The 72,089-nt window shown below is 38.4% G+C and overlaps 3 protein-coding genes across 4 annotated transcripts; all 3 read left to right on the top strand.

Annotated features, from left to right (window-relative positions):
* The first annotated feature begins 4,092 nt into the window (after positions 1-4,092).
* LOC126491872 (olfactory receptor 11A1-like) lies at positions 4,093-5,040 on the top strand. The gene has a single exon (XM_050127803.1). It carries the CDS (start codon positions 4,093-4,095, stop codon positions 5,038-5,040), a length of 948 nt encoding a protein of 315 aa, XP_049983760.1.
* Positions 5,041-22,399: 17,359 nt separating this feature from the next.
* On the top strand, positions 22,400-54,668 carry Cd53 (CD53 molecule). Of its 2 annotated transcripts, none has more exons than XM_050127819.1 (8): positions 22,400-22,483; positions 36,528-36,606; positions 40,536-40,724; positions 44,766-44,840; positions 45,365-45,460; positions 49,019-49,099; positions 50,200-50,283; positions 51,139-54,602. In XM_050127819.1, exons 2-8 carry the CDS (start codon positions 36,544-36,546, stop codon positions 51,208-51,210), a joined length of 660 nt encoding a protein of 219 aa, XP_049983776.1. In that variant the 5' UTR covers positions 22,400-22,483; positions 36,528-36,543; the 3' UTR covers positions 51,211-54,602. The 2 variants fall into 2 exon arrangements, with proteins under 2 accessions (XP_049983776.1, XP_049983775.1); XM_050127818.1 differs by lacking the exon at positions 22,400-22,483 and adding an exon at positions 27,815-27,966 and having other exon boundaries at positions 51,139-54,668.
* LOC126491885 (AKT-interacting protein-like) lies at positions 31,857-33,597 on the top strand. The gene has a single exon (XM_050127817.1). It carries the CDS (start codon positions 32,038-32,040, stop codon positions 32,914-32,916), a length of 879 nt encoding a protein of 292 aa, XP_049983774.1. The 5' UTR covers positions 31,857-32,037; the 3' UTR covers positions 32,917-33,597.
* Positions 54,669-72,089: the final 17,421 nt, after the last annotated feature.

Genomic DNA, 72,089 nt, shown 5'->3' with positions numbered 1-72,089 from the left:
CCCAGTCTCATAAAGCATAATACAACCACACAATTAAAAAATAAATCTCTTCACCAAAGACATATAGTTTTTCTCTAAGTACAAGCTTAATATGCAGCAAAGAAAAAGAGAGATTTCCTGTGTGATGAAGGCACCTCGACTTCAGATACGTTGCAAAATAAACAGAAATTTCCCTTCTGAGTCATTTGGAAAATTCCTGTGTTTGGCATTATTGGGGAGGAGACAGATTTACTCACAAAGGTACTCTAGCTTCCCCAAGGGAATAGGTTGAGAAATAAGATCAAAATTCAGCCAGTCTCCCAGAATGAAAGGGATATAGCCCTTAGTTTTTGTTGAGTGCACAGGGAGGTGTATTTCTGGTTAAAAGCAGATTCCACATATCTGTCCTCAATGTTTAAATCTAGGGTAAATGGACATGTTTCAATCTACTTGGCCTGGCTCTGTAAAGTAGGAGTGGATCCCTTTAAGACACTGGTAGGTAAAGTTAATCTGTTCTGATGGTTTTTCCCTTTTCCTGTTTTTAGTCTACCTATTGGACGGAAATATAATTCACTAATGTCCTAATCAACTATTAGTGACAAAATAAAATTCTTACTTGGCAATTGTTCTGAACTGACCAGTGCCTGCCATAAGTCCATTGTCATCATTGTGAGGTCTATTTTGAATGAATTGATTGATTGCTCACCCTACCCCCTGCTTTTAGTTTAGAGAAAGTGTTCTATGTTCACCTCAAATTCTTATTTTGTTTTGTTTTCAATCTTGTAAATGAAAACAACACCTATAGTCCACACAGTATTAGTGTTTTAACTTTGGTTGTGATAAGCCCTTTCTTTTCTTTACAAATTTGTGTTAACAATACTTCCTGGAGAAATGAGATGTTTCATGTTAGAACAACAAAAAATCAAGTTTGGAAAGAATGTTAAAAACCTTCAAACCAAGCCAGGCATGATGGTACAATCCTATAACCCCATCACTTAAATGCTTAATCAGGAAGATAGAGTTCAAAGTCAGTCTGGGCTCTGCAAGGGACACCTGTCTTATCAAAAGAAACAATCTTAATCATTCTTTACTGAGCCAAGTTCTTTTAAGTTCTTTTAATTGTCTTTACAAACTGTTCTTATTGAATACATCCAGTGAATGGAATCTGGTGTCTTTCACAAGGTGTCCATCATCTACTGAATGACAATATTGACTGTTCTGGACAGAACTGAGAGGAAAGGAGGCCATGCAGGAGAAAAAGATTATTGGAGAGTTAAGAGAAGGAAGGGGCATATATGGAAGGAAGTGGGAGGGTGCACTATAACTCACAAATACATTCTCAGGGCTCAGTCCTACACCACCATGATGTATACACTCATTGCATAATTTGTTGGGCTTGTGGTTCTGGAGTCAAGAAGTGTATATAAACAGTTAATACAGGAGTCCTACACCTCTGGCTTTTCAAAGGATAGCTTTATAAAGTTCCCTCAGTTCTGCTGAGGAGGTATTGTTTGCAAGCTAGCATGGGGTTGTCAGGCCTTCCACCTTCATTGTCCTTGAAAGCCTCATCCACAGAGGTAAAGAAAAAACAGAGTTGATCTTTCATTAAAGTTTAAGTTTGTTCTCAATCAAATACTTTTGTGGTTGAGCAAAGGATTTGAACCTATCTCATTTCGTCTTAGAGCCTATGCTCTTAGCCCGTCTTTGCTGTCTTTGTACTCTTGTCTCTCTATTCTCACCCAACTTTCTGTTCAATTCATGATTCTATGCACTGTATGCAGGGTATGGAGCAGCCCCAAGTAAGTGGGACAATCACTTGGTAGAGAGGAAATAGAAGGTTTTTGTGCATCTTCTCCAAAACAGCTCATATCAATCTTAAGATAATAGATTACTCTGATTTTTAAAGGATGGTAAAAAAAAAAAAGCATATAAAAAGCAACCCAAAAGCAATTCCAGGAAACAGTATAGATTTCATGAGAATGCTACTGTTTATATAATTATACCCAAAGTAGGCTTTTTTCTCTCTGTATTTAAAACTGGGTGGAAGTCTGCGCTGTGGAAATTTTCTTATTTTTACCTCTGTAAGATGATGCTGACAAACTTTTGTAGCCAGGCTCCCAGACAGGGTTGTTAGCAGCTGGAAATCCACAGTGCGTCTAAATTTCATCACTGCCTGCGGTTAAGCATGGATAGCTACACAAGGTCTCTGTGTTTCCATGTAAGGTGTGACTCCACCTGTAGAGTACTTGCAATTCTGGTGATGAGTTTTGGTGGTGATTTCATGAGTTCTAGATTTTCAGCACTTAAAAGATTACCTGGGACAAACATATTATCATCATTAGCAGCAGAATGCAGGAGTCTGGTTGTGTTGTATCCTAACTGCAGTCCCTTTTCTTAGATCCCAGATCACAGGTTTGCTTTGCAGCAGGTGGAGAGAAGTCCTTTCTTTGCAGTGTCCCCTGTGACACTCAATGTGCTCAGAGTTTGAAGCATTTGACTCGAGGCATCCTGTGGGTATCAGAACTGTAGAGACTGAAGGATATTTCTATACATTCCTGAGAAAGTAGAAATTTATACTCCATAGAATGACCTCTAGGTTTCTACAACACTGAAAACTGGGGTCAGCATATTATAAAAAGTAGATAGGGGTGACACAAGATGGGAAGGATCAATTGTTAGCCCACAATTCCATCAACGCACGTGGTTCAGAGTTGTGCAATGTGTGCAGGAGGATGGAATTTCATGTCAATGGTCCTTCGAATCCAGGGCATTCCTTAGTAAACTTAAATACTATCTGATGCCCTAAATAGCCAGTGATTGTTCAATCTTTTCATTTGTATGATTTTTTAAAAAATATTGTCCTGCTCCAATCTTTTATTGCAATTTATGAAGAAAAATCCAACCCTTAGAGAAGCTAGCCAACAAATTTAAAGTCTGACTCACAAAGCAGAATCTGTGACTTTATTTAACGCTTTCTGGGTACTGATGGTAACAACCTCTTTGTTACATCACATGGTGCTTCGTGTGCTTGTTCATAACCGTTCTTATCTCACCTTGCTTTCCTTAACCATGTGTTCCCCTCATAATTTCTTTAAGGCATTTCATACAACATTTGGACCTTGTAATTACTAAAGTATGTTCAGCCGCATACTCTGCTGAACCATAGCAGGGTTTGGGGAGTGCGTCTCTCTTTACTCTGTGCTTAGTTGTTTGTGAGTGGCTTTCACTAAAGTTCTACTGAAGAGGAGAGTTGGGATTCCTTAACTCACTCAAATTATACATATTACACTCAAGGTTGGTTGCACTGCCCAGTTCTAAAAAGAACACAAAGAGAATGATTTTTATTCTGCACTCCCTGTTCTGTGGCACATGAATGGGTACCACTTACTAAGGCTTAAATAAAAACTTTTAAGTTGTTTTCATTGTATCTGCTTAAAATCGAGAAAATGCACTCACATCCCTGGGTTATGCCTTCATAGCCTCTGATTCAAAATCAGAGAATCTCAATCCTCCTACTCATATGATCTCTTTAAAATGAAACAAATTATAAATAACTCCACACCCCACAATATAGTGAAAAGATGAAAGGAGAGGAAAATAAAATTGTTATGACAAAAGACATTTCCTTAAATGTCTTAAATGACAAATATTGCTTCTGTTTGATATGGGGGGGCCTCTTTGTCTTGTATTCCTGGCTCACCATGCCCTCTGTGATTTCACAAAGCTCCTCTTTGCTTTCTCTGTTGTAGTTTCCTGTCTATAACTCACCAGATTACCAGGATACACTTAGGAAGAGTGTGTAATAAGCCGCCCTCCATCCATCTTCATATTCTTCTCTTTTACATGTTTCTGTTCCTGATGAAGTGAAGAGACCAATTAGGGGGGAAGAAAAGAATGAAACCACAGTTCTTATTTTAAGTTATTTTCTTTCATGTGAGTTAAAGAACCCCAACTCTCTTCTTCACTCCACTCTCTCCGACTCAGGTACCACAGAGCAGGGAGCAGACAGAGTGCAGAATAAAAACCATTCTCTTCATGTTTTAGTGTAAACTAGAACCAGCTATATTTTGTATGGTCTCATTGTATGTTCTCCTTCACAGAAGCCAAAGTAAGATGCCCTTATCCTGGACAAACCAAACAATGATAGTGGAATTTGTTCTTCGAGGATTCTCTTCCATTTTACAGCTAAATATTTCCCTCTTTATAATGTTTTTCATCTTCTACATCCTAACTGTTTCTGGAAACATCCTCATTGTCCTCCTAGTTCTGTGCAACCATGCTCTCCACACTCCCATGTACTTTTTCCTGGTGAACCTGTCCTTTCTGGAGGTCTGCTACACCTCCAACATTGTCCCCAAGATGTTGCTGATTATGATAGCTGACCAGAAGACTATCTCAGTGGTTGGATGCTTGGCACAATTCTACTTCTTTGGATCCCTTGCTTCAACGGAGTGCCTCTTGCTTGCTGTAATGTCCTATGACCGCTATCTTGCCATCTGCCAGCCTCTCCGATACCCCATCCTGATGACTGGCTCTCTCTGCTTAAGGCTGGCTTCTGGATCTTGGTTCTGCTGCTTCCTCCTCACAGCCATCACCATTGTCCTGCTGTGTAGACAAACCTTTTGTGGCCCTAATGAAATTGACCACTTCTTTTGTGACTTTACCCCTCTGATCCACCTCTCCTGCATGGATACTTCACTGACTGAGACCATTGCCTTTGCCACCTCTTCTGCAGTCACGTTGGTACCATTTCTCCTCATCACAATCTCCTACTCATGCATCCTCATTGCCATCCTAAAGATCCCATCCAGCACAGGCAGGAGAAAGGCTTTCTCCACCTGTTCTTCCCATCTCACTGTCGTCACAGTATTTTATGGAACACTGATTGCCACATATCTCGTGCCCTCTGCCGACTCTTCCCAATACTTGTGTAAAGGGTTCTCCCTGCTCTATACTATCCTGACACCTATGTTCAATCCCGTTATCTATAGCCTGAGAAACAGAGACATCCATGAAGCCTTGAAGAAATGCTTGGGTAAGAAGCCAGGCTTTCTCATATGACACGAAAAAGAAAAATGCTATGACAACTGCCCCTGAGGATACTATAGATGCTACTGACTTCTGACAGGTTCGGGTGAACTAGGATTCCACGCCATGGTCTAAGTAGGTCAGATGCAGTCTTACCATCTCCAAGCGTCATGGATTCATGTACAAATAAAAACCAATAAACAAGATGAAGTGATAAGATTTTGAATAATTTATTCAAATATTCATTGAAAGTCTATTATGCTCAAGGTACTTGGCTAGACAAGACAGATAATAAAAACAGATGAAAAATAACAGAGGCATTCTTTGCTCTCATCAAACTCACAGTTTAATTAGAAGGAAATCATTAGCCAAATACTCAATATAAAACCATGAATACAAATACAAAATTGTTGTACTGATGATTCAAAATAATCAGATCGCCAATGCATATCTACAAGAATGGCCCAAACCTACAACGCTGACAGCACCAGATGGATGGAGAAACCTCTCCTTGCTAGTAGACACACAACATTCTCAGCCACTTTGAAAGACAGCCTTGCAGTTTCTTACAAAACTGAGCACACTTTTCCAATATTATTGAGCAATTACATCCTTTATTCAAATTCAGTGAAAACTTATTTCCATAAAAAATCTACACAGATTCTTTTCATAGTTGCATTTTTTATGGTTGCCAAAAATTGGAGGCAACCGAAATGTCCTTCAGTATATGAATGGATAAGTCCAGAAAATGGAATGCTATTTAATTCTATAAAAGGGAGTCGGATCACTCAACAATGAAAAGACACAGAGAAAGCCTAAAGGAATACCAATAATGCTACTGGAAAAGCTACATTTTCCATGTTTCCAACTATACAATATTTTTGAAAGGACAGTAGTTACCAAGCATTGGGAGGAAGGAAGCATGGCTAAGCAGACTATAAAATTATGAGAGAGTGAAACTACTATGCGATTCTGTTGTCATGGGTATGTGTCATTACACATTTTTGAAATTAAAAGAATGCACACTCTCTACAGTGAGCTGCATTGGTTAGTGGGTGAAGTTGACGTTTCATGAGTATAACAATTAGACCCCATTAGGCATAGGATTTGGATACTGAGAAGGCTGGCTGTGTAAGCACAGAGGGTATGTGAGAACTTGCTATGCTTTCTGTTTTGCTGCAAACCTAAAATCTTCATAAAAATAAGACTATGCAAGATGTTATTTGCATATCAGGAGTGCAAATCCTTTCTCTGAAATACATTTGGCCTATGGAGGGTATCTTATAATCCAGATAAAGAAAATGTGATACATTTATACAATGGAATATTACTCATTTTTTTAAATGACATCATGAAATTTGCAGGCAAATAGCTGGAGCTATAAAAACATCAACTTGAGTGAGGTAACTCAGAGCCAAAAATATAAATATGGCATATATTTGCTTATAAATGGGTATTTAGCCATCAAGTAAATAATAACCAAGCTATTAAATATAGCCCCATAGAGGTTAGATAAAGAGAAGAGGACTAGTGGATCACCCGGGGAGGGAGAAATAGAATAGATTTTATCGACAGACTAGGAGTGAGTGGGTTGGGGTGGGGAGCAGATGAGGGGGATGAAGTGGAGGGAGAAGGTATGGGAAGAAATGACTGGAATTGGAGGCTATTGGTGGGTGGTAAAAAAAAAATCCTAGTGTAGTGGAAACTTCCTGAAATGTATGAAGATGATCGAGTACTCCTAATAATGGAGAATATGGAGTCACAACTGGACATTTCTTGTTGCCAGGTGAGGCTTCTAGTGGTAGTACTTGATTTCACTCAATTACGAACGTCACATGGCAACCCTGAAACAACTCAGGTTGTTGCAAAGACAAAGTGCTGCTCTCTGCAAACTGACATCCAGGGCCTCGTTGCCAAGGACAACACCAAGAGATCATTGAACATGGAGAAGTTAAGCTTGTGCCTGCATAGAGCCTTCACCCCTCCATTCTAATCTCTTTAGTGTGGAAAGGTCTTCTGAAGGTTACTGAAAGAGAAATGTAGACACCAACCCAGTCACTTCGGACCTATAATCTGTCCTGCCTGCAAAGTATGCTATGGCAATGGTGGCACAGAATTTGTGGGACTAACAAATGTCTGATCTGAGTTAAATCCCACTCCATTAGAAGGAACCCATACCTGACAATGCTTGGTTAACCAAGAATTAGAGACTAACTATCCCAGAGACCTAGGATAAAAGCAAGCATTACTCGTCTGTATATATTAACAAAATAACTCCTTATGTTATTCTGCTATACTCATAGAACAGTGCCTTATCTGGTCACCATCAGATAGACTTCCTCTGAGAGTAGAATGAGAACAGATGGAGACCCACAGCCAGACATTAAGTGGAGAGTCGAAATGGGAGGTTTCCATTAAATCCCCCTCCTCAGAGCTCAGGAATCATGTGGAAAAGGATGCAGAAAGATTGTAAGAGCCCGATGAGATGGAGGACACCTAGAAAACATGGCTCTCTGTAACAACTAAGCAAGATACATAGGAGCTCACAGAGACTGAAGCAAGAAGCACAAGGCTTACATGGGTCTGCACCAGGTGCTCTGTGTATATGTTGTAATTATTAGCTTAATAATTTCATTGAACTCCTGCCTGTGAAAATGAGTGGGTCTCTGACTCTTCTGCCTGCCTTTTCCTTATGCTGGGATGCTGTGTCTAATTTGGATACAATAGTTTTTTTCCTCATTTTATATTTTATTTTGTCATGTTTGGTTGTTTTCTCTTGGAAGCCTGTTCTTTTCTATTGAGAGACAGAAAGTGAGGGGCTCTAGGGAAGTGAGAAGTCCGGAAGAAACTAGGAGGAATAGACGAAGGGGAAACTATAATCAGGATATATTGTATGAGAAAAGAATATATTTGCAATAAAAGGAAAAAGAATAAAGAACTGGAGATTAAAGGCAAGTTTTGTGGAATTATTGTCAAACAAAAAGAGCATATATATCTGATATACATTTATATCTAATAAACCCCTTTAGGCAGGTCTCAAAATTATGACTGAAAACCCAGAAGTTTTAGGACAACCTCTTATTAAAACATACAGTATTGGAACCATTTATGTATTGTTTGTAGAAATTACTATCGTTTGGAACATACATAGTAAGTGCACTCTGTGATAATACTCTTTTTTTTTTGGATTTTTCGAGACAGGGTTTCTCCGTAGCTTTTGGTTCCTGTCCTGGAACTAGCTCTTGTAGCCCAGGCTGGCCTCGAACTCACAGAGATCCGCCTGCCTCTGCCTCCCGAGTGCTGGGATTAAAGGCGTGCGCCACCACCGCCCGGCTGATAATACTCTTTTGTAGTTGAATAATTAGAACACACCTGAACATCCCACTGTTTATATCTAAGGGTTCTTGAAAGGATTTATGAGTACCATAGTAACAAAATGAAACTTTTACCATTAATTATACATTCTAATTATATAATTTTACTCTTGAGTAATTTCAAATACACCCGATATGATAGAGATTGAAATAAATCTTATAATCCTTTGTACTCTAGGGTTTAGAAGTAGGAAAATGAAAATTTGCAGAAGTGAAGTTCAATCAAAGAACTGAATCAATATCTTCAGTCACCCAAACACAGAAAGATAAACATGGTGCATCTTTGCTTGTAAGTGGATATTAGACATTAATAAACAACAAGCAAGTTGTGATCTGTAGACCCAGAGAAGTCTCTCCTCTGTCACCACAGCAGTAAGCCTAATCAAAAGTTGAGAAAGTGTATTATTTGATGCCATTCCCTGTTGCTATGCCTTCAGGGATACTCTTTCTTCCTGATGGACATGGTTTCAGTAGTGATAGCAATATGTGCTGAATATGTGTTTGTTTTTTATTCAAAAGCAGCTTAGTTAAAGTTTTTACTTCTGAGTCAGCTTCCGAGTAGAAGAGCTGATGGCAGCATTTCATACTCAATATTGTTTGTTTCCTTGTCATTTCTGGAAAATTATACATCACCAGTTCTGGGAAGAGGAATATCTGGTTTTACCTTTCCCCTTCTTTACCAGCCGAGCTAAGAGATTGTGTTCATCATTCATGGTGGTTAGTCAAGATCTGAGTTGGGTAATAGTACATTTGTACTATGTGAAACAGTGTACACTTTGCTTTTTGCAGACAAATTACCTTCTTGAATATCACGGAAATTTAGAAGAACATTGTTGATATGATAATGTGTCTCAAGCAGAAGTAAAAGTTGCCATCATTCAGTTCTCTGCAGGCGGCTCAACTATAACAAGTTGTCTTTACTCTGTTTGGGGGTGTGGTGGATGGCTAGATGGGAGAGTGATTGTTTTCATCATGGGTAAGTTTCTAATTCAAGCTCCGCCACGTTTTAGCACTGTGACTTTGGATAAGTTACTAAACTCATGAATCTTGGCCCTTCTTATTTGTAAAGAAAGAAATACTATTACCTATCCTGAATGAAGACATGTGCAACACATTGGCTGGCTCACAATTTGTGGCACTTTGAATTAGAATGGCCCCATAGGTTCGCATATTTGAATGCTTGACCGCCAGTTGGTAGAACTGTTTGGGAAGGATTAGTAGGTATAGTCTTGTTGGAGGCGGTATGTCACTCAGGGTGGGATTTGAAGTTCCAAAAGCCCACGCCATTCGCAGTTAGCCCTCTCAGCTACTGTATCAGCACTCTGTGTGCCTGTCTGCTGCCATTCTTCTTACTATGACTTTGATAGACACTAACTGTCTGAAACCATAAGACCCCAAATGAAATACTTTCTTCTGATGGTTGCTTGGTCATGGTAGTTTATTACAGCATTAGAAAAGTAACTAAGACACAAACAGAGTGAAGTGGATGAAGAGCTTTAGGAATTCTTCCAGGTTCCCCTGCTACACAAACTCTAGGAAAAAGCAATTATTCAGTAGGTATTCACTGTTGATATTATAAAGCGATAACTGATCAGAGCTGTTGAAATCTAGAAAAAAATGTATGGCTAATCTCTTCTGTGTTTTTTCATAGGTATGGATACAATCTCTAGGAGCATCAGGCAGAAAACTGATATATTATAAATATATTATAAACCTCACATATTATATGTTATAATATTTAATAACATTATATCATCTCAAATAATTATATATTTCTCACATAATTATAGGGAAGCAGCTGGGATTCAGTACTTCTGATCCCAAGTCTTTATCCTAAATGGAACACTCCCAACTCAGTGGCTTTTCCTCCTGGTCAATAGCATGTAAGTAACTTCCCTTTGTGCTACAGCTGCCTCTGGGACCATATTTGTTATAATCAGTGAGGATATAGTACAGTCAGACATTACCTACTGGCCCACAGTGCTCTTCCTGCAATGTCCCAGCCTGGAATCAGTTCAAAAAGCCTCAAGGTTTTTGTGGTCAGTAAACCACTGTCATCTGGAGGAAATACTTCCTTAGTATTCCTTCTGTAGGAAACCACAGCTCTTGACTTCTCATAGAGGGAAGGGAAGAGAATTTGTTTAAAATTGGCTTCCTATTTCTATTAAAACAGTAAAATGAAACATGAAGTATGAGACAGTTTTCAAGTTTGTGGAGTCTATAGGACCAGAGATGTTGCATCTTTGGACTCACAACTAGAAATAAATCCTTAAATTTTGCAAAGAACCAAGAAATGTGACTGCCTAGACCATTGGTTCTCAACCTGTGGGTCAGAGCCCCTTTAGCAACCCTCCATCTCCAAAAATTTTTATATTACGATCCATAACAGTAGCAAAATTACAGTTATGAAGTAGCAATGAAGGTAATGGTTGGGGGTCACTACAACATAAAGAACTGAATTAAAGGATCACAGTATTAGGAAGGCTGAGAACCACTGACTTAGACCAGTGGATTTCCCGCTCTAGAGATGGGGAAATATGCCCAAGCTAACAAAAAACAGGAAGGAGGGTAACTAGTCTGTGAGTCCACCTGTGTGCTCTCTGAGAAGTTCTGCTTTTCCTATTTCTTATTATTGTTCCATTTAAAACTTTATTTGAATATATACTCTGCTCCCAGCAAGGCAGGCACATATATGTTTATTTTTGCTAGAACTTTTCTTTCTTTATAACCTCCCTTATTTCCTTGCTATGAACATATACAAAGACACAGGGGACATATTTGGTTTCATTTAAACCCAATAAGCTTGAGGACAAATGGTTTGAACTGGATAAGAGGAGAACAAGAGAGTGCTTAGAGGGAGTTACTGGTCAGATGACAAGCGTTTGTAGATCAAGTGTATTACAACCACCCATCGTGTCATTTAAAAGCAATTGATTTCAATTAATATGTAATAATTATAGGTATTTATGGGCACAATGTCATAATTGACTTATACAAAATGGATAATGATCAAATCAGAGTAATTACTTTGCCTATCTCTCATCTACTTAAATATCCATCACGTGTCTGTATTAGAAGCCCTCAAACGCCTGTATTCTGATTATTTATTAATTATATTTGTTGTCAGAACAGAATCCTATAACTTTTTCCTTGTTTAAAACTATATTTTGGTACTCATTCTACGATCTTATATTTCCTATGTGGGGCTTTGAATGAGAATCTTGGGCATTTAAACACTTGGTCCCAGGTTGGTAGCAGTGTTTGGGAAGGTTTAGGTAGTGCAGCCTTGGAAGAATGTCACTTGGAGTAGGATTTGCTGTTAAAACCCTCCCACTACTTCCAGTTTGCTCTTTCTGCTTTGTGGTTGTGTTTGCAAATACAAGGTCTCAGCTTCCGGTTTCTGCTGTCATGCCTGCCACGTGCTGCTATGCTTCCCAGCCACGATGGACATTATCCTTCGGGAACCATAAGTCAAAAGAAGTTACAGGAACAGAAAAGGCTCTAATATATCCTCCCTTTCTTCCTAAACTGTAATTATCACTACCCTGCAGTCCTCAACGACATCAGCATTTTTAGCTTCTCCATATGAGTAACAATAAGGAATACTTATCTTTCTGTGCCAGATTTATTCCATTTAACATACTAGCCTCCAGTTCCATCCATGTTACTACAAATAACTGAGTTTCATTACTTTTATGATTCAATGTTATTTTAGTTGAAGTATACCATTTTCAAAAATAAGTTCATCTTCTGATAGGCATTTAAATTGTTCGAAGAAAGACAACCTCTTCAATAAGCAATGCTGGGGAAATTGGCCATTCGAATGCAAAAAAATCAAAGCTAGACATTTCTCACCCTGTTAAGAATCAGCTCAATTAGATCACAGACTCAGATGCAAGAAAACTATGAAACCACTAGAAAAAAGAAACTACTGGAGAAACACTTCAAACATTAGTACAGGCACTAATTATTTTAGATATGGCCCTAAAAGCAAAGACCACACACACACACACACACACACACACACACACACACACACCAGAAAGCAAGAATTGTATCAAAATAAGAAGGTTCTATCTCAAATTAGACCCATCATTACCCTTCCCATAAGTTCTGTGTCTCCATTGTCCCAGCACATTGCAATCTGGATAGATTGGAGGTCGAAGGTTTTGTGGATAGGCTGGTGTACCACTTCCACCAATGGAAATTTTCTGGTTACAGAAGACAACCATTTCAGGCTTCATATTCTTCATTACTAGGAGTCCTCAATATAGTCATCCTCGTAGTAGAATCCTGGGAGTTCTGAAGCACTAGGTTTCCACATTGCCCCCCAAATGACCTCCATCCAATTCCAGTCATTTCTCCCCATTCTCTCTCTCTCTCTCTCTCTCTCTCTCTCTCTCTCTCTCTCTCTCTCTCTCTCTCTCTCTCCTCTCGATCCCTCTGCCCCCACCTAATCCCCCTTACACCCACAAAATCTGTTGTGTTTTCCCTTCCAAGGAGATCCATTCATTCCCCCAGAGCCCTTCTTATCAATTAGCCTTTCTGGGTCTGTGGATTGTAGCATGATTATTATTTACTTAACAGATAATAATATCTACTTGTTAATAAGCATCTATTAGGTTTGTCTTTCTGGGTCTGGGTTACCAACCCACCACAAAAGGGAGCCCATGCCTGATGCTGCCTGGATGTCTGGGAACTAAAAACTAGACAGCCCAGAGGTTTAGGATAGAAAAATTCAATAAAATAATTCCTAATGATATTTTCCTGTACACATAGATCAGTGCCCAGCTCACTCATCATCAGAGAAGCTTCCCTGGGGAGCTGAAGGGATCAGATGCAGAGCCAAACATCAGGTGGAAAGAGAGCCCCAATTGGAGATCTTCATTGTTGGAGCTTGGGAAGCCCATGAGAAGAGGGGGAATAAGGATTGTAGGAATCAAGGGATCGAGTATACTGAAATACAGCCTACAGAATCAACTAAGCAGGGATCATAGCAGCTCACAGAGACTGAAACAACAATTATGGAGCCCACATGAGCTTGCACTAGGTTCTCTGTATATATGTTATGGTTGTTAGCTGGGTGTTTTCGTATGACTCCTAATAGTGGGAGTGGGAGTCTCTGACTTTTTCACCTGTTCTTGGGACTCTTTTTCTCCTACTGGGTTGCCTCACAGAATCCTGATATGAGGGTTGGTGCCTAGACTTATTGTAACTTGTTATGCTGTGCTCAGTTGATATTCATGGGAGGCCTGATCTTTTCTGAAGGGAAATAGAGGAGGGGTTGTTCTGGGGAAGTGAGGAGGTGGAAGGGGGAAATGGGACTAGTGGAGAGAGAGGAAACTCTGGTTAGGATGCATTGTAAAAGAGAAGAATAAAATAAATAAAATAAATAAGAAGCTGCAGAGCAAATTTTCCAAAATATAGAATAGAAGTAAAGGAAAACACCAAAAACAGAACTAGGCATTGTGGCACATGCTTATAACTCTACAATTCTGGAGGCACAGGTACTAGGATTGTCAAAAGTTTGAAGTCAATAAGGGTTGTATAGAAAGCTCAATATGATCCAGGGTACATAGCGAGAGCTATGTCTCAAAAGGCAAGTAAAAAATCCAAAGCAAAACAAAACAAAAACTTAAAATATATGAAAGGTGGGCAAACAAGCTACAAAGCTATTTGTTAACAGAAGACATACAAATGGAAAAGTATATGAAACAATGTTCAACATAACAGATAAAGGAAATGAATATTACAACCATGGTTTGGTATCATTTTTAATGTAGCCAGAATGATTAAATTTAGAAAACAAAAACAAAAATAAACTCTTAAGAGACACAGACAAGGAGAAGCTCATCAACTGTTGGTGAAAATGTAAATGAGCAAGCCACTATGTAAAATATTTAATGTGGAAGTTTTTTAAAGAACTAAAAATAGAACTACCTTATATTTGATATAATCGTCTCATTTCTGGGTATACATCTAAAGACAATGAAGTCTTGACACCAAAAAGACATTTGCACACATGTATTTATTGTAACACTCTTTATAATAGGCATGTGCCATCAAGACTGTTAGCTTTTAAACTTCTAGCATGTCTATATCAAGTTTATTCTCAAAGTGAGAGTAATAAATTGGCAAAAAACTTTATGACCTGTCGTGAAGTGATCTATGAGGGAAGCCCATTTCCATTCATAGACAGATTCTTTCTCATGACATGATAGAGGACACTACCTGATAGGTTCTTGACTCTACCTCCAGTGCTGTGTGGTCCTTTGGTGATGGATAAGATGCGGCTTATATGCATAGTCAAGTTTGCACTGGGGTGGGGCAGGAAGGACATACTATAGCCATAGCTGCTATATAGGGGTTATTTGTCTGTCTGAGATTCCTATCACTCTTCTTTTTCTGATGTCAGCATGGAAGACTGAGCTATATTGTTTCCAGAGTTCACGACTCTTTCCTGTTCTCATGTATTTGAGCTCAAAGAAGATGGAAGCTTAATAAAAGAGAGTCACATTATCCTGTGGAAATAAAAGGAGTCTGTGGGACAAAGGGACTATTTCTTGTACATTCTGGGCTCTGCTTGTCCTCCTAAAAATATGAGTACAAGATTATGATACCTGTTTGTTTTCAACATAGCTGACCTCTAGGGCCAGTCTCTCACTTGTTTTGGGTCTTAGGCTCTCAATTTGAAACAACTAGGTGTTGTTTAAGAACTAGATTGAGAATAATTACAACATCATATCATATTTAGAATTTTTGGGATCACAGAGACAGGGTTTCTTGGTGTAACTAACATTCCTGACTGTCCTGGAACTCACTGCAGACCAGGTTGGCCTCAAAATAACAGAGATCTGCCGCTTCTACCTCTTCAGTCCTGAGATTAAAACCATGTGCAGCCATGCCCAGCCATACTAATAATTTTATAAAACTTTTCTACACTCCTCATTTGGTTCAGAAGCAGAAATAATTCCCATGGTACACAAAAAGTCACCAAGGCTCAAAGATACTAAGTAACTGTGCTAAATAGTTTTATGTCAACTTAGCATACGTTAAAATCATAGGAAATGCGTCTATAAGACTGGCCTGTACACTTGATGCACAAAACTCAAGTCCTAGTGGATCAAAGACCACAGCATAGATCTAGTTTCTCTAAACCTGATAGACAAGAAAGTTGGTAATATCCTTGAATTCATTGGCACAGGAGAAAATTTCCTGAATAAAATATTAGTAGCACAGACACTAAGACTGGCTCATGAAACTGAAAAGCTTCTGCAAGAGCAAAGCATGCTGTCAATAGGACAAAACAGCAGTCTATAGAAAGGGATAATATCTTAACCAACCCTATATCTGACAGAGGGCTGATCTCTAAAATTTATAAAGAATTCAAGAAACTAGACATAAAATATAAATAATTCAATTAAAGAATGGGATACTCTAGGATCACAAATTATAGGCTCAATGTCCTTTATTTATGGCTAGAAACCAATTTTGAGTGAGTACATCCCATGTACCTCTTTTTGGGTCTGGCTTACCTCACTCAGGATAGTGTTTTCTATTTCTGTCCATTTGCATGCAAAATTCAAGAAGTCATTGTTTTTTACTGCTGAGTAGTACTCTAATATGTATATATTCCATACTTTCTTCATCCATTCTTCCATTGAAGGGCATCTAGGTTGTTTCCAGTTCTGGCTATTACAAACAATGCTGCTATGAACATAGTTGAGAACATACTTTTGTTGTGTAATTCGTGATCCTAGAGAAGCTAAATAAGAAGGTGAACCCAAAGAAAAACATATAGTCATCCTCTTGGATATTAACCTTTATCAAGCAATGAAAGGAGACAGAGACAGCAAGCCAACAGCCATTATCAAACTAAATGGAGAAAAACTCACAGCAATCCCACTGAAATCAGGAACAAGATAAGGTTGTCCACTATCTTCATATCTTTAGGTCCTAGTTAGAGCAATAAGAAAACAAACGGAGATCAAGTGGATACAAATAGGAAAAGAAGAAGACAAACTCTCACTTTTTGCTAATGATATGATAGTTTACATAAGCGACCCCAAAAATTCTACCAAGGGACTTCTACAACTCATGAACACTTTCAGTAATGTAGAAGGGTACAAGATTAACAAAAAAAATCACTAGCCCTCTGTTACACAGATGAAAAATGTGCTGAGAAAGAACTCAGAGAAACATTGCCCTTCACAATAGTCACAAATAGCACAAAATATCTAGGAGTAGCTCTAACTAAACAAGTGGAAAACTTGTATGACAGCAACTTTAAATATTTGAAGAATGAAACTGAATAAGATACTAGAAAATGGAAAGATCTCTTAAGCTCTTAGGTAGATAGAATTAATAGAGTAAAAATGGTAATCTTACCAAAACCAATCTACAGATTCAATGCAATGCAAATCAAAATTCCAGCAAAATTCTTCACATAACTCGAAAGAACAGTATTCAACTCCTTATGGAAAAGCAAAAAACCCAGAATAGCCAAAACAATCCTGTACAATAAAAGAACTTCTTGAGGCATCACAATCCCTGACTTCACTAACTCTACTACAGAGCTACAGTACTGAAAACAGCCTGGTATTGGCATAAGAACAGACAGGAAGACCAATGGAACCAAATCAAAGACCCAGATATTATTCCACATACTTTTGAACACTTGATTTTTGACAAAGAAGCAAAAATTCAAATGGAAAAAAAGCATATTCAACAAATGATGTTGGCACAACTGGATATCAACATGTAGAAGAATGAAAATAGATCCATATCTTTCACCATGCACAAACTCAAGTCCAAATGGATTAAAGACCTCAGCATAAAGCCAGCCACACTGAACCTCACTGAAGAGAAAATGGGAAGTACACTTTAACGCACTGGCACAGGGAACCACTTCCTAAATATAACCCCAGCAGCACAGATACTGAGAGGAACAATTAATAAATGGAACCTCCTGAAACTGAAAAGCTTCTGTAAAGCAAAGGACATGGTCAACAAGACAAAATGGCAGCCTACAGAATGGGAAAAGATCTTCACCAACCCCACATCAGACAGAGGTCTGATCTCCCAAATATGCAAAGAACTCAAGAAATTGAACATCAAAAGAACAAATAATCGAATAAAAAATGGAGTACAGAGCTAAACAGAAAATTCTCAACAGAGGAATCTAAAATGACTGAAAGACTCTTAAAGAAATGCTCAATATCCTTAGTCATCAGAGAAATGCAAATCAAAACAACTCTGAGATTCCATATTATACCTGTAAGAATGGCCAAGATCAAAAACACTGATGACAACTTATGCTGGAGAGGATGTGGGGTAAAGGGAACAGTACTACATTGCTGGTGGGAGTGCAAGCTGGTACAGCCCCTTTGGATAACTCAGTATGGTGATTTCTCAGAAAATTAGGAAACAATCTTCCTCAAGACCCAGCAATACCACTTTTGTGTATATATCCAAAGGAAACTCAATCACGCCATAAGGACAAGTGCTCAACTATGTTCATAGCAGCACTGTTTTTTATAGCCAGAACCTGGAAACAACTAAATGCTCCTCAACCACAAATGGGTAAGGGAAATGTGATACATTTACACAATGGAATACTACACAGCAAAAAATAATAATGCCATCTTGAAATTTGCAGGCAAATGGATGGAGCTAGAAAACATCTTATTGTGTGAAGTAACTCAGACACAGAATGATAATTATCATATGTACTCACTCATAAGTGGTTTTAAAATATAAAGCAAAGAAAAACCAGCCTACAATTCACAATCTAGGAGAACCTAGACAACAATGAGGACACTAAAAGAGACATACATGCATCTAATCTACATGGGAAGTAGAAAAAGACAAGATCTCCCGAGTAAATTGGGAGCATGGGAGAGGGCTGAGGGGGAGGGAAGAGGTACGGAGGGGATCAGAGAAAAATGTATAGCTCAATAAAATTTTTTAATAAAATTAATTTAAACAAAGAGTAACAGAAAATTTGAAGGCAAATGGATAGAATTAGGAAAAAAATCATCCCGAATGAGGTAATCCAGACCCAGAAAAAGGAATATGGTATGCCATCACTCTTAAGTGGATATTAACTGTGAAGTAAGGGATAATTATCCTATACTCCACAGGCTCAGAGTTTAGGTAACAAGGAGAACTGAAAGAAGGGCACATGGATCTCCCAGAGAAAGTGAAATAAAGAACATCTCTTAGTCGGATTGGGGTTGGGTAGGCACGGGAAATTGAATTATTGGGTTGGAGAGTTAAGTGGAGGGGGAGAGTGCTAATAAAGATGACTGGAAAAGGGGGGCTTTATAGAGCTGGTCAGAAGCCTGATGCAAGAGTAACTTCCATGAGTCTACAAGGACTGCCCCAGATAAGACTCCTGGTAGCAGTAGATGTATAGCCTGAACTGGCCATGCCCTGTGATTGGATTGGTAACTACCTAGTTGTCAAGGAGAGCCTTCATCCAGTGACTGGTGGAGGCAGATTCAGACATCCAGGGCCAAACATTGGGTTAAAGTGGGGAGTCCTGCTGAGTAGAGTGAAGAGGGATTATAGGAGCCAGAGGGGCCAGAAACATCAGAAAAAAAACCCACAGAAATGCTAGCCTGGCTTGTGGGAACTCACAGAGTTTGAACCAACAACCAGGGAGCCTGCATAGGGCTGATCTAGGCCCCTGCATATATGTGACAGTTGTGTAGCTTTGTCTATTTGTAAGACTCCTGGCAATGGGAGCAGAGCTGTATCTGGTACTTTGGCTGACTCTTGGGAGCATATTCCTCATGCTGGGTTGCTTTGTCCAGCCTAAATACAGGGGAAGGATGTTTGGTCTTATGGCTCCTTGATATGCCATGCTTTGCTGATGCCTATGGGTGACCTGCCCCCTTTCTGAGTGAATACAGAGGTGGAGTGATTGTGGGTAGGTGGTGGAGGGGAGGTGGCAGGAGAGAGTGAGAGGAAAGGAGGGAGGGGAGGCTGTAGTACAAATGTAAAATTAATTAATTAATTAAAAAATTGGGCTGTACACAGGTGCATAGGGTATTTTCTTAAGTACTGATTGATGGAAGAGGGCCTGGCCCATTGTAAGTGGTAATACCCCTGGGCTGGTGGGTAATCCTTGTTTGATAGCTGTTTGGGTATATGTAATTTTACAATGTTAAAGTTGAGACCTTCCTTTCTAATTAGACAGGAAAGGGGAAATGATATGGGATGCCCCTCAGTATGGTGTCAATGTATATTTATAACTATTTGCTAATAAAGAACTTGATTTGGTCCTGGTACTAATTTCTGTCTCAGTTAGGATTTATTGCTGTGGTAAATACCATTACCATGAAGAACTCAAGGAGAAAATAAATGATCTCCGGTCATTCTGTTGCTGGGGAAATCAGGGCAGGAACTCAAGCAGAGCATGAACTTGGACACAGCAGCTGATACAGAGGCGATCGTGGAGTACTGCTTACTGGCTTGCTTACATAGCTAGTTTTTTTTTTTTTTTTTTTTTTTTTTTGGTTTTTCGAGACAGGGTTTCTCTGTGGTTTTGGAGCCTGTCCTAGAACTAGCTCTTGTATACCAGGCTGGTCTTGAACTCACAGAGATCTGCCTGCCTCTGCCTCCCGAGTGCTGGGATTAAAGGCGTGCGCCACCACCGCCCGGCTCATAGCTAGTCTTCTTAGAGCGCTCGGGAGTACCAGTCCAGGAGTGGCAGCACCCACAGTGACCTGGGTTCATATTAATTACCGATCAAGAAATTGCACAACAGCCTTGCCCACAGGCCAATCTGGTGTGGTCATTTTTGTTTCAGTTGGGATTTAGTTCCCCAAATAACTCTAGCTTATGTCAAGCTAAAAATCTAGCCAGCACAGTTGCCTCCCAGAAGTTTGAGTTAAGACCCCATTGTTGAAGACATGATGCATTTCTGACACAGGACTGGGTGGATTTGAGCTGGGTTTGACCTTAAAGTCTCCCTCTTTGAAGATGAGCTTTCATAGTATCAGAAGATGCTATGTAGTCTGCAAAGGGAGGGACACAACCAATAGTTCTACACAGCTGGGTTGCATATGAACCACAGCAATGGCCATCATGACATGGTATCCCTAAAGGAACAATAGAGACACTCACATTTGGGTGATAACTAGTAGCTCTCTAATTGGACTAAAAGCTTGTTCAATAGGAGGGATATCATGCTTGGTCCCGGAAAGTTAGCCAACTACCAGGGTCTAGGGAAGTCATGGATGTTAGAGGAGAATCCACTACTTCCGCCTCATCAAAACAATATAACTCCTGTTGTGTTCTAAATGCTTAACATTATACCCACAGGTAATTGTAGGTCTTAATCCAAAGAGAAGAAGTTTCTCTTTGCAGCAAACAGGGATCATTATAGAAAGACACAACTAGTCATAATGCAGAGAACATCTGACCATGGATACCCAGTCTCGATGGAGAAATCTCTCACACCTAAGGGATCAGAGAACACGAACAAGGGGATTGAAAGACTGCGAAATCCAGAGGATCAGGATTTCAAAGTAGTTTTTTTTTTTAAAAAAAGTCAAAATGTCTTTATTTGTAAATGAAATGATTTTATACATAAAAGAACCTAACATTCTGCCAGGAGACTTCTAAAGCTTATACTTTCAATAAAGTAGAAAGCTAGAAACAAAATTTACAGAAACTTGTAGACTTCCTCTATGCAAATGCAAGTCTAAGGAAGAAATCAAGAAAACAATAGCTTTAATAGTTGTCTAAAACATTTTTCTTGAGATAACTCTAACCATGCATCATATTATCAAAACTTTAGGACATTGAAGATAGAAACTGTACACATAGCCATACAATTTGAGCAGCCTCGTTTGTTTATGTTGCTTTCATTTCACCACTGTGTAGTTTTGTCTTCTTTACCAAATATCACATATCCATAGGACAAACTTCAATTTGATTCCATTGAATAACATGTCTATTTTTGAAACAATACCATGATGTTGCTATTAGTATAGCACTGTTATGCCCCTTGAAACATGGGATGGTAATATCCCCAGCAGTCCGTTAATTCAAGATTGTTTTAGCTATTTTAAATTTTTTGTTTCCAAATGAAGTTGAATACTAATTTCTCAGATTTTGTGAAGGACTATGCTGGAATTATGATGGGAATTTTTTTATTGAATATGTAGATTTCTTTCGGTAATAAGGTCATTTTCAAAATATTAATCCTACCAACCAATGAACATGGAGATCTTTGGGTTTCTTCTTTGGTTTCTATCTTCAAAGTAGTTTTAAACTGCATTTTCTTGCAGGCAAAGGATGCTGAACACTTAAAACTATGTTGTTCATCTGTATTTCTTCTTTGGAGAACTGTTTCTTAAGGAATCCATACCCGTAAAAGTTTATTTCAGCCGGGTGGCGGTGGCACACAACTTTAAACCCAGCACTCAGGAGGCAGAGGCAGGTGGATCTCTGTGAGTTTGAGGCCAGCCTGGTCTACAAGAGCTAGTTCCAAGACATCTAGGACTGTTACACAGAGAAGCCCTGTCTTGAAAAACCAAAAGTAAAAAATAAAAAATAAAGTTTATTACGGTGTCCTCTATTAGGTTTTATTGGTCTACAAGTATGTTTTGGTTCCAGTACCATGCTGTCTTTGTCACCATGGTTTAACTGTATAGTTGGTGGTCAGATAGTGGGGCCACTTCCCCAAGAAAAGATCCACAGGTAATTCCTAGGTGCCATTTCAATCCAGAAGTCCCTGTTCTCTAGACAGGAACTATCACCCAAATCACTGTAGAGTTCCCCAGGATTTAAATTGGTGTACTAGTTCTTTGGTTCCCAGAAACTATCTTAGCGTTGTCTGTGGGTGGGAGCCTCTGAAAACCCACTGGGGAACAGTTGACTATCTGAGCCTAAGAGAGAACATTCAGTCTCACTTCCTCACCCTTCTCGCTTGGGTTTCCTGTCCTCACGGCACGACCATATTTTTTTCTCTCTTCACTTCTCCTTTTACACAAATAGACCCAGACTTCTGTGTTACCAGCCGGTGTTGGCCACCTTAAAGATAATCAACAAATTCTACCTGAAGTGCTGAGGGACACTGCCTACAAAAGGTAAGGCTTACAGCTTTTAACATCTCCGAACAAGCTCAAGTGGGGGCATATCACTTTAAGAGTCCCCATTAATCTCTCTAGTAACTTTAAAATTTCTGATTTCACAGATAGTTAGATCAGCAGTTCTTTCAGGCAACCAGGCTAGAAATACTTGGATTGACTTTGTTATCTGATATCTCTTTGGGCCTGAGCATCCTTGAGCCTACCTATCTATAGCACTGAGTTGCTTACTCTGTATGGTGGTTTCTGATGGTTGAAGTTTTCTGTGTGAGGCGAGAAATGGGGGAGATCTTCTCTGTTGCTGGTGCTTTAGAAAAATTGAGTTTTGACTTTAAAGTGGGGATAGAGGTAATAGCTGGAGTGATTTAGAACAGTAGCCACGAGATGTATTGTCTTCATCTGAAAACATTTTATAAGGGAAGTTAGTGCTCTGACCATTGTGTTTTGGTATAAAATAGGATTTAAAGGAAGCTGTAACACAGTAGGTGTCTTGTAACTGTGCTTAATGCTTTTATTCCAAGATAAAACTGGGGATGTTTAGTTTGGGGGCTTTCAAAGAGCAATGCAAACATTGTAATCTAAGGGCTTCTTTCTCCATATTCACTAATCCTTGATATATGAAGCATGCACATGAACAACTTCATATAAAGTGCTCGGCTGAGAGGAAACACAACACTCGATATGGCAGTAGTTTCCAGCTGCTAATTTACTAACTAACTAACTACCCAAACTAATTCTAGGCTGCAGGTATTCAGCAGAGTAATAGTCAAGCTTCGGTCCCGATTTTCTGAGACTAACATGGTCGTCCCTTGTCAATACAAAATGTCTGTGTCAGGGCCTTCTTAGTCCAGGAACTGTGAGAGCTCTTTTGATTTTGATCTAAAGGAGAGAGAAGAAAGTCCCCTGTGACCTCATTTACTCACCTAAAAATCAGGGGAGAAAATGGGGAGAAAGCGACAGCTTACCATGGTTTCCCTCAGAGGCTACTAAACCTTATAATTAGAAGTAACGATCCGTTTTTAGTGAACTAAGTTAACAATCAGGGGTTAGGCATCTCTTGTAGTCTGACATTGCTTTGGCAGGTACTGCGGTTAAGGAGGACAAAAGAGGAAGAAGGGAGAATTTGTCCAAAAACAATTTTGCCCTTAAGGGACTTTTTGGTCAATCATATATATTAGAGGACCAAGCCAAAGAATGGTATCTGTTGGGCAGCAAGGTTTTGGTTTCTCAATCTTAAAACGGAATCTTCACTGTTTCGAAACTTGTTGATTAGGAGCAGATGCTGAACTGAAATGTGGTTTCCTGTGTAGGTCAGTTAAGATTATTTCTCTTTTAACACAACGTTCTCTTACCTGTATGCACAGGAAGTGATCCAAAGTTCAGGCCATCACAGCCACCTTACTATCACTCAAAATTTTGTTTTGTTAACATGAGACAGAGCTGGAAAGGAAAAACCCTGTTGTTTTCTTAGCTTCGTATGCCCTCTGGTTAGCCTCTAACTGGCCGGAAGCCCTCGAACTACAGCTTTCCTTCCCCAGCCCCTACCACCCTACAATGCTCCAATGGCCAGGACTGTGTTCAGGTTCTGAACACACAAAGATAACTGATGTGATTGTCAATCACAAAGAGACTACCATGCGGGGGGGGGGGCAGACACAGGGGTACAGAGAACACAATACAGTGTGCTCTTTTCTGTAAAGTAGAGAGAATGTACACACATTGCAGGTGTTTGAGAGTCTGCCAAAGACTCCTTGAGAAAAGACACTGTTATGAATTTATTATCCAGACCGGGTCTCGGAACATTACAGCTACAGAACACTGAATATGCTCGCAGAGAAGCATTGCTCCCCCACTCCTTGCCACAGGCATGATAGAAATGAAATTAAGCAAGAGAAAATAGTCACATGATCACAGGAAGCACCACCAGCCCTTTCTCCTACTTGACAATTCAAAGTAGATGGCAAGTTTACTGAACAGACACGTCCTGGGTCTTTTTCAGGGCAGAGCTATGCTTGACATCTAGACACAACAATTTCGATAGATTTCTATGGATTTGAATTGGGACACAGAGGCAGATTTCTTCCTCTTTAACCTTATTGTTTCCCTCGATCAGAAGGAAAAGTAGAGGTTATTTTGGGGTGTGTGTGAAGTTGTAGTCATTCTTTTTTCTGAAGTTTCCTTCCAACAATTAGTGTGTTGGTTTAGTTATAGTGGCTTGTGTTCATCTTGGCTTCTTCATATATTGGCTCGTGTTCATAGTCAGCCTATCACACTTCCTTATACCTCAACAAGCATCCACTGTGTAGGTCGCTCTGTGCACTAGGCACCTGTCCTTGGGATGTTATCAGGGAGAGCTACCACTTAGGTGTAGATGTTGAAGCACAAAGAATGTGTAGAAACCAGACACCTGTCTAGATCTGGTCTCTAAGGTTGCAGATGCTGGGCAAGAGGATGGTTGGGTATTTGGATAGTGAAGGCTGTCTGGACAAAGGTTTTCAGAAAGAGAAAATATATACTTGCAAAGCCAGTAAGTAAGAGCTCACAATATAAGCCATGAGTTACTATGTTGGGGTATAGAGGCAAATCTTCCCTACTGATTATCCATTTTCACCAAGTAGAAAAAATATGTTTTACTGCAAAATTCTTCATGGTTTTAAGATAATAAAGAGGATATGACGTCTACTGACTGGACTGTGTGAGAGCTCTGGGTAACTGGTCGTAGATTAAGTAATAGCCTTATTATATAGATCTCAAGCCCCATTAGTGGCTAGTGTCATCCTGCTGAGCTCCCTAGTGGGAGGAGACAACTCCACACTATCATCTGAATCTGTCTTTTCTCACTTCATTTTTTTATCCTCCTTATTTGTCTTTTCATGAACTTTTTCTTATAAAAGGCAAAACTTTTAAAGAAGTATTTCCAGGAAACAAAGCAAGGGAAACAGTTATTAAAGCCTTTCCGGCCCCTAAGGCATTTCACTCTTGAGAGCTCTCAGGAGCTCAGGGCTCACTCAGCACTCACTGAACCTTTCTGGCTCGGAACCATTCCGGAAATTCTATCATAGTGAATCCTTAGAACAACTCTGAAGGCAATATTAAATCCCTTTTTAAAGATGAGGAAACTTGAAGTTTGACAGCTTAAGGAAGTTGTCCAAGGCTATAATTGTAAGCGGCAGTGCTGGAACTTAAGCTAAGCTTGTTTCTAAAGTTGTGTTTATCAAACAATGATCTTTACGCTTTGAGCTCAGTGAGTCATCTTCACCAAGTTACACTGCTCACACCTGGTTCGTCAAGCCTGGAAGCAGCTGCAGGTCAGTGATAACTTGCAATCGGACTCCCCTTGATCCTACCTGCAGAGCAGCAAGTCCACAAAAGCTCTGTGCTTTGCTGAAGCTGCCATGAGGCTGCCATGCAGGCCCAAGTGCTAATATATCTGTGGAGCATAACAGCAACAGGCATGCTCTTCCATCAAGGTCCGCCTGTCTTGGTTGACGCAAGCTGACCTGTCGTCTATAAATAGACCTGACCAGACTAAATAGACCTCAATGTAATGATGCAGTATTAGGAATGAGGACTTTTCAGTATAAGAAAATTGCGTAGTTTTGTAAGTATGCTTTTCTCTTACAGACCCACTTTAATGTTAATTTACAAGTTTATTAAAAGGTGAACATAAAAGCCATTCACTTTTGATTTTAAATTATTTCTATTACCTTCTGAGATTATAATTACATCAAACCCCTTCTATTTCCTCCCCATATGCCCTCCTGTATACCCCTCATAGTTCTTTTTTAAACTCACAGACTCGTTTGTCATTAATTATTGTCTCTCACATACACACATTGATATATACATATTACACCTGTTCAGTCTATATATTATTACTTACATGTATGCTTTTGTGACTGACCATTTGGTATTAGATAAGTATTGGTGTGCTCTTCCCTGGAGAAGATTTTTTTCTCCTATTCTCAGCATCCTTTAGTTGTCTGTAGTTCTTTGTCTGGGTTTGAGGCCTTGTGGGCTTTCCCCCAGTCCACATTAGAGTGCCTATTGTTGTCCTTGTTTTACTCACGTTTAGGCAGTCACATGGATGAGACTTCATGTGTGTATCTTCCAACATTTCTGAGAGATAAAAAGAAAACTCTCTGATCTTCTTGCTCTTACAGTCTTTCCACCACTTTCTCTGCAATGATCCAAGAGCCTTAAGTATGGGCGTTGTTGCATAGATGTATTCATTGGTACTGGGCTCTGATTTTGGTAGGTTGTGGTTTTCTTAATGGCTTTTGTCTGTTGAAAACAGAAGTTGAACTGATGTGGACTGAGGACTACACTTCTCTGTGGGCATAGGGATAATCATTTAGAATGCAGTCAGTGATTATGCTGGCTTAGTAAAGTGGCTGTTGTAGTTTATCCCCCAGGATCCACAACTTCACTAGTCCTGGGTAGTTGACTAGGTTTCTGGTATTTCCTTCTTGTTGAGTGAGTCTTAAGGACAATTAGACACCTGTTTGTTACCTCTAAGTAATGCCTTTATTGCTCCTGTGGGTTACTGTGCCATGCTGGTTCTTGTGGTCCATAGGCATCATGTCTGTGTAGTAGTGTTGGTTGGTGCGTGGCACTTAAATTGTTATTTAGCTTCAAAAGTTCTGACCATGGAATTTTTGCATTCCTTACTGCCTTGTTTTTGGCTTTTTTGAGAATCTTTTTTTTTTTTTTTTGTCCTGGAACTGGTAGATCAGGCTGGCCTTGAATTCACAGAGATCCTCCTGCCTCTGTCTCCTAAGTGCTGGGATTAAAGGTATGTGCCACCACAGCCTGGGGAGAATAACTTGTTAGTATCTCATAAATTGTCTATGTAGGAAAAAAGCAAAGCTACTCGCTGTAGCTACACATTGGCCTCTGCAACTGAATTTTATAAAGGCAGAGCTCAAAAACTGTTAGAGTTTTTTTTGAAGTTTCTGTCTAACCACAACCACCTCTAAACTTGATCTCACTTAAGGCAAGAGTAGATGGTGCTGAATTACAGATCAAAAAAAAAATAAAGAGAGAGAGAGAAATCAAACTAGGAACCTACAAAATAGTTTACAAACCCAAGCTCTTTGCTTGGAGTAATTAAATGGTGTTTAGTCTGGTTCCCGCACTGGGTCCTGGGATGTGGCCTCAGAGCATTGTGGTTTAGTCTTTAAGGTTTCCTGGAAATTGACGTCAGGAGCTTTCCTCATAAAAAAGAAACCCATGAAAACACTGTGAGTCATGGGGTGGAAGTGACAGCTTTAACTGTTAGGTCGGTGTCAGTTCCACCGAATGGTACAAGAGTGGGAGTTTTAGAAACTGGCCAGTAATGGTGTAGAGAGAATAGGAGAAATTTGCCTGGGCTTATAAGAAAATAGGGCCATTTTGCAAAGGAATCCTTCAATTTGACAAGAATCCAAGTAAGCAGAAAACCAGAAAGCAAAGAAACGGATACCCTTTTGCTTTCTGTAAAGGTAAGAGTCAATGGTGACACACCCAGGCTTGAAGGTATCTTGGTCACTGATGGAAAATGGGTGTATATATATTTGAAAAAGTTGTGATAGGACTCAAGGATGCTGGGATGTATTGACTCTAGGAGGCAGATGACTTGATAACCCCCGATAGTTGATGAAGAACTTATTTTCCTTTGTTTAAAGCATCATTTATTAACAACAACAACAAAAATCTCAAGGCTACTGACTCTGTAGTATCTTGTTTATTCTACTATATTAGAATATAGAGTTATTAAATGAGGTAAAGCTATTTGTTTGTTTAACAATCATACTAATTTTGGGGGTCATTATCTGATGTGCTAGGTGCCAGTAATTCAAAGGTGAATGGGTGTGCCTACTTTCAAAGTTTACCTCCTAATGAAGGAAGAGATGTTTGTAATATAGATTTTGATATAAGGAAAGAGATTCAGAGATAGTGCAGGCACTCCTTTTAGGAGTGAGGACTAGCTATAAAAAATTAGACATCATAGAAGATCTCATGGAAAAATGATATAACCGAGTGAAAAAACGGTTAGTAACTGATCAGAATAAATGTTGAGGACAGAAAGGAACATATTTTAGCAAAAAAAAAAAACATGAGTAAAAGAGAGGAAAGAGGTTTTAGATTTCCATTCATTCTCTGGTCCGATTTCTGTTTCTACATTTTTTTCATTTTTTAAATGTTATATACCTGGAATCATGCATTATGCACTTTTATATCTATCTTTTGCTACTCACCATAGTTATATTTTACATTTTAATTGGTTCTTTGAAAGTTTCATACATCATTTTTATTATATTCACTACCTCTCCCACATCTTCACTGATTTACCCCCCTTTTCTATCCCTTTTCATCCTTTCATAAAAATATTCAAGACCAGCTTGTGGTTTCAAAATATTCTTGGATATGAGGTCTCCCATCGGAGAGTGGTTGACTTAGCAGGGTCTATACTCTTAGAGTAAAATGTTACTCACAGCCCCAAATAATTGTCAATATTGCCACTGCTTGGGGGTAGAATAGTGCGCCCATCTCCCCTCTCTATGTTCAGAGTTGGTCTGGATTAGGCTTACGTAGGGTTTGTGCATCCTTTCGAAAGCAATGTGGGTTCAAATGTGCAGTGGCCCTGATGTGTCTAGAAGATTATGTTTCCTTGTGGTCATCCACCACTTCAGGCTCTTACTTCGTTATGCTCCCTCTTCTGAGATGATCCATGAGCCGTGGCAGGGAGGTGGTTCCGACTATAGGGCTGAACATTCTTCAATTTCGTATTCTTTGTACCTTGGCAAGTTGTGGGTCACTGTGTTTTAATTATTGTCTACTTAAAACAGAAATTTCTCAGATTCAGTTTGACTGAATTTATGGTCATAACTAGGAGTCGGCTTAATACTATGTGTTTTTATTAAAATAATAGTATATTTCTTCCTACTGTTTCTGAACTGTCTAGACTTCTTAACTTCTAACTTCTTAGCCTGGTGATGGTGGATGGATCCTGTTTTAATATCCGTTCTTTTAGTCTGTGCCATTTTATTGGGGAACTGAGGCTATTGATACTGAGTGATATCAATGACCATGATTTTTGATTCCTGTTATTTTGCTGTTTGTAGTGCTGGTGGAGGTGTGTGTGTGTGTGTGTGTGTGTGTGTGTGTGTGTGTGTGCACATGCACATGAGTGTGCTTCCCTTCTTTTGATTTTGCTGTGCTTTCATGTTTCATGCTGTGTTTTCATTGATGTAGTTAATCTCCTTAGGCTTAAGTTTTCCTTCTAGCACCTTCTGTAAGGCTAGATTTGTAGATAAATCTTGTTCAAATTTTACTTTATCATGGAACATATTATTTTCTCCATCTGTGTTAATTCAAAGCTTTGCTGAGAATAGTAATCTAGGTTGGCATCTGTAGTCTCTTAGAGTCTAAACACCTTTGTTTAGCCACTTTCGACTTTTAGAGTCTCCATTGAGAAGTCAAGTGTAATCCTAGTAGGTCTGCCTTTATATATTATTTGATCTTTTTCCCTTGCAGCTTTTAATATTCTTTCTTTGTTCTGTATGTTTAGTGTTTTGATAGTATGTGGCAAGGAGACTTTCTTTTCTGGTTCATTCTATTTGGTGTTCTGTATGCTTTTTATATCTTTATAGGCATCTCCTTTAGGTTAAAAATTTTTTCTTCTATAATTTTGTTGAAAATATTTTCTGAGCCTTTGAGTTGGGTTTCTCCTCCTTCCTCTATACCTATTATTCTTGAGTTTGGTCTTTTCTTAGTGTTCCAGATTTCTTGGGTGTTTGGTGTCAGGTGTCTTTTTAGATTTAGTATTTTATTTGACAGGTGAATCCATTTCTTCTATTGTATCTTCAGTGCCTGAGATTCTCTCTTCCATCTGTTGTATTCTATTGATGAAGCTTGTCTCTGTAGTTCCTGTTCAAATTCCAAAATTTTTTGTTTCCAGAATTCCTTCAGTTTGAGGTTTTTTTTATTGATTCTATTTCCAATTTTAGGTCTTTAACAGTTTTATTCATTTCCATCTACTGTTTGTCTGTATTTTCCTGGATTTCTTTTTTTATTAACAACTCTTCGATTTATTCAAAGCAATTCATTTTCAAAACTTAAGTTACAGCAGTCAGAAAAAAAAAGCCAGAACACACAATCAGTTTGCCTGTCCTTGTGTTTGACACTGTGGTGGCTTTATTCAAAATACAGTTGCACAAAAGCAGTAATTTCAGTCTCTAAGGACTTAATGTACTGTGTACACAGGCAGTACAGAGTATTAAAACCAAACTCAGAACTACAGAACAAGGAGCCCACCCTTGCTCATTTGCATGAAAACACCACCCACAAAGCTAAATTAGTCTTAATAGTTATTTGTTTTTAAACCCATGAACTCTAATTCTGATTGCACAATAGATTATTGATTTTAAAAAGTCAATATATAGATTTCCTTTCTCTAAGGGATTTCTTTATCTTCTCCTTAAGGAACTTTATCATATTCATAAAAGCTGTTTTGCAGTCTCTCTTTTTCTTGTGTTTAAGTTATGTTGAAATATTTAAGTCCTGCTGTGTTTGCATAGCTGGGCTCTAGTAAAGGCATTGATTGTGTTTTTATTCTGGCATCTAGGCATCTGAGTTGGGAATGAGTATAGGTTTAGGTGCTGATTTCTAGATTTGTCTTTGTTGGGTAGATACTTTGTTCCTTGGCTTCTATTTCCTCTCTGGTTATGTATTGCCTGTTCTCCTGGCCTGTTTAGCTGGTGCATTTATAGTGAATACCTACTCGTGTTTGAGGCTATAATACTGGGATGAGTTGAGGAAAGGAAGGTTGAGGGAGAAAGTCTTTTTGATCTGTTGGTAATGGGTTCAGAGAAGAAAGGAAGATCATATCAGGCTTCCAGTTACAGAGCTGGTAATGAGCTGAGGGATTGGATCTCAGGAGCAGTAGGAGAGGTGTGGATCTGCCTTCAGTCTACTTGTTGCCCCAGAAGGAGCAACCCTTTGATCAGTAGGGGATAACTTGAATTGGGGTTTGAGACAAAGCAACAAGAGGGAAGAGGAAGGTTAGAAGGGAAAGGAAGGTTTACCTATTGTAAATAGGGCAGCAATGAATAGTCAACTCATTGGCATATGCCCCCAAACCTGCTATCCCACTCCAAAAATACTTGTAATTATTTTTTTTGTAACAAGCTTTAATCATGTACCCTGGGTTGACCTGGAACACGTGTCGATCCTCCCACCTCTGTCCTTGACGGTTAAGTTTGCAAGCAAGTGTTGGGATTATAGCATGTGCCAACTTTGTCCCTCATCCCATCCCTTCCTCTTGTTACTTCCCTTCTCCCTCCCCAACCGAACCCTCAATTTATAATTATTTATTTAAAATATTATTTCTGGGGGGCGGGGCGCTGCGGGAGAGGAGTGGCAGGGGCCGGCCTGCGCTGCGGCCGGAGATGCTGTCGGGCCGCGGTGGCGCTCGGCCGCCTGAGCTCCGCATCGAGGGCGTCCAGCGTGAACGCTGAGGACAGAAGAGTTTGATGACACAGCACTGAAGTTCTTTGTTTGGAGTACACGTTATGAACCCTTTGTGGAGCATGTCTGCAAACTCTGAGCGCAAACGAGCTGAAGCTGAAGAGACGACACCAGCAGGGGACGTGAAAACCAGTCCTCCACGGACTGCACCGAAAAAGCAGCTGCCGTCTGTTCCCAAAAGCGCCCTGCCCATAACGAAGCCTGCATCTCCAGCCCCAGCAGCGCGGTCAGCAAATGGCACCCATGCCTCTTATGGGCCCTTCTACCTGGAGTACTCGCTTCTTGCAGAATTTACATTGGTGGTGAAGCAGAAGCTACCAGGTGTCTATGTACAGCCATCGTATCGCTCTGCATTAGTGTGGTTTGGAGTAATATTCATACGACACGGACTGTATCAGGATGGCGTGTTCAAGTTTACCGTGTATATTCCTGATAACTATCCAGATGGCGACTGTCCACGCCTGCTGTTCGATATTCCCGTCTTTCATCCGCTAGCTGATTCCACCGCAGGTGAACTGGACGTGAAGAGAGCATTTGCAAAGTGGAGGCGGAACCATAATCACATCTGGCAGGTCTTAATGTACGCACGGAGAGTCTTCTACAAGATCGACACCACAAGTCCCCTGAACCCAGAGGCTGCAGTACTGTATGAAAAAGACATTCAGCTTTTTAAAAGTAAAGTGGTCGACAGTGTTAAAGTGTGCACTGCTCGTTTGTTTGACCAGCCCAAAATAGAAGACCCCTACGCAATTAGCTTTTCTCCATGGAACCCTTCTGTACACGATGAGGCCAGAGAGAAGATGCTCACTCAGAAGAAGCCTGACGAACAGCACAATAAAAGTGTTCATGTTGCTGGCCTGTCATGGGTAAAGCCTGGCTCAGTACAACCTTTCAGTAAAGAAGAGAAAACAGTAGCAACCTAAGAGATGGTGGATCTGGTGCACCATGCACTTTCCTGCTGGACTCTGGCCTAGTTAGAGCTGACTAATGGCGAAGGACGGCCTGAAGAGTAAACCGCGTGAACAGTGACTGGCTCTCAGTGTTGTGTATGCGTAGGTTCTAACAGCAGGGTGTGGATACCTCTCATTGAGTAATGCGTTACTTCTGTCAGAAGTGTCAGGGTGAATCTAGTTCAGTGCTCCAAATTATTGGGGACCTTGAGGCTTAAGTATTTTTCTGAATATGTTAGAGGTAAGTTGTGTTTACTTTAACAGCGGAGAGAATGAACACTAGGTGGTAGTTGGAAGTTGGTGGTTTCAGCTGTACATACTTTAGGCCATGAAGAAGAAGGGTGTAGAGAAGAGATCCAGAGGGCAGCACTTTCAAGTAGAAGACTGGCTTTCCGGCTTCAGCCTGCTGACTTGCTGTAAACGTCTGTCTCAGAAGCATTAGGAAAGTAGGCAGAACCAGGATGCTTGTTCAGTTCTTTTGTTTTGTTTTGTTTTTGTTTTTTTTTTTAAAGCAAATTACTGTATTTTTATGGCCGGAGGAAGAAAGAAGTGTTCAAATGGTTTCTAATGAAGTCAGGTATTTAAATGGTGGATGACCGATGTGTTAGTAGAGATGAAATAAACCAATAAATGATTGTTGTCATTTAAAAAAAATATTATTTCTGTGTATTCTCTGGAAGTTTTGTGAATGTATACAATGTATTTTGGCCATACCCACTTCCACTGTCTCTCCCTAACCATCCCCAAACACTCCAAAACATTTTCCTCCCAATTTTGTGATTTTGTGTCCTTATTTTTTTTTTTTTTTTTATAAACCTGAGTTTAGTCAGTGCTGCTCATGGGTTCACTTGTGTGGGGTGTCTACTAGATCACTGGCAACTGGCCATACTTCCAAAAATCTCTGACTTTCTATTTCCCAGCATTCAGAAAGTGCCAGCAGCTCCTAAACTTTGTGAGCTGTCCCAAACTCATGCTGCAATTTTATTTAGGGCACCAATACATGTATGTTACCAATGCATGTAACCACAGTAGCTGTGAGTTAATGATACTCCACATCCAATACAAGAATTTTCAGTTTTTTTCCTTTCCAGACTCAATGTTATTGTTATTACAAACTTCTTTTCTTATATATATTTTAACCTCATATAATACTGTTTTTCACAGTCCAGTGTTTATTAGATATTTAAATAATGTGAAGTTTACTTTTCATTATTGTGACAAAAATCCTTAGGAAATCAACTTAAAAGAGGAAAAATAGTCTTTTAATCACAATTTCAAAGGATGCAATGTGTGATCACTGGTGCCATTAGTTTGGGTGTGTTCTGAGGTTCAAACACTGTGGTGAGAGCACAGAGCAGAACAAAAGTGTTCTTGTCATATGGTTGAGAAAGAAAGAGGGACGTGAAGAAAGAAGAGAGACAGGGGTAGATAGAAGGAGAGATATAGAAAGACACACCCTGTAATGGCGTGCCCCAGTAGCCTAAATCTTTCAAACAGGCTGCAGTTCCTAAAGAATTTATCACCTTTTGATCACACGCGAATTTATCACCTTTATAAATAGCATTATCAACTGGGGACCAAGTCTTCATTTAACACATGATCCTTTAGGGGTCATTTAAGATTCAAATCACAACTAGCAAGACTACATGGTCTACTTATCTGTGCAGTAACGCTGGTCTTGCCTATGGTCTAACAATTCGCCTAGAGGATTTCCCTAAATGCTTCTTGTAGTGTGGATTTGCTGATAAGAAATTCCCTTAGCTTTTGTACATGTTATAGTTGTGTCTTTTTAATATCATGAACAAATCTCATATGTATATTATATTCTTTGCTTTTTCTCTTTTTTCCAATTTTTTTTTTACTGATTATAAAATCCTGATGTGATTTTTCTGGGGTGTATTTTAGTATTTTAAATGCATTACTTTAGTCTTTCTTGGACTGACTGTTTTCTTATAAATCTTATCTTCATATTAACTATTTTGTGCCAAACATATCTTGTTTCCTTTGGCTATTTTAAGATTTTGTTTATAACATTGATTGTGTACTTTATTTAAATTTTACTACAGAGTATAAATTTCTTATTTTTGGATTTCATTGATCTTCTTTGTCATGTGAATAAATTATTTTAACCTTCTTCAGAATTTATTAAAGATTTTAATTTTTCAAGTATTTTTCTCTCTTTACTTGGGTACTTCCATTACATACAAATTATGATATTCAGTTTTACTTTATTTAGAGGTGCTCTATCATTTAAATTTTTATTATATGTCCTTTTATGATTTTTTTACTACCTTAAAGTTCACCAATTTTTCCTTATATAATATCCACTAATAATATGTCCCAGTGTATTTTTATCTCAAGCTTTTCAGCTTTAGCTTTAGTAGGCTAATTTGCATATATATAGCAAGTATTATATTAGGATGACCTCAAATTTGTAATCCTCCTGTCTAAGGCTCCCCAGCACTGGGATTACAGGCATTTGCCATCATATTCATGTCTTGAAATGAGAGATAACCCTGGTTTACCTAGATGGGCATTGTCTAGACATAATTTTCTCTCTGTCCCTTCCCTCCCCTCTTTCCTTCTCTCCCCTCTTTCTCTATCCCTTCCACTTTCTCACTGTCCATCCCATTTGTCTCCCTCTTCACCCCCTGTGTGTGTACCTCCCTAAGGACATACATAGTGACAGAACTGTCTACACACACATATATGCATATACTTACCATGTAATACATCATATATATCTACACAGTGGTATCCTTGCTGAAACAAATGATAGCCTCACTTAAAAGACTATGCTCATATTGTAGACCCTTTTAACATCTCATTATGCATTTGTGTGTTTTATTTTTGCTATAAGATCAGCATCTATTGGAAGGTGTCTAATACTTAGCCATGGCCATATCTAGAACAGAAATATCTTAGATAATTGTGCATAAGAGGACAAATAAGGCATATGTATATCACCTTCTATTTTCATCTGGAGAGGTTTATAGACCATTCAATAACAACTGACGAAAAAAGAGGCCATGAATTTGAAGGAGATCGGGAGGGGTATATGAGATATTTGGAGGAAAGAAGGGGAGGGAAAATGTTGTAATTAAAACATGGTCACAAAAATAAATAAATAAACAACAACAGCAAATTTAGTTAGTAATTAATCTAAAGAGAGTTAAGGAACTGACTGACCAAGTCCCTGGCTTTCTTTTTCTTGAGCAGTCAGACATTAGTCACTAATATCACACAGGACCAAAAGCATTGGCTTAGTCTGTGCCACTAAGACTCACTTTGTTGTTAGAATAGCTCTATCATTCAGTCATGAGGTGTACTGCAACATCAAACATTGCTTACTGAGTTGGAGTAACATTCAGTGTTCAAGATGATGCTTGTTCAACATGGGCTTCAATTTTTAAAGTTGAAAGCAGAGATTTAGGGAGAATTTCCAAAGGAGAAATAAATAGCTCAAATACAATATGGTGGTGACAATCCTTTGACTCTAAACACCTACATTTTGGAGTCTGTTGTGCTACTTTACAATGCCAAATCCTCTAAAATATTCCTTTCTTATTCTTTCTGCTTTTTAGGTCATACTCTCCCAGAATGGGCATGAGCAGCCTGAAATTGCTGAAATATGTCCTGTTTATCTTTAACTTGCTCTTTTGGGTAAGCGTCTCCTTTGAATATATCTGAAATAAAACCCCTCCATCCCAGTTAACCTGTCCTTTCTTTTCAGCTAAAGAATGTAGTATAGAATGTGAACTGTGCACACCTTGAGACTATCTGGAACATATCATGTAAATATAAAGAAACAATAATTTCCTTCCTTCCTGCCATTTTGTCACAATAAGCCTACAAAACTGAAAGGTGCCAGGCGGTGGTGGCCCACACCTATAATCCCAGCACTCGGGGAGGCAGAGGCAGGTGGATCTCTGTGAGTTCAAGGCCAGCCTGGTCTACAAGAGTTAGCTCCAGAAGAGGCACCAAAGTTACAGAGAAACCCTATCTCAAAAAACAAAACAAAAACAACAACAATAACACAACTGAAAGGTATCAGTGCAGTCAATAATGGAGCTGCCAACTCTCTCTGGGGGCTTTAGGATAATATTGCAAATAGCTGGCATTTATAAATGAGAAATGGACTATAATTTCGGTGTTAAATTCTACACTCTCCTACTCCCTGACCACATGGAAGAGTATTGACAGAGAAATAATATGGAAGTTCTGGTTTTTAGAAAGAACCTCAGAGATGAATGCTGCAGTATCTAGGCTAATTTTTATTCTCATCAATAGTGTAAATCGGTTCCTTTTTTCTGTCATCCTGGTCAGCATTTGTTGTTGATAATTATCTTTGATAGTTATTCGACAGAATGAAATGGGATCTCTATATAGCTTTGATAGCTGAAGATCTTGAACATTTTTCCATATTCTTTTTTTTAACTTTTATTTATTTATTTATTAAAGATTTCTGTCTCTTCCCCACTGCCGCCTCCCCTTTCCCTCCCCCTCCCCCAATCAAGTCCGCCTCCCTCGTCAGCCCAAAGAGCATTCAGGGTTCCCTGCCCTGTGGGAAGTCCAAGGTCCACCCACCTCCATCCAGGTCTAGTAAGGTGAGCATCCACGAAACTGCCTAGGCTCCCACGAAACCAATAGGTACAGTAGGATCAAAAACCCATTGCCATTGTTCTTGAGGTCTCAGTAGTCCTCATTGTCCACTATGTTCAGCGAGACCGGTTTTAACCCGGGCTTTTTCAGACCCAGGCCAGCTGGCCTTGGTGAGTTCCCGATAGAACATCCCCCTTGTCTCAGTGTATGGGTGCACCCCTCGCGGTCTTGAGTTCCTTGCTTGTGCTCTCTCTCCTTCTGCTTCTGATTTGGACCTTGAGATTTCAGTCCGGTGCTCCATTGTGGGTCTCTGTCTCTGTCTCCTTTCCTCGCCTGATGAAGGTTAATATTCAGGAGGAAGCCTGTATGATTTTCTTTGGGTTCTCCTTCTTATTTAGCTTCTCTAAGAACCCGAATTATAGGCTCAATGTCCTTTATTTATGGCTAGAAACCAAATATGAGTGAGTACATCATAACCACAGACACAGAGGAAATTCAGAGAATCATTAGATCTTACTATAAAAGCCTGTATGCCACAAAACTGGAAAATGCAAAAGAAATGGACATTTTTTTAGATAAGTACCATATACCAAGACCAGGTGAATGATCTAAATAGACCTGTTAGTCTCGAAGAACTAGAAACTGTTATCAAAAATCTCCCTTCCAAAAAAAGCCCAGGACCAGATGGGTTCAACGCAGAATTCTACCAGAACTTCCAAGAAGAGCTAATACCTATACTCCTTAACGTATTTCACAATATAGAAACAGAAAAGTCATTGCCAAATTCCATATTCTTATTGGCCATTTATACTTCATTTTTTTCAAAACTGCTTATTTCCATTGTTCATTTGTCACTTGTACTTTTTATTCTCTTTTTTTTTTCAAGTTTTGGAATTCCAGATAACCTAGCAATTTCACTAGTCATTTTGTCTCTGAAAGAAAAAATAATCACCTTATTAGAAAGATATTTGAACCCCATGCTTTTCACAGGATCATTCACAACAGCTAAATTGTTGATGCAGATTAGATATTCATCAGCAGAGAATAAAGAGTAGGTGGTATATGTATATAGTAGAGTTTTTCTTAGACATAAAGGAGGATGGAATTATGAAGAAAAATAGATGAAATTTGAGGTTATTCTGAGTGAAGTAAGTCAGCACCATATAGAAAAGGATTGCTTCTTCTCCTTCTTATGTGAAAGTCAAGAAAATAAAGACATTTAACTAAAAGGGGACTATTAGGAGTGAGGAGGAGGAAAATGGAAAAGAAAAATCACTTAAAGATTAATAGAGTGGTGAATATGATCAAAGTGCACTATATATTTGATGTACAGAAATAGAAAAATGAAACATTTTGTATAATTAATTTGAATTAATAAAACTGTTAAGTTCAGACACATATGTCCACGTTAGTAATTTAACGTGAAAAAAGAGATGTCCAAGGAGGTTTCACTGTACTGAATTCAGCAGCTGCATTTCATATGCAAGATTAATCTGTACTCATGTCTTTATGAGACTATTCTTATAAATGTGGTTACTCTAGTAGTCTCCTATCAAGGTAACTTTCCTCAAACAGAGTATCTTCTTTACATTGTCATACTCTTCAAAGAAAAGGCCATGAATGGACAACTGAGCAAACAAGAGATAGATCATCTGAAGAATATATATACATATATTCTTTATTCTATATATAAGTGTATATATATTTATGTACATATATGTAGTAAAAGTATTAGGTCACTCATAGGTCTGACATTTCCTTGGCATCTGAATATGTGTTGTAAAAAATGCAAGTGTTACTTCATATGCAGAAGCTGTTATTTCTTTTCTATATGATAGTGGGAAAACTGAGTAAAGAGGCAAGTCTCGAGAGAGCCCAACCCCCCTCCCCTCAAGGATATGATAATAGAAATTAGGAGATACTTAAGAACCCCAGTCGCACATACACTGAGAGAAACAATTAATAAATGGGACCTCCTGAAAGTGACTAAGAAGCTTCTGTAAAGCAAAGGACATGCTCAACAAATCAAAATGGCAACCTACTAAATGGGAAAAGATCTTTACCAATTCCACATCAGACAAAGAGTTGATCTCCAAAATATACAAAGAACTCAAGAAATTGGTCATCAAAAGAACAAATAATCCAATAAAAAATAGAATACAGAGCTAAACAGAGAACTCTCAACAGGTGAATCTAAAATGTCTGAAAGACACTTAAGGAAATGCTCAACATCCTTAACCATCAGAGAAATGCAAATCAAAACAATGCTGAGATTCCATCTTATACCTGTAAGCATGACCAAGATCAAAAACATTGATGACAGCTTATCCTGGAGAGGACATGGGGTAAATGGAACACTTCTGCATTGCTGCTGGGAGTGCAAACTGGTACAGCTGCTTTGGATTTCAGTATGGTGATTTTTCAGAAAATTAGTTATACACCCAGCAATACCACTTTTGGGTATAATACCACAAGGACATGTGCTCAACTATGTTCATAGCAACATTATTTGCCATAGAACCTGGAAACAACCTCGATAAAAGAATGGATAAAGATGTGGTACATTTATACAATGGAGTACTACACAGCAGAAAAAATAATGACATCTTGAAAATGGTGGGTAAATGGATGGATATAGAAAACATCATGTCGAGTGAGGTAACCCAGACCCAGAAAGACAAATATCATATGTACTCATTTATAAGTGACTTTTAGATATAAAGCAAAGAAAAACCAGCTTACAGTTCACAATCCCAGAGAACCTAGACAGCAAAGAGGACCTTAAGAGAGACATACATGGATCTAATCTACATGGGAAGTAGAAAAAGACAAGATCTCCTGAGTAAATAGGGAGTGTGGGGATCATGAGAGAGGGTAGAAGGGGAGGGGGAGGAGAGGAGGGGTGTGGAGAAAAACATATAACTCAATAGAAACAATGAAAAACAAAGAATTACATTCACCTTAGAATGCTATGGAATTCTTCCTTTCAGGTCTGTGGCTGCTGCATTTTGGGTTTTGGTATCTACCTCCTGGTCCAAAACACCTATGGAGTGCTCTTCCGTAACCTTCCCTTCCTGACACTGGGCAATGTACTCGTCATCGTGGGCTCCATTATCATGGTGGTTGCCTTCTTGGGCTGCATGGGCTCAATCAAGGAAAACAAGTGCCTGCTTATGTCGGTGAGTCCTGCGATATTCTAAGTTGGGATAGATGATGGCTCAAGTCCAGGATGATATGCTTCATGGTAGATTACTTTTGGATGATATATAGATGATATATAATTAAAGAACTGAGAGGGATAAGAAGGTAGTGGTGGTGCATGCCTTTAGTCCCAGCACTCGGGAGGCAGAGGCAGAGGGATCTCTGAGTTTGAGGCCAGCCTAGTCTACAGAGCAAGTTCCAGGATAGTCAGGGCTACACAAAGAAGCCTTGTTTTGGAAAAAGAAAAGCAAAGAGGTAATAAGCACAGAATTTTTGCTTACTTACTGCTTTTCTTCATTCTTTTACAACTCAGATGACAGATTATAGAATAATATACCCACAATGAGTTGAGCCCTCCCATAACACTCAACATAAAAGCAACCCCGGAAGACATCTCCACTGGCCAGACTGACCTAGATAATTCCTCAATTAAAGTTCCTTTCCCTCTTGATTCTAGGTTGTGCCAAGTTTACAATAAAAACTAGCTGACACAGACCATTGCTTGTCAATTTCATATATACACACATCACTTTGAACCATAACTTTCTTTCCCTTGTCCCATATGTGTCATGTTAATACCAGGATATGAAATATAGTCCAATTCCAGAAATCTCCTAAAGCCTTTCAAAATTTCCAAGACTTCAAGATCCAAGATCTTTGAAATCTGACCACCTGTAAAATAAGAAGTTACACTTGTAAAACATTGTTATTCTGAAAAAGAAACAGGGCATCAAAAGCAACCATTCCAAAACAAAACAACATAACAAAACCAGCTGCAGATTTTATTTAGGAATATACCAATAATTAATCAAAAAATGATATGTGTTTGAAAAGACAAAGAGAGGTATATGGTAGAGTTTGGAGGTAGGAAATTAAAGGGGGAAATGATGTAATTATATTATAATTTCAGAAAGCAAAAGAAATAATAAAAGCAGTTTATAGACAAAATCTTCTAACTCCAATGTCTAGCAGATTGGTCTTGTATTCTGGGCTCCAAACAACCTGGGTAGCCCTCCCCCCTTCTTATGTTGCCTGTAGCACATACAGGCTTTGTCTTGGTAGTAGACCAGTTCCACTCTACAGGTGTAGGTCTCCTTTGTGGATGTCCTATGTATAGAACATTTTCAGTGTTCTGGGGTCTCCATTGTAAATGAGGTATCACATTCACTAGTGGCTTCTCTGCAGAAGATCCAAACTTGCCACAAAATTCCAACACTCAGTTGCTACCTGTGACCATTATGCCTTCAGTACCACATGGATGGTTGTTACATTTCAGATTCTGCTGCAAGCTCAAGATGTCCCTTTGGGCCAAATCTGTATCAGTTTCTGCATGATGACTCTAAGCAGACAATCTCAATTGTCCCAATGGAACACAAGGATCTCACTTTAGTGGTACTTATCTCTTTGACAAGTGTAGCTGATTTTTCAGTCCCAAGATGAACAGTACAAATAGATTACTGGGCGAAATATCACACTAAAAGTCCCCATTGTATCATCTCAGGGAAGCACAGGAGGACTTATTTCAATGGTGGCAATCTCTGATAAATCATTGCTTTGTTCAGCTCCAGCATGATCATCACACATAGATTCTTAGCTAAAATGTCACATGAATATTCCCTAGCCCAGTTATTGACTAAATCTATGATCTGGACCTCCACCATTAGTTTTACTCTAGTAATCCTCTTCTCAACACCCCACAAGAATAGCCCATTAAGCTTTACCCACATCACTCAATGAGATTTTCCAAATCAATATTCAACACCTTTATTCTTCAAAAAAGTAACATCATCAGGTTCATTACAGCAACAGATATAAGATCAACCCTTCCTTGGTACCAGGTTATGATTTTATTTCCTTTCTGTTGATGTGATAAAAAAGAAATTTAGAAGTAAAAGGTATTTGTTTGATCTTATAAACAAATCTTATACATACAGGAAATATATCAATTTAAGCAGGAACTTAAAAATTACATCTACAGTCAAGAGTGTAAACAGAGACTATGTTTTCTTTTCCCATCTGCCCAGACCCAAATATCACATATAAACTATATTACTTACAACATTATTTGGTCAATTGTGTATTCCTAGCTATCCTTTCCTGTTAAATAACCCATTTCTATTAATCTGTGTATTGCCATGAGGCTGTGGCTTATTGGTTAGGTTCTGGCATCTTTTTCGTTCTGCAGCTACACTGTGTTTCCTTTGACTCCACCTATTCTCTTTATCTCTGTTCAGATTTCCCTCCTGGCTTGGCTCTGCTAAGCTACTGGCCAAAATAGCTTCATTCATTAACCAACAAAAGCAACACATATACAAAAGGACATCCCACATCACAAGAGACAATAGAGAACAGTCTCTGGTAACGTTCTTTACACTTGCACAGTTCAGGGTTCAGCCCATGAAATAATTCTATCAACAGTCAGGGTTGGTCTTCCCATTTCAATTAACAGTCATAATAGTCCCTCACAGACATTCCCACAGATCAACCTAACCTAGACAATTTCTAAATTTATTGAGTAATTTCCATTTGATTCTAGGTTGTCAATTTGATAATTAAAGTTAACCACCATAGCATCTCTTATCAGCCAAAATATTATATACCAATATTAGTTTGTTTCTGACTGGGATCCCAAGGCTATGTAGAATAAGATATTACTGTTATCTCTGGTAACCATGTTACACTGTCAATAATGGTCCTTTTCACTGTCATGTCTTTTCACAGCATAATATTTTTCCTTGGTGCCTGATTGAAATTAGTTATTATCTTTCTGCGAGAATATACTTCAGATTTTAACACATAGTAATTAACTGATAAAAAAATAATGAGTAGGTTCTTCTGAACATAGTGACCCTCCCCAACGATGTAGAATTCTTCCTTAACTCATGCACAAAGTAGCCTTCATAGTAGGAGTTTCACAATTTAGGTAAGGAGCTTGACTACAAGAAATAGAAGAGAGATTTGTAGCAGTTCCCTGTCAAATAATCAGCCTGAGGAGTATTGTCAGGCTTAGATTTTACCTATTGGCATTGGAGTAGAAAAGATACAATTTTTCTAGTGTACTAAGGAAAGAGGTTGATATGTTTGCAATCCAGTTATCCTTTATGTCATGTGATCAATCTTCTTTTATAGATCAACACTTAAACTAGAGCCAAGATCAACAACAATAATGATGATGATGATGATGATGATGATAATAAGTATTATCAAACAGTTCTCAGTCAGACAGAAAATGATAGGAAGTATCAGAGACAGGACAAATTATTTAAGCAGTCAAAATAGTTGTTTAAATTTTTTAAAAGGTGAAGAACAATTGTAATTGTTCAAGTTTTTGTATAAATGTCATACAGGGATCACAATTCTAAATTTGGAGACAAAAATTTGACTTAGAACTATGATTAGCTCTTTGGACTAGAGAGGGAGGGGGAGAGAAGTGGGGGGAGGGGAAAGTGGGAGGAGGGGGAGGGAAATGGGAGGCTGGGAGGAGGTGGAAACTTTTTTTTCCTTTTTCTCAATAAAAAAAAATACTAAAAAAAAAAGAACTATGATTAGGCTCCTTCTTCCTCTCTGTTCAGATTCCCTCCCAGCCTTCACCATCATCCACCTTTTCTCTTGAGCTAGACTTGATCTGATATATGGGACCAGGACCCAAACTCATGCTTTAACGTCCTGGCTTTTTGTACAACTGTTTCACTAGGCTGATGCTAAAACATTGACTCAACAATGTTAGAATAAAGTTAGAGGGTAGCTAATCTGCCCTCTAGAGTCCAGCTGTAGGAAAAGAACACATATTGTTCATAAAACAAGAGAGAGCTTATAAAGCCCTGGGGAGACAGGAGCAGTTCCCATGCATGATTGTGTGTGTGTGTGTGTGTGTGTGTGTGTGTGTGTGTGTGTGTGTGTGCGCGCGCGCGCGCGCACGCACATATGCCTACATGTGTAGACCTGTTTTCTCCCATAGCAGAGGGAGGTAGATCAGAAGTGGGGATCAATGTTCTGATCATGTCTCTGCTTTGTCACAGTTCTTTGTTCTGCTGATGATTATTCTCCTTGCTGAGGTGGCCTTAGCCATCCTGCTCTTTGTGTATGAGCAAAAGGTAAGTTGTGAAGAACATGGCTTGCTCTCTTATTACTAAGATGGGGAATATATGGTGGAGAAGTTAGTAAAACCACATTAGTAGTTAATCATACAAATGAAGTAGGAGAATAAGAGTTAATTGCAGTTGAGGTGAGAAAAAAATGTCATGAAGATTGTATTTGAATGATTCCTTGAAAGATAACAAGAGAACATGCAACAAGCTTGTCTTCTTGGCTTCCTCCTGTCTACTTGTCTCTATGGAGTTGGTAGTCTTCTCAGTAAGGTTTGACCTTGGCTTTGTTTGTACCATCCTTCCTTTGTAACTATAGTTATGGAAGGATAAAAGTCCATCCATTATATATATCTTGCTTCAAAGCCATATAGCCTTCAGCTTGTTTTAACATATAGCCTCCCTTATCTCACTTCCCTAGTTCTGGCTCCTTGGGTGGGGTTATATATTATTTGGTCCACTAGAAATCTCTTATTTCTTAAATACATCTTGTTTTTACTATGTCTTCTCTGAATAAACATGATTTATCACAGCTGAGCAACTTAGTGGCTGAGGGCCTGAATGACAGCATTCAACATTATCACACTGACAACAGCACCATGGCAGCCTGGGACTTCATCCAATCACAGGTAAGTACATAAAGAATCCTGCTCAGATGAGTTAAGCTGAATTCCAATGTTTGGTTCCCAGAAACCAGCATCTCTTTCCTAATGTTTCAGACGCAAAGATCATCAGTTCTAAAGTCCAAAGTATTGTCTGTGCTCTCGTAGGCAGAGAACTATAGGGATTAATCCAACTGGCTCAAATTTTTCTGCATTCTATTTCATTCTTTATCTATTCACATAAGATCATCACATTATCCCTAACAGGATGAAAAGAAGACCCAAATAAATCATATTGGATTAGTTTATTTATTTTTATTCCCCAGTCACCAAAATTATTACATTTTATTACTTAGCCCTCTAGTGTCACGTTCCTCATGCTTCTCCTTACCCACAAACATACATCAACTTTCCATTCTTTCCTTAGAATGCCGAGGGTCAAACATGCCCTAGCAAGCCTTGTACGGGCGTGATACACGTCGCAAGAGTACCATCATCACCCATGACGGATTAATATGGAATAGACGATAATAACATAGGAAATTACAACATAAAATAAAGGGGAGGACTTGGAAAAATTACAACCTCTATCTTTCAAACTATTCATTTGTTTCATTTCAGATTTGAAGTCCCTTTTAATGTTCAGACACATAACAAAGTAAAAACAAAACAAGAAGAGTAAATCTCTTGATACATGTCACCAGCTTCATAACAACATTGTCACTGCCACCTCATTCAATCACCAAACATTTTGCTAGAAAATTCTAAAGAAAATGAAATACTGAACCTGATATCATCTCACCCAATATTACTAAAGGGTCTGGCTCAGTGGTTAAAAGCACTTATTGCTTTGCTAGAAGATCTGGGTTTTGTTAGAGCACCAATCCAGTGACTCACAACCTCCTGGAACTCCAAATCCAAAGGCTCTGAAGCCCTTTCCTGCTTCTACATGTCTCTGCATGGGTATAGTGAACATACACATATATAAATTAATAAATGAATCCTCAAATATAGTATATATATTTATATGCAAACTACAGTCTTCATTCTAATTATTCTAAGTTTCTCAAAAAAATTTCAACTGATTTGAACTAATCAAGATATAAGAAGGTCCAAATGTTGCATTTAAATGAAATGTCTCAAAATTTCTTTTACTCTATAACAGTGTTCTTTATAATATGGGTATGTGAACAAAAATTAGGTTACTTGTCCTATAGATTTTACCATTTTCGGTATCTGACAGGTATTTTGATGGCAGGAAATCTGTTTCCCAGAAGGATTGTGAATCTAGAGTCTTGATGAAGTCTCACTCTCTCCTTTTTCTCTTCTTTTAAAATAACATTTTTTATTAATTGAGAATTTCATACAATATATTCTGATCATATCTACCCCTCAACTCTTCCCAGATCTGCTCCCACTTCTCTGCTTACTCAAGTATGTATCCTCATTTTATTTATAAACCCACTCAGTTCAGTTAGTGATACCTATATACTTTTGAGTGAGGTCATCCCATCGGAGTGAAGTTCACCTACCAGATATTATACCTTATATCCTTAAAAACTGCTTATCCTTTCAGAAGTAATCAGTTGCCAATAACTCTTCAACTAGGGACGGAACTTCCTGGCCATTCTACCCTTTATGTTTGTTCTATTTTTGTGAATGCTGTCACAATTACTGTGAGTTCCTATGCGAAACTGCCCTGTTGTGACCAGGAAATACTGTTTCCTTATAGCGGATTAGTCTTCAATGCCTCTAGCCCTGTTGTGCCCAGAAAATGCTCTTCCCTTATAGTGGATTAGTCTCCACTGCCTCTAGCTCTTACAACTTTCTGCCCATTCTTCCACACAGATCCCTCAATCCTGGGAGGAGATGGTGTAATATAGATGTCAGCTTAGGGCTGAGTACCCCATTTTCTACACATCGACCAACTGTGGGTCTCTGTGATAATTACTAAATCTACTAAAGAAAGAAACTTCCCTGATGATGGCTAAGTGATGCACTCATCTATGGGTATAGTAATAAGTCATTAGAAACTGATTTGATATTTTGTCCATTTTAGCAAAACCATTCTAGTAGGTTCTCCCCAAAGGCCTATAGCCTATCCAGTCACAGATTCTTGGCCCTCGAAATGGTGTCAAGTATGTGTCCCATCTTACGTAAGATGCCTTAAATCCAAGCAAAAAGTTGTTGGTTACTCCCATGGCATCTGGGTCACGACAGTGCTAGTAGCAGTATCTTGCTAGGCTGATCATTATTACAACTCTCAGGATCACAAGTCTGTAAGATTTATGACCACGTTTCTCCTCTGGTAGCACATACAGAACCGCCCAACACTATGAAATCTAGCCATTACGTATCAAACTTCCAAATCAATCCAGCTTGATCTCTCCATGTTCTGTGACTCACATATGTTGTAGTTTCATCAATAGGGTCTTATACCAAGTTCTGGAGTGTAACTGGAGGTATTGGCAGCAGCTTGTAATATGTAAGGGTCTATAGAACCCTGATGGCCAGCAGCTCCAACAAAGGTTTATTTGTTAGTCTGGGGTCTAGTAGGGGCATTATTGTTTAATTATAGATAACTTCACTTAAATTTGTTTATATTAATTATATATATGTACATATATATATGGAAACATACTGCTGCAAAAGTTTCCATATGTCTTTTTTCCAGATCTCTTTAGTGTTAGTTACCCCTCCTAGTATTCTATCCCTTACCCTGACCTCCTATCCCCCGACTCACTTAACTATTCCCATTCCATTTATCTCCTTTATATGACAGAATTCTACCTAACTCCTCTATCTTGAGAGCATCCCCATACCCTTTTACCAGTTTCCTGGCATCTAGCTATACTCCAGTTTAAACAAATAATCTAAACATTCAAAGTTAGCATCCACATATAAGAGAAAAAACATGAAATTTATGTTTCTGAGTCTAGGCTATTGTACTCAGGATGATTGTTTCCACCTTTGTCCATTTACCAGAAATTTTCTAAATTTAGTTTTTCTTAAGATATGAATAATATTTCATTGTATAAATGTACTACATTTTCAATATCCGTTCATCAATTGATGGACATTTAGAATGGCTACTGCAAATAGAATAGCAATAAAGGTGTATAAACAAGTGTCCCTTTAGTAGGATAACAGAGTTCCTTGGGTGTATGTCTAAGAATAGTATAGCTGGATCATAAATTTCTCCTATATGTAAAACTAACATTCCTTTTTTCTTATCTAAGCAGGTATCTAAATATACCATTTTCAGTAATCTCAAGAATCAATGTGGTTTAGCCTTAGTTCTGTGTTATAAGGCCTCCCGGGAAGAAAGTACTCAATAGATAAATATATAAGCCAAACATGCCCTTTGTATTCTGTGAAGATGTCTTTTATGAATAAAATGATATAATAGTCTTGGAACATTTAGTTCCAAAGAGGCTGCAGCAGTAGACCCATTCTGATTTTTTTTTTTCTTCTGGAGTCAAATTTGAATGACAAGCATACCTTTTGTATAAAGTTTAGGGTTCATTGTTTGTGTTGGTTTTTGCTAATTTTCTAATCATCATGTTTCGGGGACTTGTCTTTCAGCTGCATTGCTGTGGTGTAAATAGCACAAGTGATTGGACTGGTGGTCCACCATCTTCGTGCCCAACAGGTGCAGACGTTCAGGTAATTTTGTTAGCAATGTTCCTGTTACTGGCTCTTTTGTTCAAAATTAATTCCATTAGAAATTGTTCCAAAGGATCTAAACCTTCCACCTAGAAACAGGGAATTTGAAACAACAACAACAAAAAGGAGCAGGGAAACAACACCCAGTAACTCAGTAACTGTAGAAGCCTCGAAAATCTAGGAGTAAGTTAATCCAGTTAAGAGACACAATGAAGAATCTTTTGTTGTACTGTTCTCTCTCTCTCTCTCTCTCTCTCTCTCTCTCTCTCTCTCTCTCTCTCTCTGTGTGTGTGTGTGTGTGTGTGGTAGTTTGTGTAAAACTTGTCCAGAGATGTTTCTAGACAATTATTCAACAAAAGATAGTTCTTCTCATGTTTAAAGTATAATTTACATGATTAGGGTAGAAAAGCTTGTTAGGTAACAAGCTGCCGTCTCCTTGGAGAAGGCAGATCCATTCCCTTTGTGAGCTGAGTTAAAAGCATGTGGAGGAATGAGAGTTTTGGAAAACGAGTTTTTAGAAACCACCTTTCCTCTTATTTTTGGGCTCTCTTCATCTAGAGGAAAACAGAGTCATCTTCCAGTAAATCCAATCCCTAAGACCTTGTCTTGACCACATATTACCTTTTTCTGAGTTTGGAAATCTATAGAAATATTCAGGTCCAAGGGAAAAAAATAAACACACAGGACGGCCAGCTCTGGAATTTTATGAGGATATGATGCTGATTCCTGAAGCAAATATTGAGATATACCTTGATCCAAAGATCACAACACCTATAATCCCATATGTTATTTTTTAGATCAGCTCTTAGTGTCCAAAGAAAATAAGGACATGTATTTTTTACTTACTTCTTGGGAGCCAGTTTAACTCTGTTAAGAGCCAAGTCTTCTGTGTTAAGTGCAAGTATACTGATAATATCAGTAGGAAGGCCTCTGACTTAATGTTTTCTATGTCTGTCTCTTTAAATATGAAAGGGAAATAAAACTGCAACATCTGATGTCAGTCTCTATATTAAATAAATCCAAACTGCCATCCCAGATAACCTTCCTGATAAAGTTGACATATTGGATGATACCATTCATGCCTATAATTTTTCCCCTAGGGTTGCTACAATAAAGCAAAACAGTGGTTTCACTCCAATTTCTTATATATTGGAATCATTACCATCTGTGTATGTGTGATACAGGTAAGAGCTTCATCCTGGGATCCCCACAAGGATTAAATGAGTTAAAACACACAGTCTTAGAACAGTACCAGGGAAGAAAAACGAGGCAATAAATGTCATGTTATTCATGAGTTTCTCTATTCAAGGAGCAAACTATCAACTCAACTTGAAATATACAGAAAAATGGGTATAAGAATATATATCAAATTAATGTGTCCCTTAGAGATACAAATGAGTCACAGACAAATTAGGAGTGCTAAGCAGATTTCCACATTAGTCGCTCACTTAGCTGGTCTGGAAAAGATTATGATAAAATAGTTACTTTGAAAAATTGACCTTTTATGTTAAGAAGGAAGTAATGATGGAAATTATAATTATTTTCCCTTTCTGCTTGTACTTGGTTTGACAAGTGAATGGGAAATTTTGTTTTTTTTTTTCTTGTGTGATATTTATAAAACTATTTTCTACCAAAATATTGAGCATATTATACTTTATTTAAGACCTACTTAAGTGCTAAAGATTAAATGACCTTTTCTCTGCTTGGAAGCAAAAGAAACCTAAGACTTGGACAGAGTTGACTTATTTTTCTTAGACTGTTCAATAAAGACAACTGGCTATACATTAAGCATCTGTGACTTCTTCAGAAGATAAAAATGTTTCCAAGACCTTCCACTTTTCCATCATATTGCAATTGCTCCCATTTTCTTCCTAATGCTGTTCTTAATCATAAAGAGAGAAAATCCTTAGAAGGGAGTGATGCCGGAGAGTGGTCACAGGGTGATAGAAATCTTGCTTTTCTGTGTTACCAGTCCTAGTATCTGTGGGAGAAATGTTTTCTCTTTTGAAGACCTCACATTTTCTCAATTCTTTCCACAGGTGCTGGGGATGTCCTTTGCTCTGACACTGAATTGCCAGATTGACAAAACCAGCCAGGCCTTAGGGCTCTGACTTGCAATTGCCCTGAGCTTAAAAGACATATCTCTCTCTGGAAATCCAAAACACCCATAGCATGAGGTCCCAAACACTCACATGCCTGCCTGGTATTTTGATTCCTCTTATCTCTCCCTTGAGTGGGTTCCTGCCTTATATACCCAAGGAAGAGAATATCGGTTATGAACGTCCCATCTCAAGCAGAAGAAAATCATTCACTACCTGATAGCAGTAACCATATCCCTTAAAGATGAGGAGACATAACTGGGTGAATTTTTTGGACATGAGAGGCCAAGAGAACCTCTAGCTCTTGTGACCTAAGATCCAGAGATGGCTGCCAGTGTGGATATAGCGCAGAATACTGACCTAACATATGTGAGCCCCTGAATTTAGCCCTGAGTACTACAAGATAGGCCCAAGTTTAAGTGTTAGATTCTTAACAATTGTCAAATCAGTCTCTAGCCTCTGAATCATGCTATTTTCACTCTGTAAGAGACATACTGAAGGGAATTTTGGAGTCAGATTTACCAGATAATTGACATACCCCATTTCCTTTTGAACATAGACTTTGAAAATAGGAATGTTACAGAGATCTCTCTTCAAAAGGAATTGTTTCCATTTCTTTGTTAAAATATCTTCTTGATTTCTGTTATATCCATCCATTCAGAAATGACTATCTAATCTTCCTGTCCTATCTTCATTCAGTCTTAAAGCTTTTTAATTATATAGCCATGGAGAACAGCCCAGAAGTACTAATATCTCCACTGTGTTAGCTGGTAATCACATTCATGTTTATATTGTTATTTCTCCACAAAATCAGGTTCTGTTAAGGTACTGCTTTAACACTTAAATAAACAAAATAGTTTATGATCACTGTTAATCAAACATTTGACTCATTTTGATATTTCTGCTAGAAAGCCAAATGTAGTAGTTAGCTATTTCTGTATAGCAACTTAGTCCAAGATATAATGGACTACACACATTAAGAACCTACACACATTTGTTTTATTTACTGATTCATTTAAAGACAGGCTTTTACCATGCAGCCCAGGATGTCTTAGATGTTCTATGGAGCTGAAATTGGCACCAAACTCATGATCATTTTACTTATACCTTCTGTATATTAGAATCACAAGCCGGGCGACGGTGGCGCACGCCTTTAATCCCAGCACTCGGGAGGCAGAGGCAGGCAGATCTCTGTGAGTTCGAGACCAGCCTGGTCTACAGAGCTAGTGCCAGGACAGGCTCCAAAGCCACAGAGAAACCCTGTCTCGAAAAAAAAAAAAAAAAAAAAAAAAAAAAGAATCACAGGTATGTGCCACTATGTTTAGTCAGGACAAACTTTTATTATCTGATGGTTTTAGGTAATCAGGAATGTGGAAGTAGCTGTGAAAAATGATTACAGATTGCTGTTTTTAGCATAACGATGACTAAGAGGTCAGTCAGTTGTGTCTTCAGTCATCTCAAGCCTCACTGGAAGAGGATTCCACTGCGTGTTCTCACAAGAAGCATTGAATCATGGCCCCACATACTTTTACATGGATAGATTCCTGAATAAGGAGACAGCTAAGACATAGAATGAGCTACAACAACCAAAATAGAAGCCACAGACCTTTTATAACCTAAGCTAAAAGTTCTGCCACTAGTTATTCTTAGAACTGGTTCAAAACGTTAATTCCTACTCATGAGTAGAGAAGATTATGCAAGGGTGTCACTACTAGGAAGTTGAGGTCACTGCTTGCTGTATGAGAGACTGCTAACTATTTCCTCATTCCTGTTGTGTCTAGAAGCTAGTATACTTGTCTATATGACAGCTATATTTTATAATGTAAAATTAGAAAATGTATAATAATGTACAGAGCTCAAATGACAAAAAAGAAAAGAACTGGTTTCTGTTGTAAAAGTTTTCTTTAGGATCGCCAAGCTCCCTTTAAGAAAAATGGCTATTTTAATGGTCTTCTATAGGGCAAACATCTATTGGCATTTTTTGAGGTATATAAAGAAGAGAAGAGACACTTCTTTGTTCAAACTGACACTTAGTGGTGCCATCACCTGGTAAACTTCCCTACCTAGTGCCTGAGTTTTGTTCTTAGCTCTGTTTTGATCTTTATTCCCAATAACCTGTCACAGAATTCTAAGAATTTGCCTACCAAGTATTACCAAACTCATCTATCTCGTCATCTAAGTCCTTGCCACATTCTTTCAATAGTCTGTTTTCTGCAGTCTTAGTAGCCAACAATGGCCCAATCTAACTTTTTCTCACACAGAAGCTCATTATATGTGAAAAACATAAATGTAATCATATATATTTTTAATAAATACAACTCTTCATTGACTGTTGTTTGAGAACAAAATCTAGATACTTTATCTGCCACATCCTACAGGCAACATCCCATTCTTACCCTCTCAGAACTCAACCTCTGACATTTTAACTCTTTGTATTTTGTGATTTCATTACTGATGTATAACAAGTTTTATTAGACTTTTCTATATCAGTTGCATTTTCTAGTGGTTCCCTTTGTTTGAATAACTCTTAACCTTTCCTTGCTGTAAAGATTTCTCTTATCTCTGAAGGTTCACAAATTTTTAAGTCTTTCCAAGTATGAGCTACCATTCGAATCTCTTTCCTTTGAGTGACAGCTGATCTTTGTTTTTGCTGCCTACAATTGAATCCAAGACCTCCTGTATGCTCACTGAATGTTCTACCGTTACTGCTTCACCATTTGGAGCTGGGTTTTTTAATCACTTTTTTTCCTTCCTTCCCTTCTCTCTTCCTCTCTCTCTCTTTCTCTCCCTCCCTCCCTCTCCCCTTCTCCTCCCTCTCCCCTCCCCCCTCCCTTTCTCTTTCTCTTTCTCTTTCTGGACAGGGTTTCTCTGCATAGCCCTGGCTGTACTAGAACTAGCTCTGTGCACCAGGCTGGTCTTGAACTCACAGAGATCCACTGCATCTGTCTCCTGAGTGCCGGGATTAAAGGTGTGTGTCATCACAGTTCAGCTTTGAATCACTTTTAAGGAGGAGGATACAACAGAATACAGACAAATTCCCATTTAAATTTTCATACAATGTGTCTTTTATGTGCTTTTGTTACACACTTGAGGCATGATTAATAAAAGTTCAGAGACAAAAAATTGGACTTCAACCTGAAGGTGAGAAAAGCAAAACAGCCAGCCACTAGCTCTTACCTCTATCTCGGTCGGAAATGGCGATCCTGCCTCCAGGAATCCCAGAATGAGACTAAGACTGAGAGCTGTCTCTTCCCGTTTTTATTCCTCTCTAGTTCTGAGATAAAGGCGTGTACCACTATTGCCTGGTTTCTATGGAAAGTTAGTGTGGCTACTAGAAGTAAAGGTGTGTGTCATTGTGGTTACTGGGATTAAAGGTGTGTGTCATTGCTGCCTGTGTGGCTGTCTTACTTTTCTGATCATTAGGCAAGCTTTTGTTTATTAAAATACAAATGAAATGCCACTACATGTCCTCCTAAAAAGTTCACAGATATTATTACATCTATAAGCCTTATCTTGGTAGAACTTATCACCTTGTTTGAGATACATTTTTACCCTGTAGCCCAGACTGGCCTTGTTTTCAGTTTGTGATTCAGGTTAGCCTTGAACTCAGTATGTAGTGCAGGCTGGCCTATAATTCAGCAGTGATTCTCCTGCTTGACTTCCCAAGTGTTGGATTTATAAGTATGTGCCATCATTACTGACACGTTATCACATTTGAATTATTTTTGTCTTTGTTAATCACTATCTTGATCAAATTAGAAAAGGAGGTGAAAATACAAATTAACTATAAGTAAAAATTAGACCATCTTCAAAGAATTCTCAGGAATTGTCAAGAGAAAACAATTAATCCTCATAAAAGAGGGAAAGTAGTTTTTGTTGCCAGATTTAAGACTTGGACTGAGAAAGAAGAACAAAGTGAAGATAAAGGCTGAGAACATGAAGGAGAGGAGGTCAGGAGGTGACATGTTCAGTTAAAATGTAGTCCAAGCTGTCACAAAATCTCTCAAGGAACATTGAGAGGGAACACACTTTTCTTCAGTTAGGAGGCAAATACAACTTTGATATTAACAAAAAAAGTTAGAAGCCAATTTCATTTATAAGCATAGACACAAAAATCTTTAAAAAAGAAAATGACAAAAAATGTAGTAGTAAGTAAATGCATTTATTTTAGGAATGCATAATAGTATTAAAATCAATAAATTAAATATATTAATGTAATCAAGTAATGTGATCAGGCGCCATGGTATAGTACACAACCTAGGCACTCAGGAGGCAGAGGCAGGATAATCGATGCATCCTGATACAGTGTGCTTCGGGCTAGCTTGGGTTGCAGAGCAAGATTGTCTGAAACCAAAACAAAACACAGCAAAACAAAAGTGTTGTAGTGATTCCAAAGGAAAGTTAGTAAAACTCAACAAACATCGCTTTTTAGTAAAATATCATTAAGACAGAAAGAGAAAGTTTTCTATTTTTAGTTCTCAATTTCCGTTATTGGGTCTCTATTTTCTAAATATTAATTCCTTTTTATGCATTTCAATTATCTGGACATTTTCTGATTTCTTCTCTTTTCCTTCATTTTTTATTCTTCAGTTAATTATTGTAAATTCTTACCCTATACTGAAATAACCTCTGAGTCTATTTCTATTTTCAACTTTTTCCTTTGAATGAACTAATGTGTCCTGGTGCTTTCCTTGACTGCCAAACATTGTATATATATGAAGTCTTCATATGATGTTATTTTTATTTATGGGTGCTCATATTATTCATTAATAGTCATTTAGAATAGGATATCATAATCTAGTCATGAGATCATGATATCTTCCTTGCTTCCTTCTTTTCTTCCTTCCTTCCTTGCTTTCTTCCTTTCTGGTTACTTGAGACAGGGTTTTTCAGTGTAGCTTTGGTGCCTGTCCTGGAATTAGCTCTTGTAGACCAGGCTGGCCTCAAACTCACAGAGATCCACCCGCCTCTGTCACCAGAGTGCTGGGATTAAAGGCCTACACCACCACCACCTGGCCAGAATATGTTTCTTTCAGTGAGGCTCTCACTACGACTATTTCATCTCCATTACTATGTCAGAACACTGAGGATTTCATATGACTGAAACTGTGCATTTTTGAGGCCTGCTAACTAATTTGCCTGAACTGAAACCCTTTTATTATTAAATGCTACTGGGAAATTTTACTTTGCCTTTCCAAGGTTCGTTTTTCCCCTTAGAATTTAACAAATACGTTAAAGTGGAACCCCAGTGAATATTGATTCAATACTGTATCTTCTTCTTCTTGCTGGGAAACTGTCCCTGAAGTTTATATTTGTCCCCCAGGCCTATATAGTCCCAAAGTTTGGGCTCTGTAGGCAGAGGCTGCTTGTTCATTCTGGGCCACCCAGATAATGACCCAAGATAATCACACAGAAACTATATTAATGGTAATACTGTTTGGCAGTAGCTTAAGAATATTTCTAGCTAGCTTGTATATGTTAAATTAAGTAATTTCTATTATTTTATATTTTACCACAAGGCTTGTAGTTTACTGGTAAGTTTCCCTGGGCCTCTGTCTCCTTCAGCAGTTACATGGTGTCTCTCTGACTGCACCTACTCTCTCTCTACATCTCTGGATTTCCTGCCTAGTCTTTCTCTGTTAAAACATTGGCTGAAATTAACTTCTTTATTAACCAATGGCAATACAGCATATTCACAGCACACATCACCTCCCACATCAGGGTCTTCTAAGGAGTGTTCAGCTGTTGCTGTGCACCAATTATGGTCAAATGTTCAGAGTAAAACATGGATGTGAAATACCAGACTCCCACTCAACAGTACCCTGATTTCTGGAATTTTTATATTGTACAATGATAACTGTCCTATCTGGTCTTTGAAATCACCTTATTGCTACTGTTGGCAGGATTGTAATCTGATACAACTTTTTAAAAATCATCATTGAAAAGTAGAAGCCACCAAGTGACCTTTAAAGGATGATAATATATGTGACATATTCTATTTAAGCATCAAACTAAATCATGATTTATTGATGGCTTTCTCTGTGAGACCAGGAGTAAGATCATCAGGCTGTGATAAAGTACTTGCCTGAAATGTAAGCATCTCTGGATACAATCTCATAAGCACAAAAAGAAAATAAGCCATTACTATATGTCTGAATGGGCAAGAAGGGAGGACAGAGATGAGGTGTAAAGAATGGAACAGATGCAAATACCTGTTTTTAATACCCAATACATAAGTATAAGGATGGGAATCCAGGGCAATGATAAATGAAATATGAGAAGTACTAAAGCTTAGCAATGGTGTTTGGCATGAAACCAACACAGAAAACAATAACAGAAAAACAATCGATTTCTATATGCTATATACAGAAAATGAAAAGATAATTTATTTTAATGATATCAAAAGCAAAAAGAACACAAAAGTATAGCTTGACAAAGAAATATAAGACATTTATAAGTGAAATAATCAAGTTTCATTAAATGTTAAATAAGAGAGAGCTGTCCTAAACATATACAATCATAGGACCTCTATTTCCACTACTAATGGGAAAACTCAGTGTTTTATATATGTCCATTCTTCACAAGATAGATCATATAGTAAATACAATTCTATTTAAAAGCTTTGACAGCATTTTTGGTGGAATCTAAACAGATAACTGTCAAATTTATGTGAAAATGCATAGGGTCCAAACTTCTGAGATGTCTTTTAAGAGACATCACAATTTGGAATTTGTTTTAAAATATTAATCCCTGTTATAAGTCATAATTACAATATTAGAAGTAAATATGACTGATAAGTTGTATTGTTTGTGAAATTAAAACACAAATGGCATTAGAAAGAGGCCTGCATTGAAAAATGAAAAAGAAGCATCTGCATATAACCGCGCCATCCAAACAATGGTGTCAAAGACTTCGTGAATTTCAGTATGACTCTGAAGGCTACCGGTCCCTAAAGGACCCCATTCTTGTAAAAAGTTTTCATAAGAAAGCTCAACACTGACTTGAGAAGTTCCTAGTGAAATCTTCATGATAGATTAATACTCCCATGAACTATATCCTAGAGTACTGACTTTAGAAATTTTGCAAATTCTAGTCCATTCTCTGTTTTTTGAGATGTCAGGTTTCTACCAATTCACCTCAGAGAAAGCTAATATATAACAGAATCTTTATCAATATCTGTGCCCCTGCCAAGGACCAGAGAACATCATTGAAGAGGAAGTGGAAAGAATGCAAGATCTGAAGGATTGGGAAATTTTATCTTCTGTATGTAACTCACTATTCAAGGTAGTTCTGATGACCTGCACAGTAAGCCGTGCTGAAAAACTTGAGATCAATGTGTAGAGATCTGAAACAAGATACCTTTATATATTAATGGCGCAAAAATCAACTGGAAATTGATCAAAGATTCTAATGTAAGACTTGACACTTTGAAAATAGCAGAGAAAATAATAGGAGAAATACTTCAGTATCTCTGTTTTGGCAAAGGCTTTCTGAATATGATTTTTATAACTCATCAAATAATGACAAATAGAACTGACTATTGACATCATATCAGACTAAAATCCTTATGCACAGAAAAAACAATTAATAGAGCGATGAGACAGCATCCATAAAGGACGGAAATTACCAATTATTTATCTGGTAGAAAATTAATATAAAATATAAAGAATCAAATTATTAATCACAAATTAATATTAAATCAGTAAATGTAATTAAGTTGAATAGATAAGTTTCAAATGAAGAAACATGTGCAATCACCTCTTTCCTTTTGCCTTTGCATGGGTTCTTTGGATTGAACTTAGGCAGTCAGACCTGTGCAACAAGTTACCTGATCTTCTTAATGTGCTCTTAAACTTGACTTGCAAGGTGCCATCAAAATATCTTGATGGGTAAAGGAACTTGCTTCATAAGCCTGGTAACCTGGGTTCAATCCCTGGAACCTACATGTATGGGGAAGGAGATAAGTGACTCCACAAAGCTGTCCTCTGACCTACGCAATATTCCACATCACTCACATGCATATTATCTATACATATATCATGTGCACACACATACACACAAATAATATTGATGATGTTAAATTGGTTGGTAAGAATTTTACTGAGAAATTTCTTGCTCATATTCATCAGGGAAATTGTTCTATAGTATTCTATCCATGATACATGATTTAAGTAGCAAAGTAATATTGCCTATTTTATTGAACAGTTTGATGAGCATTGACTTAACTCCTTTTTAAAGACTTTTTAGAATCCAAGTACTAAATAATCTAATATTTGGCTTTTCTTCGCTAGAAGGTTTTTTAAATTTCTGTTTAAAGGCTGTTAGGATTGTGCTTATATCTTCTTGATTTAACATGTGTCTGAGAGTGTCTTTTCAGGTTTTTTGCAATCTAAATTTAAAAATATTTCCATATTTTCTGTATTTCATTGTAATCTACAGTGACCATCTCATTTTTATCCTTAGTTTTCTCTTTTTAAAAAGTTATTTTTTTATGGAAAATTGTGTTTTGCCTGCATGCATCTTTGTTCACAACTAAGCAAGTTCCACAGGAACCATTAGAAGGAATACTTCAATCTGAAGATAAGAATGAGCACACCCAAAAGGTCACAGAGAAATAAACAATTCCAGGAAAGTTAATCTAATGAAGTCTACAAAAAACTACAGAAAACAAAATAACAGAAATTAATACACAAAATCAATAACTCTTATTAACAATCCCAATTACCCAATAAAGAACCACAGAGTATAAGATTGAATTAGGAAACAGGATCCATCTTTTTGCTGCCTACAAGAAAGACACTTTACCATCAAAGCAAAACTCCATTAGGGTAGATAATTTGAACACAATAAGAATGTGTGAATTCAATAACCTATCACACCAATAAACACATCAGCTGGACAAAAAAAAAAAAACAGAGAAACAAATATGAGTAACCACCTGTGTCTTATCAGATCACCATGGATTAAAATTAGAATTCAATAACAATGCTACCCCCAGAAAGCCTGCAAACTCATGGAAACTGAACAGTCAACTACTGAACCACACCCGGATCAAGGAAGAAATAAAGAAATTAAAGTCTTTCTTGAATTCAATGAAAATAAAGACTCAACATACTTAAACCTATCGGACACGTAAAAGCAGTGCTAAGAGGAAAGTTCATAGCACTAAGTGCCCACTTAAAGAAAACAGAGAAAGCACACATTGGAGACTTAACAGCCCACCTGAAAGCTCTAGGAAAAAAAGGAGACTCACCTAGGAGGAATAGAAGACTGGAAATAATCAAACTGAGGGCTGAAATCAACAAAATAGAAACACAGAAAACAATCCAAAGAAACAATGAAACAAAAAGCTGGTTCTTGGAGAAAATCAACAAGATTGATAAAACCCTATCCAAACTAATCANTCACACCCAGGCCAATGCTGGTGAGAGTGCAATAGTCACACCCAGGACAATGCTGGTGAGAAGGCAGTAGTCACACCCAGGCCAATGCTGGTGAGCAGGCAATAGTCACACTCTTGCCCATGGGGGAGTGTGGGTCAGGGCAGGATGTGGGGAGAGCAGACTCAGCATGGGATGCACTGAGAACCCTGGAGAAGGGTGCTTTGCTTCAGAATTGGAAGCCCTTTGGAGATTGGAGAGTAGCTAAGCAGAGATGACAGAAGCACACTGTCACAGACCCTTCTGGGTCACCCACGTCTTCCTGTTTCTGCTGGGACATGAGTCACCAGCATTGGTTACCTTAAATTGTTACACATAGGTGATGTAATTAATGTAAGAACATTCAACAGAACTATACTAATATAATATATTTAAAATTGATAGATAGTAAGTGTATATAACAATAAAATTTCAATACATACCTACGGTTTGTAATGATCAAGATGATGGACAAGTATGTATGTATGTATGTATGTATGTATGTATGTATGTATAAGTTGGGAGCATGAAAACCCTTCTCTAACAGCTATTTTGAACTACGCAATTAATTGTTGCCAGCCATAGCTTCCATATTGTGCTGTAGAATATAAGATGCCATTCCTCCAATTCAGCTGCACACGGGAATCCACTAACCGTCTTCTCTCTACCCTTCCTCCGTACTTTTTCTAGACTCTATAATCACTGTTCTTCTTTCTACTTCGGAAAGATCAGCTTTTGGGCCTCCGCATTTAAGTGAGGATACATACCTTAACAGAAAACAAGAGAGGCTATGGGAAGAAGCCAGGGGAAGGTTGGCCACTGCTAAAATCACCTCAATCTTGCTCTTTGTCCTATGGTCCAGGAGACTAATCCTATTTCCAGGTCTCTGGAGGCACTTGGAGCCATAACTGAATTTCTGAGTGGAGATGAATGGAGAGACAAGAATTCACTAAGTGACAGTGGACAGGGAACCAGCTATATGTTCAGGTGGGCAAACTTCTCAGCGAAGACAGGGAGGAAGACAGGAGACCTTTAAACAGGCAGGAGAGCAAAGAAAAGTCAAGATCAGAATGGAAAGATTTGTCATCAAGATGGAGGCAGAGGATTGGGACCGACAGGGCTATGAGAGGACCACCTGATGCACCTGGGAACCTCAGAAATATCCTAGGTCAAGAGCCTCGTGACAACAACAGAGCAACCTTGGCGAGAGTCACAATGAAGAAAACATGACAAGGACAAAGGATGGCTTGGGATGGGACACTTAAATAAAATTAGACTCTGTGCACTCCAGGCGAGGGCCAGTAAGGACGCACAAGTAGCAAGGCAAAGAAAAGGCACAATCCAGACAACAATCGTCCTCAACAAGAAGCTGCCTGGTTCTCTCTTAAGTTTCCATCTTCTTGGAGTCAGCTCTATGCTTAATGCTTAGTGACTCTGAATCAATGATCCCTCAACCCCAAATTTACAAAAAGCTTCACAAACGCGACACTTTAGAATCCCTGTGGATATGGGTGTTTGTTTGCTTTAAACTTCCCCATGCCTATGTGAAAAGTTTATCTCAGTGATCGAGGAAAATGTGGTGTTCTGACAATACGGCTGCACTATACCTACCCTAAATGTCCTTCTGGCTCCCACTTAAAAAGTATTCCATTAAAACCGTGGCTAAATTGTCAAAACAGCACACAGTTGCTAGAGTTTCATTGTATTTTAAAGAGGAAGAGAGTCAAATTTAAAGATGACCAGGCAAATGGCAGAAATAATAAACAGATGAACAGATGTTTTCTCTAAGCAAACCAACCCCCAATTCACTTATAGGAGAGATTGCTAGTTTCTCCTGAAGTTATAAAATCTAGATTCATTTACTGACAAGGGAAATCTGTATAGACCATTTCTAAAGATGCACAAAGGATTTCAGGAGATTGGTATGGGCAGCAGAGATTGCTTAGGCAGTAAAGGGCTTCCCTTGTAAGTGCAAGGATCTGGCTCTCACATTTAGGACCGAGATTAAAAAGGCAGTGTGGTGGTGCGTGCTTGTAATCCCAGCTCTGAGGAGATAGACAGATGGATCTCCAGGGCTCATTGGTCATCCAGTTTAGCCTACTTGGAGAGTTCAAAGCCAAGTAAGAGACTAGTTCTCAAGAGAGAGAGAGAGAGAGAGAGAGAGAGAGAGAGAGAGAGAGAGAGAGAGATAGAAAGATAGATAGACTAGGCATAGTCAGAGACATCATGTAGCTGTCAAGTAAGTCAGACACTGGATCCTTACCAGTAAGTCAAAACCTCATGCTGATACATAGGTTAATAGAAATAGATTGATTCAAGATTTAAGAGCTAGCCAGAAATATGCCTGAGTCATTGGCTGAACAGTGTTGTAATTAATATAGTTTCTGTGTGATTATTCTGGTCTGAGGAGTAAGGAAACAAAAATGCAATCTCCATCTACAAATGGTACCCCTATGGCCAAAGTCCAAACCATTGCCGGTCCCTGACCAGACCTCCATCTGTGGCGTTCTCCCACCCCACACAACTGAACTACCTCTCCACAGCTGAGCTACTCCTCTGGCATACAGCTGAACACCCTTTGGCTCGCCCACTATGTAGCAACTTGGCAATTCCTCACTGTCTGTGCCCCTGCATGTCTTGTTCCCATCTACTAAGCAGCTGACTTACTGCTGCCCACGGCTTTTTGCCAAAACTCCACCGTGGGCTTCTCTTGGAGAACTTCTACCCAGCCTGCTTGGGAGCAGGGGCTACTCTGACTTGCATTCCCAGTTCTGATTCGTGAATGCCTGACCTAAGTTCAGGCCAGTAACCTTGCAGCTCACTTAGCCTGTAAGCTCTGAGTTCCTTGATATTCTGCCCAACTCAAACCTTCTCCATGTATGGATGTGCTGTTCTTAAGTAATTAATTAATTTAGTTAGTAATTAAGTCTCAGGTAATTCAGGTACTGATCTAGGACCAGCCTTACTGCCACAACTGTGACACCTGCTGGTCAATCAAAGTTATTACACCTACAACAATCATAACAGTTAATTTAATTAGTAAATAAGTAAATTTGAAAATTGCAAACCATCCCAAAGATAACTGAAGACAATATCACCATTCAGGAATTTAACAACATTTTTGTTTCTATTATGTATGGAATTCTGCAAGAGCTATATGAGCTATCTTGTACATATATTTTTGTGATCATAGTGGCCATTAGCTTTGTTCTTCCTTATAGGAATGGTATCATAACAGAGTCAAGAATGAGAAACTTTTAGGAAGATTACAGTCTTCAGCTGAAAGGATTCATACTAGTGAAAATGATAACCTTAATATGACAGACAAAATTCAATCCATGTTAATGAGTTATGAAACACAAATGGGTAGTGAGGACTCATACTGTTGAAATTGACAATCAAAATCTGTTAAAAACTTATAATAAGCTAACAGATTGAACATCCCTCCAGGAAGGCAATATACATGCAACCCCCCAAATAAAATAAATAAATGCAATCCAAATAATATCTTAGGATGAGAAGATATCATTAATGGACAAATTTTAAATTTTGGAGTCACATGTGCAGAATGAGAACCAGATTAATTGATTTGATGAAATCAATGGACATATTCACAGTTCAAGAAATTCTGGGTTTACAAAAGACAGTGGTAAAAAGATTTGAATCTTTCTGTGTCTGGGTTACCTTATTCAGGATGTTTTTTTTCTAGTTCCATTCATCTGAATACAAAATTCAAGATGTCAATGTTTTTTACCGCTGAGTAGTACTCCATTGTGTAAACATACTACATTTTCTTTATCCATTCTTTGGTTGAGGGACATCTAGGTTTTCCCCAGGTTCTGGCTATTATAAATAATGCTGCTATGAACATAGTTGAAAATGCTGGCTTTCTGGGCCATGCTGCCAGTGTGAACTCTAACTCTTTCCAGAGATCTGGCCAAGCATTTAAATGAAGTTTGTAAGCAGCATGTTATAAACTGCTTAATGGTTTGGCATAGACCTGCTGCATACTTGGAACTGTGTGTAGCTCAGAGGCAGTGAGCAGCTCTGCTCCTCCACACTGGACTGAGCAAGGCATGCAGGAAATGTGTTTCCCTTAGCAATGGCACAGCTTAAGTTTTTAAGAAGTGCTTAAAAGAAACAGAAAAAGCAAAAATAGTGCTTAGCATTCTAAGAAGCACTCCTGGACAGTAAATAATTACAGATAACATTAGAACAGATTCAGACATAAAAAATCTCTAAATGGTTCACAGTGTTGGATAAATGTATGTAGTCTTGGGAGAGAGGAAAGAATATAGACAGTTATAAAAAGAAATAAATTTTTTAAAGTCTTTAAAGAGACAGAGTGTAGACAGTCAGATTAAAGGAGGAAAGATAATAAAAATAAATATTAAAAAGTAATAGAGTAAAAACAAGCCATGTAAAGATGAAATAACGCAGAGATTCTGGATTATGTATATTATTGTGTTTTCTTTGAATTTTTTGACTGTTAAATAGCTAAGTAAAGTGACATTTCATTGTATGAACTGCTAAGCTAAACCAACATATATACTTTAAAGGTATCTTGATTTCAGAATTTGAGTCTAAGGATATGTTGCTCTGGAAAAGAGGTTCTTCTTTTGTTTCCACATATGATGAGAACCTGTGGATTGCTTTCAGACTAATATGGTTTTGTGGACCAAGACCCCCTAAAAGGTCACTGTGAACATACCCAAAAATACTTCACCCAATAAACAGCAGGAAGAAGTCTGGAGGAGAACTATACCGATATTCCCAAATAGTGCTTATAAATGTTTCTTTACATTTAAAGGGGAATATGCTATAGAGTTTTGCATTGGTATGGATCTTGGTTTACGGATACAATTTAAGGTCAGTTTTGTTATATTGTGTGTATGTATTTCTGATCTTGATTTAAGGTATTGTGTTTGTCCAGTTCATTTAAAAATGTAATGTATAATTAGGAAATGCAAGTTAATAGATAGTCATCTTTAACAGTCAAGCTTGTAGTCATGTTAGTTAGATTTTCTAGATGTACAGAGATGTATTTCATATGGATAGGGATTCTTCAAATCTTCTGAAGACTACAGAATATGGCATTTAAAATGTTTTTAAGAATTTAGGACTCATGACAGTGAAACACATATGCTCCTGGCAGCACCAGTCTTCTTCAAGAGGATGATGGGCATTGAAGAGTCTCCTTATGGAATTGGTTAGCCATTTGGGCAAGAAACTGCTCTTGCCTGGACTGCTTGATGAACTGGACATGCAGAACCCACAGAAAAATGACTGCTAAAGTTGCCTTAAAATGTGTCATTCAGGGTTCCTGCTTTATAAAAGAGTCTGCCAGACATTCTGCAGGACACAGAAGAAAGTGACTAACAAACTGCCAATATAGGTGGAAATGCCTTTAGAACTTCCTGCTTCATGGGAAAGTTTGCTGGATACTATGGGCCAGTAGACTGAAGAAAGATGCCCCAACAGTACAGAAGAACTTTGGGTGACTGTCCAATCAGTGAGATGTCTCTGTCATTTCTATTGTTGGAAGTTGCTTAAAATGTACTTCCTGTTTACTTGGGTAATTTTATATCCTTCTGGAATTTTTGATGGAGTTGAAGAATTGATAGCTATAGTTGTAGCTTTCCTTAGTTACGATAAAAGATAAAATAGATATAAATATTGTAACTATAATTCTTGCTTGATACCTGTTTTGTTTCTTGAGCCCCTGATAGGGTAAAGCAGAGCTAGGCAGGGAAAACTAAACTGAATGTTTAGAGAAGGAAGGCAGAGTTTGGAGAAGCCATGGAGCCAACGTCAGAGACAGACATGCTGAAACTTTGCTGGTAGGCCATGACCTCATGGTGATACAGAGATTAATGGAGATGGGTTAAGTTAATAAGTAAGAGTAAGCCAATAAGAAGCTAGAGCTAATGGGCCAAGCAATGATTTAATTAATACAGTTTCTGTGTGATTATTTCATTGCTGAGCTGCTGGGAACCAACAAGCTGCCTCCTTGCAACACATAGTTGAACAAATGTCCTTGTTGTATGATTGAGCCTTCTTTGGGTAAAAATACAAGAGTAGTATTGTTGGGTCTTGAGGTAGGTTCATTTCCAATTTTCTGAGATACTATCATACTGATTTCCAGAGTGGTTGTATATCCCCACTAGCTTACTCCACATCCTCTCCAGCATAAGCTATCATTGGTGTTTCTGATCTTAGCAATTCTGACAGGTGTAAGATGGTATCTCAGATTTGTTTTGTTTTGCATTTCCATAATGGCTAAGGATGTTGAACTTTTCCTTAAATCTTTTGGCCATTTGAGAATTCTCTGTTTAGTTCTTTGCCCCATTTTTAAAATTGAATTATTTGGAAGTTTGATTTCTAATTTCTTGAATTCTTTATATATTTTGAAGATCAGTCCTCTGTTTCATGTGGGGTTGGTGAAGATCTTTTCCCATTTAGTAGAATGCCTTTTTGTCTTTTGACTGTGTCAAGATTTCCCAATCAAATAAACCTAACAAAGAAAGAAGTGTGTCTTTTTTTCTTTCTATCTACCAAAATAGATTTCAAAAATCAATCAGAGGAGATGGGGGCGGGCACTTTATATTCATCATAGGAACAATCCATCAAGATGAAGTCTCAGTCTTAAACATCTTTGCCCCAAATACAACAGTACCCACATATATAAAAGAAACATTACTAATGCTTAAATCATGCATCAAATATCACAAACTAATAGTAGACTTCAACACTCTACTCTCACCAATGGACAGGTCAATCTGACAGAAACTTAAATGAGAAATAAGAAAATTAACAGACGTCACAACTCAAATGGACTTAACACACATCTACAGAACATTTCATTCAAACACAAAAGAATATACCTTTCTCTCAGCACCACATGGAACCTACTCTAAAATTGATCACATACTCGTTAGCAAAACAAACATCAACAAATAGCAAATTTGGAATAACCCCCTGTATATTATTGGATCACCATGGTTTAAATTAGGATTTAACAATAACACTAATTGCAGATAGCCTACAAACACATGCAAATTGAGAAGTGCTCAATTGAACCATCCCTGGGTCAAGGAAGAAATAAAGAAATTAATTTTTTAACTTTACAAAAGTCTTTAATATAGGTCTATAATGATCAAGTCACTGGTTCCACCTGACCCAGACTACAGATAGTACTACAAACCTGACTGTCTATAAACCAATATGTATAAATGGACACTTTCAGCCTTTATGTTGGATATAGAAAGTTGCTGTCAACATCTGTTTTGTTGAAAATGATACACTCAAATTGTTCTGAATAATGGATCAGTACATAATTAAAGATTACAGCTATTCATTAACTTATATTGTAAAAGATGATTACATGGGAAATCCTAGGCAAATAAAGTTGATTGTTATATTCTTTTATAGACAGATTAAACAAACAGTCTAAGTACATAATAGGCTAGCAGTCTTAAATCTTAAGTTACTCTGACTATGAATTCTAGCAAACTTCTCATCTCTTAAAACATGAGATATTATATTTTTATTTTATTTTTTTAAAGAAACAAACTATGTTTTTCATTTTACATCCCAATTCTAGTTCTAACTCCCTCTCCTCCTCCCATTCTTTCTGCCTTCCCCCAATCCCACCCTCCATCCACACCTCCAAAAGGGTAAGGCACTTTGCTTTGGGAAGGTCCAAAGCCATCCTTATTGTATCTAGGCTGAGCAAGGTATCTATCCAAAGAGAATGGGTGCCCAAAAAGCTAGTACAAGTAGTAGGGATAAGTCCTGGTGCCACTGCCAGTAGCCATACAGTCTGCTCCAGCCATACAACTGTCACCCACATTCAGGGGGACTAGTTTGGTCTTATGCTTGTTCCTTTCCTGTCTATCTAGAGTTGGTAAGCTCCCATTATCTCAGGTAAACTGTTTCAGTGAGTGAACCCATCATGGTCTTGTCCTCTTTGCTCATATTCTCACTCCTCACAATCTTCAACCAGACTTTGGGAGCTCAGTTTAATGTTCCACTGTGGCTCTCTGCCTTTGTCTCCATCAGTTGCTGGATTAAGATTCTATGATGACATTTAAGAAACTCATTAATCTGACTACAAAGCGAGGCCAGTTCAAGCAACTTCTACACCACTGCTTAGGGTCTTAGCTAGGGTCATCCTTGTGGATTCCTGGGTATTTCTCTAGAGACAGGTTTCTTGCTAGCCCCATAATGGTATATATTCACTCTTAAGTAGATACTAGCTGTAAAGGAAAGGATAATGAGCCTACAGTCCATGGACCTAGAGAAGCTAGGTAACAAGGTGAACTCCAGGGAAGAATATATATATATATATATATATATATATATATATATATATATATCCCTGGGAAAGGGAGGTAGACAGGACCTCCTGAGAAAATTGTGAGCATGAGGGTGGTGGGGGGGAGAAGAAGAAGGAGGGGAAGGAAGGGGGCAGAAGTGGGGGAGAAAAACTTGAGGAAACAGGATGGTCAGGATGGGGAGAGACAGAAAGAGAGCATGGAAGTAGATCCTTTGATTGAAGGAGCCATTATGGGGCTATCATGAAACCTCACACTGGGGAAATTCCCAGGAGTCCATGAGATTGACCTCAACTAAGGCCCTAGGCAATGGTGGAGATGGTGCATGAGTTAGCCTTGTTCAGTAGCCAGATTATTGGCTATCTTAAATTTCAACATGGAACCTTCATCTAGCAACTGGTGGAGACAGTGGCAGAGACCTGCAGTGGAACACTGGGCTGAGCTCCCAAAGTTCAGTTGAAGAGTGAGAGGAGTGAGATTATGAACAAATTAGTCAAGACCATGATGATGACACCAACTGAAACACCTTACCTTGTAAAGGGAGTTTACCAACTCTGGCTGGGCAGGGAAGGAACCAGCATAGGACCACTTGTAGTGGCACCACAATTTGTACACCCTGCTGTTTGTATTGACTTTTTGGAACCCATCTCCCTGTATGGATACCATGCTCATCCTGGATATAGTAAGGAGTGCCTTGGTCCTTCCTCAGAGCAATGTGCCTTGTCCTCTCTGGAGAGTGGATAGGGATGGGTAGGGGGGAAGGTGGAAGGAATGGGAGAAGGAGAGGGAGTTGGAGCTGGGATTGAGATGTAAAATGAAAAAGGATAGTTTGTTTTCTTTTTTAAAAAGCTAAAAAAGAAAACAGAGATGTCTGCTTACCCTAGAAGTATATAAGGTATCTGAAAAATAAACAATATGTTCTTTTTTTGAATCGATGAAGTTGTCAAACTGATAAGCAAGGAGAGGAGGTACAGGCAAATGATTCAGTATCACAAGTACTGCTTAGAGTCAGAGATGACTTACCAAGCGTTTTAGCTACTTATCCTGTTAATACCTGTGAAAAGCAAGCAGATGTTCAATATCCTAATGGATACAAAGAATGTAAGTGAAAACCTATAGGTATGAAAGATTTTTTAAAGAAAATTAAGCCAGCAGTAGTATTATATGGCATGCATTCACCTTTTGTTAGGGAGATTATAAAGACATGGGCTTAAGCAATAAGGTTAATCCACAAGAGTTGCTTCATTTAATCTTAGCAGTGCTAGAAGATGGGCCACAGTTACAGTGGAAGTGCTATTGGAGAGAGGAGGCTAAAGCTCTAGAACAGCAAGGTAAAGTCAAAGGATTTGAGGCTTCCCAAGACTTAATTCTTGGTGAGGGCCAGTATGCTGATCTGCAGAGTCTAGCTATATACAATGAACATATCTTGTCCCTATACTATACAGCAGCAGCCTTGAATGCTTGGGACAGGAAGAAGAATTGAATCATATACTAATGCCATCCAAGATCCAATAGAAACCTTTAGTGACTTTTTACAAAGATTACCTAAAGCTGTACAAATAGGGGTAACAGATCCAGAGTCTAGATGAGTACTTATTGAATCTCTGACTTTTGAAAATGCCAACTTAAAATGCAAAAAGCTACTTGGGACTTGAAAGGTGCACCAATGGATGAATGGATCCATTCCATTTCTGCACACAGTCAATGTTGAGTCATTTGACTATAATTCAGAGGCTTGGGTGGGAGAAACAATTTCCAAAGGTATGACAAGACAACAAAATACCAAATGTTTTAATTGTTGTAGAATGGGACATTTGAGAAGGGATTGTAGACAGGACATTCTTAGAAATAAGGTTTCCTTTAAGAATGAAAAAAAAAATAGAAGGTCTCAATCTTCTGGATTATTTAGGAGATGCAGCAAAGACCAATATTAGACCAATGAATGTAGAACAACAAGAGACAAATAAAACAATCCATTATCATTGGGAAATTCCTTGTGGGGCCTCCTGCAGGTCCCCAGGTCAGACGTGATGCAGTCATTGTGGAGAACACGACTCCCCAGGAAAGTTAAAAAAAAAAAAACAGTGCTTCTTGTAAAAAAAAAAANATAGAAGGTCTCAATCTTCTGGATTATTTAGGAGATGCAGCAAAGACCAATATTAGACCAATGAATGTAGAACAACAAGAGACAAATAAAACAATCCATTATCATTGGGAAATTCCTTGTGGGGCCTCCTGCAGGTCCCCAGGTCAGACGTGATGCAGTCATTGTGGAGAACACGACTCCCCAGGAAAGTTAAAAAAAAAAAAACAGTGCTTCTTGTAAAAAAAAAAAATACTTCTCTGGATGATAGAATAATCATAGAGACTGAATCAAAAATTCCAATAGAAAACAGGAAACATATATTTTCTCGGATTTCTTTAAATAATCAAAGATCAAAGGTAAGAGTATGAGTAAATAACATTTTACTTGAAGAACTACTGGACACAGTATGGATGTGCCTATTATTACTCCAGAATCTTGACATCAAATTGGCCTCTTCAGGAGGCAGATGTTCAATCTCTAGGAATGGGAACCCTATCTCAACTAAAGCAAAGCACGAGATGGGTTGAATGCATAGGGTCATAAGGACATAGAGAAAGGCTGATGACATATGTGGACAACATAGCAGTGAATGTGACGTTGTGATCTGTTGCAGCAATGGAATACCCAGATTACCATTTCTGGAGTCTTAAAAATAGAACATAAACCAACTCATGTTTCTGGGAAGGATATTAAAGGGTACTATAAAAAACAGTTACCAGCCATTTAGGTTGTATGAAAGGACAAAACAACTAGCAAACCTTCAGAGGTACCAAAGGTCCTACCTTTAATATGGTTAACTAAGGAACCAATATGGGTTAAACAATGGCCCTTAACAGAAGAAAAACTGTGGGCTTTGGAACAGCTGTTACAGGAGCAACCAGATTCTTGGCATATTTAAGAATCAACCAGCCCTTGGAATTCTCCTGTATTTGTTGTTAAAAAGAAATCTGAAAAAGGGGGAATGGTGACAGATCTAAGCGCTGTTAATGAGACCTCTATAATCTGGAATTCCTTTGCCTTCCCCATTGGCTAAAGGATGACCTCTTATAG

The sequence above is a fragment of the Alexandromys fortis genome, unplaced genomic scaffold (genome assembly GCF_014885135.2).
Source record: "Alexandromys fortis isolate MF-2015 unplaced genomic scaffold, M_Fortis_MF-2015_v1.1 scaffold_292, whole genome shotgun sequence".
Taxonomy (NCBI): Eukaryota; Metazoa; Chordata; class Mammalia; order Rodentia; family Cricetidae; genus Alexandromys; species Alexandromys fortis.
The sequence above is the reverse complement of the archived record's forward strand: the minus strand, read 5'-3'. Positions and strand labels throughout refer to the sequence as shown.

Excerpts from the sequence above, each read along its gene's own strand:
- LOC126491872 (XM_050127803.1), top strand. The coding sequence starts at position 4,093 with ATGCCCTTATCCTGGACAAACCAAACAATGATAGTGGAATTTGTTCTT.
- LOC126491885 (XM_050127817.1), top strand. The coding sequence starts at position 32,038 with ATGAACCCTTTGTGGAGCATGTCTGCAAACTCTGAGCGCAAACGAGCT.
- Cd53 (XM_050127818.1), top strand. The coding sequence starts at position 36,544 with ATGGGCATGAGCAGCCTGAAATTGCTGAAATATGTCCTGTTTATCTTT. Across the intron at positions 40,725-44,765 it reads ACAAGTGCCTGCTTATGTCG|TTCTTTGTTCTGCTGATGAT; the intron begins GTGAGTCCTGCG and ends GCTTTGTCACAG. Across the intron at positions 44,841-45,364 it reads TCTTTGTGTATGAGCAAAAG|CTGAGCAACTTAGTGGCTGA; the intron begins GTAAGTTGTGAA and ends GATTTATCACAG.